At 37.1% G+C, this 72,089-nt stretch overlaps 2 long non-coding RNA genes across 2 annotated transcripts; one reads left to right on the top strand and one right to left on the bottom strand.

The window, feature by feature from the left end:
• Positions 1-39,640: 39,640 nt before the first annotated feature.
• LOC150015219 (uncharacterized) lies at positions 39,641-62,772 on the bottom strand. Its single transcript, XR_016509975.1, has 4 exons — positions 62,709-62,772; positions 43,633-43,740; positions 43,380-43,515; positions 39,641-41,104 (listed from the first exon to the last, which is right to left on the bottom strand). It is a non-coding gene; the product is annotated as an uncharacterized LOC150015219 (long non-coding RNA).
• LOC150015220 (uncharacterized) lies at positions 56,080-60,357 on the top strand. The gene is made up of 3 exons (XR_016509974.1): positions 56,080-56,186; positions 56,298-56,451; positions 60,042-60,357. It is a non-coding gene; the product is annotated as an uncharacterized LOC150015220 (long non-coding RNA).
• Positions 62,773-72,089: the final 9,317 nt, after the last annotated feature.

The raw sequence follows: 72,089 nt of genomic DNA, 5'->3' as shown, positions 1-72,089 counted from the left end.
GAATTCTTGTGGAATGCATTACAATAATTATCTAGTTAATCAAATGAGCTCAAGATCTAACAATAGATTTTTTTCAATACCAAAGGCAATATTAGGATTAAAGAAATACACATACACACACAGAATCTTCTTTCCAGAATCTTCCTCCAAACATCTCTTTGTTCCTTGCTCTAATACTCTCTCCTTTCTGCTCTCCTACCTCTGATTTCTTCATTAATGAAACATGGATTGAAATATTAAGAAAAAAAAACTCTAAAAGACCTAAGGTACAGGGGAGGCTGGACAGCAGGTTCTAGTTTTCCCCTTCATTGTTAATGATCCCTTGGAAAGTTAACAACAAGCTGACGGTGGGGACAAATATGGTTAAAAGTGAAAAAGAGCACTGAATCTTTAGATTCACATCTTGAATGTTATTCTTTGTTTTGGAGATTATGTTTTCTCTATGTTAGAATGAATGGAAGTAACCTAGAATTACTGCAGCACAAAATATTATTAATAAAGTTATTTTAATAATAATAGATAATAATCATTTATTGTAATAAGAACACAACTTTGAAAAGTAATTTATTAGTTTAAATGATTCATAAGATATTAAAATTAACATTGCACCATATTTAAGATAATTGCAGGCTAGAATAATAAGAACAAACCCATTATAAACTAAAAAGCAAAGTATTTTAAGGGCTGTTAAATATTATATTTTTTCACATTTTTTAACAACTTTAGGGAGGCATATACTACATATTATATTTCAAATATACAATAGTACTTTTCATAAATTAACCAAGTTGTGTAATCATCACATAAACCAATTTTAGAACATTTTCTTCCCCCCAATATAATCTGTTACATCTATTTACTGTTAATTTCCATTTCTACCCGCTGCTCCAGGCAACCATAATGTATTTTCTATATTTCCATTTTACTTTTTCTGGACATTTGATATAAATACAGTCATATAATATGTGGCCTCCCTCTAGTGTTGACTTAGTGTTGAATATAATGCTTTTGAGGTTTGTTCCTGTCAAAGCATATGTAAGTAGTTTGTTCCTTTTTACTGCTGAGTAATGGCCCATTGTATTGATATACCACGTTTTGTTTATCCATTCACCAGTTGATGGACATTTAGGTTGTTTCCAATTTTTGACTACTGTACATAATGCCGTTCCTAAGACGGTGAGTAATATGCAAGTTTGGGTAAATGTATATTTTCCTCTCTTAGGTAGATACTTAGGGGTGAAACATCATATGAGAGAGTGAACTTATTGGAGGTCAGGGGGAGAACAGTCTTTGAATTCAGGCAGATATACGTTTAGCTACAGAATTTACACTGCACTGCATCTCTCTCTATAAGCCTTAATTTTTTTCATTGTAAAATGAAGATAGAATTTCTATCATTCTGGGTTATTGTGAGATGCAAATAAAACAAAAGTTAAATTCCCAGTCTAGAGTCAGGCACATAGAAACTATTTGGTGACTATTATTAATGAAACATTATAATCAAGGAGGAAAAATTTAATATTATAATTTTTTTAACATTATCAGAACTCAGAGTAACCATGTTTCAAACCGGGCTTAACCATTCACTTATGGTGAACATGAACAATACTTCATTTGTTTGAGATTTCCATTTCCTAATCTGTATAGACCATGTTTCAGGACTGTTTGAAGGATCATATAGATGAAGAAAATTAGCATAGATATGTTTAACTTTAGATGCTTATCAAATGGTAACCACTGAAATTATTTTGGAAAGCTTTCTTTTATACATTTCTCTTTTAACAACTTGATTCTTCAATTGTTTAAGTCTTCTTTAGAAGCCCAGGCAGAAAGGTGGCCATTTATATAATCTTCCTTTCATAGGTTAGGAAAACTGAGTTTCAGAATAGAGCATAATAATTACAATGACAGCTAATATTTATTGAGCATTCACTAATATGTGACCATCTAAGATGAGCGTTTTATATAGCTATCACATGGAATCTTCTCAGTAATCCTATTAATAAAAGCCATATTGGTGGTGTGCCCTTTTTATAGGTAAAGAAATTTTGGTTCATAAAGATTGAGTAGATAAGAGGTAGGACAAGGATCAGGCTGTTTCCAAGACCATAATCTTAAACATTCAGCTTTGTTGTCCTATGTTCTATGACAAGAAACAAAATCAATCCACTTGACTACCAGCCCACTTGGACTCTAAAGCATATGTGCTCTCTTCAATATGACTTTTTAAATCAAATTAAATTTAACACTTGCTCTCCTTCTTACCATCTTGCCCACTTAACAGAGTTGGTGGGAAATCCAACTTCAGTTCATTGTTTGGGGTTCTTTTGTGTCTTTGAATGTGTAAGAATCCTGGAGCTCATGCAATCCAAGAATTTAAGAAATTGTGGAAGACTCCCTTACCCTTTTGCTTTCAGCCCATCATGATCACTGCAAAAATGCATAATGTCCATATGAGTCAAAGGCTAGCAAATTCTTTGCTAATGGCATCTACCTCTTTTTTTCTCACATCCTGTCTCCAGACTTCCATTACTTCCAAGGCCTCTGTACTTAGTGGTTCTGTTCCATCTTCAAACTTCACCCCTTGAGAATGTTGGAATTTCTATGGTTGGGCTACTACTCTTTCTTTCCTTCTCTTTTCAAACAGAACTTCAAAGGGGTTAAGTTCTGTAAAGATCTCTCAACTCTCCCTGGAGGAAAGGAAAGCTAACACCACCAAACACTAGAACCTGGGCTGCCCTGAACACTGTTGGGCAAAAGATTCCCAGTATTTTATGGTAAAGCTATAAGGCACGTAAATTTTCATTGTGGTTATTTCACCACATTAAACTTTTAAGAAATCACTCTGCTACAGGAATGTCAGATATTTGAAAAAGTAGATCAGATAATGAGCTGACACTCTGCTGATATTTCACAAACTCTGAAAGGGTCCTAGCATTTCAATAACTCTTTGATTCCTACATTCAAAACGATGATATTGTAACAGGAAGTACATGTGTTTGAAGCACCTCTAGTCCCTAGAGTTACTATTAGGAATAGTTGCTGGCACAAGCATTAAGTCTAAGTAATACAATTTGTAAAAACCTTTTTTGTTTTTATTTTCCCACTTTCCTTTTCCTAGGTGTATTTCTTTGTTTTCCCAATTATATTTAGCAACACAATTAAAAAGTGGCGAAATAGGTGCCAAAGTTGCTAATTATGTAATTATAAGAGTACAAAGCAGCCTTGTAAAAGGTAGTGAGAAAATTCACTTGTTCCAGTTAGAAAATAATGAAAAGCCCTGCATCCAGTCTCTGCATGTGTCTCCGGCCTCCATTTCCCTTTAGAGGGCATCACCATTAGTCAGTATATTCAAGACAGGGCAGCAAGGTCATGGGGCTCAGTGTGAAAGGCTGATGTGTCTGCTTCATCCAAGAACTTGAGTTAAGTGTCATGGAGCAGGAGGTAGGCTATCCTGGGGAAGGGATTCCCTGATTTCAAACAAAAACTCTAAACTTTTTGTTGAGACCGTCTCTTTTGATCCTGATATCCTGTATAACTCTATAAATTGTATTTGGAATTTAGACAGCCCTAGAGAGTAATCTGCTCAGCGTCGCTTTCATCACAAATGTGTCTTTTTATCTGAAAGAGGTTTAAATAGGTGTTTTAACAGCATTTTAGGAAGTATATGGCTGAAAAGGTGATATCCTTCCCCAAGAGGTTATCTCCGCTCAGCACAGAAAAGTTGGTTACAATTGGAGGAGGTAGATTTAACAGATTGACTTAGCCCTCATTAAAGGTCAGGAAATACTGCTTGCCTTCCTTGGTCCTTCTTTCTCTCCCTTTTCTCCTCTTCCACACCCCCTACTCCTGACATTCTACTTCATTGAAATACCTTTTTAAAAAGTTAAGGATGTTCTAAATTAAATATTTACACACAGGGAAATATTTGTAACACATAGGTAAGGCTCAAAAACCAAAAATACTACAAACACCATGTAACCTACCACACAGCTGAATGAATAGAATACATTTTTAAAGCTCCTCTCCACTTCTCCTGTTTTCCTGGAGTTAATCACTATGCTAAATTTTATGTTCTATATTTACTATTTTTCTTCATAGGCCTGCCACACTTATTTCTTCCTAAACAATATGTTGTATAAGATAATAATTATATTGTATTCTTTAGATCTATTAATCCATACTATGTGTTTAATTTTTTTCATGTAACATTATGTTTCTGAAGCTCATCCATGAGAGTGCCTGTAGATAATTTTTATACATGTTCTCTATATTTTTATATATACACACATACATAATGAAGTCTATCCAGAAAGTATCCATTCATGAAATATGAAAATTTGAGACATTTATTGAAGAAGATACAAGATACAAGAAACACTCACATAGGACAATGACGTCTCAGTCTCCTTCAAAGTAAGCACCTGGGACCTCACACAATTCTCCCAGCATCTCTTCCACTGTTCAAAACACCCTGCAAAATCTTTTGTTGGAATCGCTGTTAGCCACTTATTTTCAATAGAATCTCATCAATGGTCTGAAATCTCTTCCCTTTCAAAGGTGATTTTAGTCTGGGGAAAAGCCAGATGTTTCAGGGTGGCAAATCTGGGCTGTAGGGGAGCTGAGTCACCTGGGTTATTTGACGTTTTGCCAAAAAACTCTTCATGAGACATGATGCATGAGCAGGGCATGGTGTGATAAAGCTGCCAATTACCAGCTGCCCATAGCTGTGGCTGTTTTCACCATATCGATCTCACCTGACAAAGAACATTGAGGTAGTACTTCTTATTAATTGTTTGGCCTGGAGGGGCATATTTGTGATGGACACCTTCCCAATCAAAGTCTTGATCTTGCTGCAACTTTGCCACTCCTTCAAGTGTGGAGAACCAGGTGACTTCCATTGGAATGACTGGGCCAGATCATAGTTGTAGACCTACGATTCACCTTCAGTTATGACCTTCTTGAGGAAATCTGGTTCATTGGTAGCGGTTAAAATTGAGTCATTAGCAACTGCAACACAATGGTTCTTCTGCTCTGGTACTGCAGAAGCCTCAGAACAAATTTGCCATGACACATTTCATGCCTAGATCCTGCATCAAAATCTGGGACACAGTAGTTTTTGGAATCCCTAGATCAGCTTCTAGTTCTCGCACCGTCAGTCACCAATCTTTGTTGATTGCAGCTCATACACATTCAGCATTATCTGGTTCTCTGCTTGTTTCAGGCCTCCCAGAACATGGATCACTTTCAACAGATTCTCAACCATCTTTGAAACATTGTGCCACATTTTTATTTGTGCTGAACTCATTGCATCATCCCCAAAAGCCTTTGGAATCATCCATATAGTTGCTGCAGAGGAATATTCAAATTTAACACAAAATTTGATGCAGATTCATTGCTCTACTCAATCATTTTGAATGTGATGGCCACATAGCATACATGTTCATTCAATGGTATCTACTGTCCCCACTGACTAGAACACTGAAGTCATTGTTCATGCATGTGCATTCCAGTCCAGTATCCTTGGCTGTCAGGTTACATCAATGTCGTACAAACCATTCTCGTTATATTAACAGTTGCTAGGCTTTTTCCAGAATGTGTTTCATAGTATAATATATATAGTGTTTCATTGGGTAAATATAATGTAATTTTTCATCTATTTGTCAATGGACATTAAGAGTTTTGTCTAGTGTTTTTGTTTGGTTGGTTATTTTGTTGTTTTCTAGTGCAAACAAGCGGCTGTGATTATTCTTGAGCACGTATCCTAATTTAATTTGCAAAAGTGTTTAGTGCAGCAACTTTCAACTTTCTTGTCTCACAACCCTTTTTCACTCTTGAAAATTATTGATGTCTCTTAATAGTGTTTGTTTATGTGGATTATACATATATACACTTTTATAGCATTGGAAATTAAGCTTCCAAAAAATTTAAAATTTTATTAACTTATTTAAAAATAACAATAACCCCATTACATGTTAACATCAATAACATTATTACAAAAATAACTATTTTTGAAACCAAGAATAAATTAATAAAAGAATCGCATTATTTTAAAATTTTAAAAAATTGTTAAAAGTCTGGCTTAAACAGAAAAAGAACCAAATTCTTATTTCTGCACTGCATTCAATCTGTTGAGTTTGTTGTTTTGGTTGAAGTATTTGAAAAACATGTGGTCTTGCACAAATATGTAGTTGGAAATGAGAGGACCTAACAGACACCATGAAAAGTTCTCAGATCACACCTTCAGAACCACTACCTCAGTATTGAATTGGTTTCAATGATAATGTCAATTGTTTTAAAAATGGTTGTATCAATTTATACCCATACCAGGAATGTGTTTTCCTGCTCTTGAAGACATTGAATATTGTCAAACTTTTATATTATGTGAAACCTGTTAGATAGAAAATGGTACCATATGTCTTTAATTACCACTTATTTGATGACTAATAAGGGGGAATATCCTGGAGCTATGTGTGTTTCCTCTCATATATACTAGTCAAATATTTCAACAATTTTAATATTGTTGTGTGTCTTTTTTATTACTTTGTTCTTTTTGTATCCTGGATATCATTCCTTTGTCACTTACACATAGTAAATATCTCCTCCTGTTTTGTGCCTTGCTTTAGTCTCTTTATGCTAACTATTCATGGAAGGTTATGAATTTTAATGAAAAGAAATTTATCAAATTTTAGCTTTAAGATCTTTTGAGAGTCCAGTTTAAGAAAGCCTTTCTTATCTCAAACTCCTAAATTTCTTCCAAAGCTTGTGTGTTTTGCTTTCCACATTTAAGCCGTTAGACCTCCAAGAATTGTATATATTGTGAGGTTGGATTTTGCGTACTAAAAAACATTAGTATGGTACTCATTTGTTAAATTCTTCATGCTTTCCTCATTAGATTGCTTGGGTCTATATCTGGGCTCTCTATTGGATGCATTGGTTTGTTTATCTTTGACCAATACTGGAATACCTAGTTTGGTTCTAATATGCCTTGATATATGATAATGTTAGAAATATCTTGAGCTGCTTTCATTCTCTTATTTTTCCATATCAATTTCAAAATCATCATGCTTATTCTCTACATATGGGAAAAGAACTCTTGGAAATTTGGTTGGCACTGCACTGAATTTATGGATCAAATTGGAGAGATTGACTTATTTATGAAACTGATCTTTCCTATCCTTAAATATAGTACACCTCTAAATTTTTGCCTTTGTTAATATCTTTGAATAAATATAAAATTTTATTCCATAAAATTCACTTATCTTTTGTTAGATTTATTCCCTGATCATTTATTTTGTGCAGCTATTATATATAAACAGTGACCTTCAAAATTTTATGTTTAATTATTACAGCTATAGAGAAATGCAACTAGCTCTTTTCATATCTGGCATTTTCATAAACCTTCTTATTAATTCTAATAATTTGACAGTAGTTTGGGGGAATATTCCTTGTAGATCTTTGTATATAGTTATATTTTCAGTGTAATTTTCTTCTTATCCAATTCTTGATATTATTTTTATTATTATCATTAGTAGTAGTAGTAGTAGTCATTGCATTCATGAGAACCTCTACTATAATGACACAGGGGAACAATTTTTAACATAATTCCTGTTGAGTTCGATTTTTCACCTGTTTTAGACTTAAATAGGCATGCTGATTTCAAAACTGTAGTCAGTTTTCTTCTGTCACTTCAAGTATTTTCTGTACAGCTTATCTTAATGCTACCATTCTAGGCTGGATCAAACTGGGATCAAGCCTGGATTGAGGGAAGCGCTAGTGCTCCCCTATTGGCTGAGAGCAAACCTCCCTCGAGTGGGGAGTGGTGGGGGACAACCTCAGATACCAGTGACAGATTCATACTTGTCTAGGCTATTCAGTTACACATGAGACAGTGTGGTGAGTGGTTGTGTGCCACTCTGTATGGTGAATCATATTCCAAAGTATGGTATGAGTTCTTGTCTGTATACAAGGAGTTAGCAGAATTTATTATTTTATTTACATACATACTTATTTCCTTTCCTTCAGGTCATGTCTGCCTCTGCTACTTCTCATCATAAGCGTCTAAACAACTCTGATTCATTTTGTTATATCTGTAGCAGTTTCACCATTCCCAGTCAAAGGACAAACATCAGTGCATTTGTCAGGCAAGCCTATTTTGCATATTTCAAAGTAAAACTTGGCGATCAAGATAAGTCTTGGGCCCCTCACAAAGTGTGCAAGCAGTGTGTTGAGAGTTTATGGATGTGGATGAAGGGAACACCTGATAAATTGCCATTTGGTATACCTATGGTTTGGTGAGAGCCCAGAGATCATTCAAGTGACTGTTACTTTTATATAGTGAAAATGTCAGGATATAACAAGAAAAACAAATGTAAAATAGAGTATCCTAGTCCACCATCAGCTATACACCCAGTGCCTCATTCAGCTGAAATCCAAGTGCCAGTTTTCATTGAACTACCCTCTTTCGAAAAACAGGAGTGTGGTGAAGAACTAAGTGACCACATCAATGAAGATTTTGAAATTGAAGATGACTTAGTTCATAAGGGATTTGATCAGCATGAGTTGAATGATTTGGCACAAGATTTGGGACTATCCAAAAAGACTTCAAAACTCCTAGCCTCAAGACTGCACAAGAAAAACAAAGGCATCCTACTTTCAGTCAAGAGAGTACATTTGAAGTGATGGTGGCTTTGTGTATTGCCATAACATACATGATTTAATGGAGGAATTGGGAATTCCAATCTAGAATGCAACTGAATGGTAACTGTTCATTGATAGCTCAAAGCGGAGCTTGAAGTGTGTCCTCCTCCACAATGGCAATTTATTTGTTGTAGTCCCAGCTGGCCATTCAGTTTGTTTTCGTGAAGAATATGAAGACATAAAGAGATTCATTAATCTGTTGCAATATCACAAGCACAATTGAATCATCTGTGTTGACCTTAAAACAGTCTGCTTCCTTCTTGGTCAGCAACATGGATACACCAAGTATCCCTGTTTTCTGTGCATGTGGGACAGCAGAGCTCATGAGAAGCATTGGGTGGAGTTGAATTGGCCTCCAAGATCTGATCTCAAACTTGGTGATCTGACCTCAAACCTGGTGATCCAAACATTCTACATGAGCCACTTGTTGACAGAAAGAACATTATATTCCCACCTCTGCACGTAAAACTGGGTTTCATGAAGCAATTTGTTAAAGCTTTGCCAACTGAAGGAGACTGTTTCAAGTTTCTCATTTTGGCATTTCCTAGCCTGTCATTTGAAAAGATAAAATATCTTATTATGTATGTTTGGTAGCAGAACTTTACTACTTGTACACAATTTGACTTACAGTAACGATATATAGCCTTTCTATGAATAAAATAATTCTAAATAACCAGTATAGTCAGGTAATTTTTTCTTTATTTTCCTTTGTATGTACATTTTGTATGATTTTTGGGACAAAGTGCAGATATCCTGTACCTTAAAAAGTTGACATCATAGAGAAAAACTGAGGTCATTTTTGGATTCAGATGCCAAAAGTTAGTCAAAAACAAATGTCAGATCTAACTCAACGAAAATTGTGTTCCCCAGTGTGATGAATAGAAATGTTGAAGGCTCACATCTTGTCAGGTTCCTGATTTTAATGAAATATTTTTAAACTTTATCATTAAGTATTATGATTTTAATAGGATTTTTTTAGAGATACCCTTTATCAGTTTTATAATTGTAATGCTTTCCATGAATAAAATTTTAATATTATCAAATGTGCTGTATCCATTTTAATTTTATAAATGTTTCTCTTTAAACTGCTAAATATGTTAAAGTATGTGATAATGGAATATTAAGGTTGAGTCACACTTTTATTTCTGTGATAAGCCTACCATAAAGTTGATATATTTTCTTTTTTATACATGGTGGGATTCCATCTGTTAGTTTTGTTTTGTTTTTTTTTTTCACATCTACGCTCACATGTGGGATTGTCTTGTGATTCACCTTTCTCATGCAGTCCTTTTTTGGTGATGGTTTTTAGTTAAGTCTAAAAAACCTCATAAAATGACTTGGGGCATATTATTCCCTCTTCTATACAGATGTGTGTGTGTGTGTGTGTGTGTGTGTGTGTGTGAAAATTATGTGTTCCTTGAATGTTTAGTATTAATATTCTGTAAAACAACCTAGGTTTTACATTTTCTTGGTGGGAAATTTTTAACATTTGCTTTAATATTTTTAGCAGTTGAAGAACTATTTGAGTTATCTTTTTTTAAAAAAACAATGGATATTTGGTTGAATTTTTGTAGGACTCTAATTCTTTCATGGATGTTTTCAAATTTGCTCCAAAAGTGTTTCATGTTACTCTTTTATTCTTTTAAATTTCTATAGCTTTAGTTATAATCACCCTTTTTACTTTCAAATGTTGAAAATTTTGACAATCATCTGGTCAACCTTTTATGAGTTTTATAAATTTTATTAATCTTTTTTAACAACAAATGTTAATTTTGTTGATTTTTCTCTACTCTGTTTTTATTTTTCATAAATTTTTGCTTTTATCTCTATTCTTTACTCCATTTTCTGAAGTTTTATTTTATACTTTTTTCTAACTCTAAAACTCAGATGTGTAGCTCATTAATTTTGAAACTTTCTGTTTTTCTAATGTCAGCACTCAAGGCTATAACTTTTCCCCTAAGGACCATTTTCACTGTACTTTTCAAGTTTTGATATCTATTTTGCATTTGTATTTTTGTTCTGTACTATTTTATAATTTTTATTATGATTCATTACATTATCCATTATATATTTAGAATTTTAAATTTTGTTGAAGTTAATTTTAAAATTCAATTGTTAGACACTATGTTTTATACAAATCTTTTTGATAAAGTTTACTACGTGTGATTTTCAAATCTATTATTTTTTGCATACTTGTCTGCTCAGTCTAGCAATAGCTGGAAGAGTTGTGTTAAAATACACCCCAATGAAAGAGTTGAAATACACTCTAATGAAAGAATATTTTTCAGTTTCTTAATATACTTCTTTCAATATCTGCTTTATATATTTTTAGACTGTGTTAATAGTAATAAACACATTTAAAAGTTTGTGTCTTTCAGATGTATTCAACCTTCTTGAATAACATAATGATGATTTTAATGTTTCATTATGCTTTTTACATTAAAGTACATGTACATTTTGAATTATTTCATTATAATATGCTAACCCTTTATGATTCATATGCCTTCTATTTTATCCTCTTATTTTAAGTATTTTAGTCTTATATTTTAGCTATTTTTCTTGTAAATAACATATATAGATTTTTTTTAACTCCAACATCTAATATTTGCCTTTTATTTCCAATATTTCTCTTTTTTTAAGACTTTATTTATTTTTAGAGAGAGTGGAGAGGAGGAAGAAAGAGAGGAAGAGAAACAATGATCAGTTGCCTCCCCAGCCCACAACCTAGGCATGTGCCCTGACTGAAGATTGACCTGGAGACCTTTTGCTTTGTGGGATGATGCCTAACCAACTGAGCCATACCGGTCAGGGCCCAATATTTGTCTTTTAACTAGAGCATTTAGTTTATTTCAATATATTGTGGTTACCAGTATATTCAGATTAGTTTCTTGATTTTATTTTGTACGTTTTGTCCAATGTTATATTTGATAGAAATTTATTTGGGGTAAGGCCTTGAGATGTAGTTTCTTGGGGTTTTACTCTATACAAGATATTTATCACTTACTGTTTGGAATTTATACACCATGATATCTCAAAATATTTTGTGGATTTGCCTTTTTTTTCCCCAAGGACTATATGTGAATATATATGGGCTACAAACTTGCATAAGGGCTGGTTTGTGAATTAACAGGAGAAAATTTTCCTTCTACCCAGATATAAGGTTTTGGGGTTTGTTTGTTTGTTTTTGTTCTCCTATAAAATAAGTTTGGGGTGAAGATCTTCATGGTCTTGGTGTTAATGTGATGCTGTCCTACCAGAATCCTCAAGTTAAGTGGCCTCTAATATCTGCCTCTTATTTTTGCCCTTCAAATTCGTCAAGGCTAAATTTCAGATGCCCAAGGAATATCATTGCCTCCCAGTTATTTTGGTTTTGTTTGTTTTTGTTCAGAACTTCAAAGCCCTTACTACTCTGGATTCTTGCTCTCATTCATGTTTGGTCCCCGAGGAACTCCTCTACCTTTTCTCTAACTCAGTTAAACATTTAAAAATTCACATCAATTTATACAGAATTTTTATAGCAGGATAATTGTTTAAGATATCTAGTTTCTCACATTGTTAAATCTGAAACTTATGTCTTATTCTTTTACTAAGCATTTATAATATGTCTGAATATTGAAGAAATATAAAGTTCATTAAATCATAAAATTTTAGTTCTAATTCATGACAGAACTACCTAAAGAGGTTAGTAGATGTGAGAGTATCCATGGATTATGATATTTATAATAATCTGTTGTAAATTTATTAGTCTGTAGATGTACAGTTTTAGAAGAGAGAAACACAGGGAAATAAAGGTGGAAGGCAGATATTCACCCACGCATTCATCAAGTCAGCAGATAGGTATTCTGTACTTGCTCTAGGTCAGAAATTGGGCTGGGTACTGAGTACAGGTGGGCACAAACCAGGCAGGATGCTTGCCCTTAGAGAGGTTAGTATCTGTTTGAAAGTAGGCTAAGGTACATAAGCTGAGGGAGTCTGAATGGAGAAAAGCCAACGCATGAGCAAGAGCTGGTAAGAACTAGCAGAAAAGCAATAGGCTATAAGAGGGATGGCTAGGGTTAAGGAAATTATTTAGGAAATACCAGTCTTGCACATGGAAGTAACATTTCATGTATAATCCTATATTCTTCAAGGGCAAATAAGGTCTCTTAAAGAGACCATGATGTCTGGATAAGGATGAGCATTTAGGGAAATGTCTTTACCAGTTCTCTAGAGTTTTTAAATATCTGTAATAGAATGTTTATATTTGTTGTGTATCCCAAATTGAGCAGATAAACTATTGTGAAGTAGTAATGAATGAACTAGAATTAAGATTCCAGGTATCACTTGTTTTAGGTATACAAGGAGTCTTGCACAGGACTTGAATCTTATGTGGGTGTTACACATCTCTGATCATTGGTCACTTTTTAGATGCCAAGAATGTCCTTTTTTCACATTTTATGCTACTAGAACTGTAATCCAATAACAATTTTCCTGGTAAGTGCTTCTCACGTGCCACAAGGGAACAATTGCTTTGCTGTACTGCACTTAAAAGAAGTGTAAACTAAAGACACAAATTTCACTTTCTCATCTACTATGGTTGTGAATATGCTAAGAAAATGATTTCTAAATTATTAAATTTTCACTCCTATGAGACATCAACATAATTGCAGAGAGGGCACCTTGAAATTTTTATATACTTATTTATTAGCAAAGAAGAACTTTTTATTCATACTCCAGAAGACTGGTCCAGTGGAACAAAACAATAATGCAATGACCTCTGTCTAGTTCATTAAATTGGAATGCCGCGATTGAATTACTAATTTACATCGTTTTAAATTTCATCTTATAAATTATACTATTTCAAAATATAGGAGGAAATTGTTTGTTCCCTAGGAGTCAGCTTACCTCCAACTCTGAGTAGGACAGTTTTATTTGACCCTGGGGAACTGGAAAGTGGGGGATATCCATGGCAATTTTACAGGAGCATACCATGAAACATTCCTAGACATGTTCCTGCATTAGAGGAGGCTTACTAAACATAGCCAATCACTGAAATGTACAGAGAGCACTCTAAGGCTTTTAAAAGGCATTTTCATAAAGGGAAAGGTAGATTTTGAAAATCTGACTTCAGCAGTGTCAGATATGTTTGCCCAGAGTGTGTACTCCAAGACAGGGATATGTGAATGATTGACGGGGATCAGCATTTTGGAAGGAAGAGAAGGAAAGGAAGCAGTATCGGGTAGATAGGGGGGCCAGGCCGTAATGCAGTCTCAAAGAGGGTCTCAGCCAAGCTGACCTTTGGAGCTGGGAAGAATCACCCTTCGACCTCTGGGTGGACTGACCTGGGGAATGGGCATGAGCTGGGGTGAGGGAAGTCCACAACCAAGGCCGTTTCAGAGGAAGGCTGCTGCTGAGCCTGTCTGCTGGCAGTGCTGATCGCACCCACACAGAAATAAGTCTCAGTCCCAAAGGTAGATCTGGGTGCTGTAGCATAGTATCCATGGTTAGAAAGAATTTAGACAAAATCAAAGGTGTCTAGCATTAATAAAGGACAAATATCTGATATGGGAGACTTTAGACCACTAAACCTTATCTTTCATTCATGTAGCAACCATGCCTTTAGCACTCGTTATGTGCAGAGATTTTACCAGGTGCTGTGGAAGCAACTTTGTAGATGAATCAATCACAGGAGGAAGGGGCCACTGTGAGTGGTGAGCATCCACCATAGGCCACCCGTTTTATGTACATTTTTCATCCAATCCTCGCAACACCCATATGAGGTGGGTAATAATTCTGATGAGGAAACAGAGGTTTAATGAGTATTAAAAATTTGTCCAGGACCACAGAATAAGTAGATGGCAGAGCAGGGATGCAGCCTATTGTGCCTGAGTCCAACGCCTACACCCTTTCTAGGGGAGAGCAACTGTGCTGTCACCAGGGGAGGCAGACAACCATGACACAGGCCTGCAAAGTGCCAAGACATGGAGGAAGAAGTGACCAATTCTCCCTGGAAGACTGTTCGTTGGAGTAGCCTGGAAGACTGAGTAGGGCTCCCATTGATTGAAGTAAAAGGGAAAAAGGGATGGCAAATTGAAAGAGATATGTGATGATTAGAGACATAAACTAATTCATTCTTCACATGGGATTCATTGCACTCTTTCTGAAACTGAACCATATCATTGTTAAAATACCTACTCTGTACCTCAGTCTTTCATGGTTTAGCTCAGTGGATTGAGCGTCGGCCTGCGAGCTAAGTGTCGCTGGTTCGATCTTCCAGTCAGGGCACATCAGAGAAGGAAAACTCTGACTCCAAAAAACCTCCGCTGCCTTGCGGCATACCTCTTCAGGGGAAAGGCTAAGGGAGTAAACCCCGACAGAAAATCCGGAGCCGGAGTCCCTAAGGCGGTTTGACGTTGTAGTCAACACCGGCAACTCCTGCGGCGCACCTGAAACCAAGCTGTATCGACTCCGTCTTTCCCTTGGACCCTTCAGCTGCGAAGAGAGGGGGGATCTGCTGCATGGGCAACAGCAGACCCTCCATATTACCCTGCCCAGGCTCTGTAGCTTCAGCGTCATCACAAGATGTCGACTCAACATGGGAGGAGACAGATACCATGTCACTCCCGAGTCGGACTGCACAGCCATTCTCGGCGGTGCAGATAGACTCTTAAGAAGCTACACCATCGTCTCTCGAGACGGACGGCTGCCGACGACCTCAGTCTTTCATGATTCAGCTCAAAATCCTTATTGTGGCATACAAGATCTATGGCCATTAACATAATCTGGTCCTTGCTTCCTTTGCAGGCCCCAGCTCTTAACTTTCTTCAGCTTAAACTCTACACTTAAGTCAGGGTGAACTACTACCATTTCCTTCAGGCCTTGCTTTGTGTGTCTTCTTTGCTATGTCTCTGTCACTACCCAGTTTTCCTTTTGTTTGTTTCTCAGACTCTCTCATCTCCTCTCTCTCTCTCTCTCTCTCTCTCTCTCTCTCTCTCTCTCTCTGTCTACCGTCTCACTGCTTATTTTGGGGATACTCTCCGCCTCTCTGCTTCTCACCTGGCTAATCCAGATCTCTGCTCAAACGTCTCTCTGGGAAGACTTCTCAATGTTTGGTGCTTCCTGTGTGTTCCCCACAGCACTTTGTGCCCATTTACCCCATCACAGTGTTTCTCACACTTTATTGAAAGTCTTTCTTTCTAATGGCGTTTGCTCCTCATTAGACTGTTAGCTGTTGGAGGAAAGAAACCATGTCACATTTATGCTATAAAATAATGCATAGTAGGTATTTAATCATATTATAAAGAAGGAAGAAAGGCAGAAAGGGAGGAAGGAAAGAAGGAAGAAAAGAAGGAAGGGAGGAAGGGAGAGAGGGAGGGAAGGAAGGAAGGAAGGAAGGAAGGAAGGAAGAGAAAGTCAGCTGAGCAAACAGAGAATTGAGAACTATATATGGCAATTCAGATATCTCTTGTAACTCACTATTGTAAGGTTTATTATAGCTTTTATATATTTTTTAATTTAACTTACTTATTTTTAGAGAGGGGAAGGGAGGGAGAGAAACATCTATGTGTGAAAGTGGATCTGGCCTGCAACTCAGGAATGTGCCCTCATGGGGGATCGAACAGGCAACCTTTCCGTTCACGGGCCAGAGCTCAATCCACTGAGTCACACCGTCCAGGACTATTGATAGCTTTTAGATTAAAAAAAAAAAAAAAAAAAAAAGCAGAGAATTAGGGCATTCCAATTTTAGAATATTTAAATGGAAATGCTAAAATCTGCCTCTTAGACTAGAGAATGTTTGGTAGTAATTCTGAGAAAGAAAACTAAAAAGCTTTAATATTTTCAATCCTTCCTAACATCTGTGCTGCTATGGTCTTGGCATTTGCTATCTTAGCTCCTCTGCAGTGTCCTTAAGTGAAAAGTAGATATTTTTAGATTGTTTTTGTTTTTTTACTTCCTTTGCCATTCAAGTTCATCCTCTCCTCACCCTAGTTTTGAAACTCTTAGATTATAAAACTATTATATGCTTTTTATAGAAATTTTAGAAACTACAGAAATATATAAAAAGTAAAAACTTACCCCAAATGCTTCTACAAATATTTTTATCATACATTTTCTCCCCCTTCTTCTTCTTCTATTCCTTCTTCACTTTATAACGAAAGGCAGTTTTACATTCTGCTTTTTCCTCAGCAAAGAATAATATAAACTACTCCCAAAATCATTAAAAATTTCTCAAAAGAGGATTTTTAGTTGGTGCGAGTTTTTTAATTTTATAAGCACACCTTAATCTATTTAACAATTCCATTGTGTTACGACATTTAGATAGGTTCTATTTTTTGACAGAATATAACTAAAAAATAAATTGGCGATGAGTCTCAATATAGCCTGGAAGTGTCTCATATCTGGAGTAATGATTTTATTTGTACCAGCCATCTCCATAGCTGCAGTTATTTTGGCTACTATTAATTTTTTTAAAAAACTGCATACTGTCCTGAAACTAGATGCCACTTAAAGAAATTCTGAAACTGATATGGTATTTCTTAGAAGAAGAAAAACCTACATTTATTTATTAATTCATCAGACATTATTAATTGCTGTTCTGTGATTTAGGGCCAAAAACTATAGAGGCCCTCAGAAAGAGGGCTCTGAGAACTTAAAGTTTAATGTGGTAACCATTCAGGCACACAAATATATCAATGGAAGACTGTGAGCTCAAAGTCATGAGAGTTCAGACTATTAATAAATATTATGGGATGCCTGAAGGGAGAGATCTTTTCTACTGCTATGCTAGAGAAGGCCGTAAAGTAATTACAACATTCTAGAATAACTTGCTTGTCATTCGTTTATATATGTATAGATGTTAAAAGGCAAAATAGTTATTTTGTTCAAAATTCTTAATTAACCAATTTAAAAACCATAATTAATTATAGCTATTCATATTCATTCAAAAATGCCACTCAGAAAATAAATTTTAGTTCTCAAAGATTATCGAAGAGTAAATTGTAAATTGTGACTTGAAGATGTCTATAAGAAAAATAAGTACTTTATAAAATATACATAATTTATAATATTAAAATTTCTCTCTACCACATTTAATTTTTGAAAAAAAATGAGTTTCATATGCAGTTTTTTAAATAATGTGAAATGATTCAAACTTCTCCACTGAGATATAAATAAACATATTTCTCCAGGAAAAAATAATCATTCTCCTACTATTGCAAATGCTTGTATATTTCGCTTACTTTGATGTTGGCCCTTATCTGTCCTCATCTCAGGTGGGAGCTCCCTTTTTTATGTCTTAAGGACAAATTCATTGTAAGATTGTGGAGTGAATAGAAAGCGTCAATTCCTGTACTTTCCCCAATCATGTCTTGGTTTTACTTTTGGAGGTCGTGCTCCTGGAACATACTAATTTGCCTCTCATGTTATGGCTACTTCTTTAAAAAGCCACCCATGTTGCATAATACGTAGGTACTCTTCAGGATGATGGTTCTATACTATGAATCTTGACTATTTCTGAAGGTTTAAAGAAGGTCCCAAGTCTGAGTGCTCTGAACTCATTGTCCAAAGTATTTTCAAGATTTACCTTTTTATGCCTTGTCTGGAAGACTGAAAGATTGTTTTCATGAAATGATAAATATAAATGCAAAGAAGGTGCCAATTATTAAACATGAACCAGATTTTTAAATAATACGTCATATACTTTTCATTACCCTTTTAGCTCTGTTATTTTCATCTTCTACTTGCATGAGGGAAAGCAGGGTAGATGCTAATGTGTTTTATATTTATCTTTCTGGAACATGTAATTTTTGAAGTAGTCTTTTTACTAAAAACAAATTTCTTCTAATAGGGTTCTGTCCAGGAAGAGAGACCAAAATGAAGAGTCCTATCTCTGAGGCAAGAAGCACAGCTGTTCTTGCTATGATTTGCTCAAAGACAAGCTCTATTAATGGTAAACAAATGATTTATAACCCGTGAGTTCACATGTGAAATGCATTGTGCTCAGAGTGAGTAATTGGCTGGTGGGTACAGGATAGTTAATGTGCTATATCAGTGAGCATTGTTCATACAGTGTTAATACCTGGGGTCATCATCAGGCTGATGGGCAGTCCCGTTATACACAGTTACTCTGTCTCTCTGTCTCGTGACTGTTTGACCAAAGAATACTTTAATGTTTTTATATCATTGACCCTATTTCTTTTCTATTGCCATAATTCTCACCAAAATATCTTGTTTCTTGGGTGTACTATTTTCTTATACTTTTCTAAGTTTTCTACAGCTGAGAATAAGCAGTTTATTGCTCTCTTCAGCTCCCCCTGGAACTCTGAATAGATTCATCCTCACCCACTTGTGGCATCCAAGCCACTGTGATGCGTCTGTGAGACCTGGCTGACAGTGCGCAACCAACACAGCACAGTCTGATTGGGTGGTGCACTGGGAAGAGGGAGGACCCATTTTCCACAGCGAAATCCTGCTTTTCAAGGAAATAACCCTGAGTTGGACTTTCAGAAGTAAAATAATTATTCTTACGTGAAATAACTGTCCTAAGTAATCCTAAACATAAGAACTTCTTTCATCAGTAAATTAATCCTATTTAACATTTATTAAAACCATGAGAAATCACATGAGATTTACAGAATACACAGTGGCCATTTAAGTCATTTACATATATGTGGCACAGCACAGCCAAAATATTTGTAAGAAAGATGTTTAAAGTTGACTAGCAAAGATGTTTGGGGGCCTTACCAGAGGAAAGGATATTAGTTTCATGTTTCCTGGGGTGAAAAGGTTTTTTTCTTCAACTTTGCCTCTGTTCATCCACTGTTCTACTCAGAAAAGTGAAAATAGATACATTTGAAGAGGGTTTGAAGAGTGGGTTAAATAAAACAACAAGTTATTGCAGTTTTCTAGAAAAGAATGCTATGCCCACAGGCCTGCTACAGTTGATTTAAACCTGGATTCTGTTTCCTCTTGATTAATTGACCGTATCTGCACCCGAATAAAACAATGTTGTGGATGTTGGTATGAGCACTGCTCCTCCTTCATATGGAAAACTAGTTGGGAGAGTGGGGGGGTCACTGTCCCAAACACTAGAGATGTTAGCAAACATCTATCTTTAGGGAAAATTGAACATAAAATATTCTGGAAAACACCACAATGTTTCTTTTAGGATGTACTGGTGGGATCTATGAAACTTATAAATTGAAAATCTAAGGAGTTACTCAATTGTAATGGTATAAAGCACACGATTTTTGATAGAAGAACTCTGAAATCTGCAATTCTTTTCCCTGGCATTTTTTCCTACGCGGTGCTGTACAGAACATGTGCAGTACTATTCTGAGTTTTTCGGAAGTGAAACAACTTTATGGAAATTATATGCAAATGTTTCTCAAGTTTTTTTGCAGTTTACTTTTTTATGAGTTTTTTAAAAATTTAAGAGAAGCCTTGTTGACATTTTATATGCTTATTTTTCTTTCAAAGGAGTGTTAGAGGATTTTTAAATTTTCATATCTAAGATGATAAAAGGTGAAATAACATCATAATTTTTATCTTGTTCAATTTGATATTTCATTGTTTTATTTTCTTTTATGAGTTTTATTCCTCTTATAACCAGTCTTGTATGTCTCACTTAAAAAAAGTAAGTTTATTTTACTTTTTCCTTTTGGGGAGTTTGCCTAAAGCTAAAGTATCCAGATAGAAAACCTGATTAAAGATCTAAATTCTCAAAATACTACCTCTAAAAATAATGTAAATGTTTTAAGTGTTATTAGCACAATATTTTATGTACCCCAGTAAGTGATTTTGGTGAATATTGTGTCATCTGAGAAAACTAAAGAAATGAATATATTGTTGTCTGGAATATACTTGAATATCACAATAATATTATTTCCCTTCAATGTGATTATGAAATGGAATATTTTTCATGGAAGAATATGGCTACAGCCATTTATTACTTTGTATAATGTTTTATTTATCCAACTGACACTAAGATTTTTATAGTTCACCAAATACTTTATTAATCTGAGTACTTCTTTAGAAGAATCAAAGTTCTTCTGTGATCTCTTAAGAGAGAAACGTTATGACATTTGTAGATACAACAATTCATTGGGTTTAATACAACTCTTAGTTCTTTAATTAAATATTGACTTGAACTGTCAGCTTGTACTTCAGGCAAAAGAGTGATCTTTTATGAGCAAATGGTTGTGTTGATTCATTGCACTGGCTTCACAAACATTAATTGAGTGCCTCCTATATGCGAAGCAACACTTAGGTACTGTGTGTATGTATGCACGGTGGTGTGGCAGGATATAAAAATTATGATGAAAAGAAGTCATATTTTATTTAATTTTGTTATAGTTACAAAGATAAAAATCATAAAACTATCAAAAATACTAATGAAGGCTTCTGGTCAAGATGGTGAAGTAAGTGAGGTGCTCATATCCTCCCACAATCACATCAAAATTACAGCTAAACTACAGAATAGCCATTATTCAGAACTGCCTTCCATAGAACAGTTGTCCTACAAGTAGAGGTATAAGGAAGAAGCCACATGAAACTGATAGAAAGGGCAGAGAAGTAGAATAGGCTTGTCCCATCCCTACGCATGGTCGATAAAAATCAGGAGGGATATCTTGGCTTCAGAGTGAGAGATCCCAGACCCACATAAGGCCCCCCCAGCACAGTGTTCTAGTGCCAAAAAGAGAAGCTTTTATAACGTCTGGCTGTGATAACCAACGGGGATCAGGGCTGAGTGAGACAGAAGGCTTCTAGAGTCCCATGTATTCCTCTTAAAGGGCCCACACATGGACTTACTTGGACTCACTTGTTCCGAGCTCCCAGCACTTTGGTAGAAGCTCAAAAGTCATCAGGGATATATGGGGGAGGAGCTAAATTGTCTGGGGTCAGGGTGAGAGCAAGGGTAGCAGATTTCTCCAAGACAGAAGTGTTGACAGAGGCCATAGTTCCTTTTCTGAGCCCTCTTCCCCACAGAGCTGGCAGAAGTGTGCCATGTCTGCGTCTCTATCAACATAGCTCACACTATTCACCCTGCCCTGGTGATTCCTTGAGACCCCACCCCACTCAACTTGCAGGCCCATCCAAGCTATTTTTAGTGGCTTTTCCATACAAATGGCTTGTCTTGGATCATGTTTTAGACTTTCCTAAAATCTCTCAAACATGTAGCATCTGGCCTCAATGTGCTCCCTACTTCTTGCTAAGTGGCCCAGGCTCCACACTAGTGGCAGCCAGCTTTGGCTCACAACTAGGCCTCTCCTGGGCATCTTCAAGCCTAACACAAATAGCAACCACCTGTATGTTGATTTGTAGCTCATACTGGGTGGCATTGGGAAGAAGAGATGTGGTAGCTGACCTTGGCTTGTACCTTCCCGGAGACCTCAAAGACAGTGTACCTGGTGGCCAGCTTCAAAGCATGTCGAGGCACCACCCAACCACCTCCACAAGCAACGCCATCAAGGGGCAGTCTCAGCAAGCACCAGAACCCCACTGAAGGAATCCCTGCTCTGTGGAGTGGGACCCTACACAGTTGAACTTTCAAAGAAGTTGTAGCCAGCGCTTGAGGCTGATCAGATTGGGGGTAAATCCTTCCCATTGATGTGCCAACAGCAATCAAGACAATGGAAGAGTATACAGATCTCACAGCTGGGGTGCACCTGGAATGCTTAGCTTAAGTGAGCAAGAATGCTGTGCCACTGGACTCTACAAGACATCTACTACATAGAAGGCTTGATTCTACCAAGCCTGGGAGATGGGGCAGATCTACCTGACACATAGAAACAAACACAGGGAGGCTGACAAAGTGAGGAGATAAAGAAACATGTCCCAAATGAAAGAACAGAACAAAACTCCAGAAAGAAAAAACTAAACAAAATGGAGGCAACCTATCTACTGGGTGAAGAGTTCAAAACACTGGTTATAATGATGCTAAATGAACTTAGGAGAAGAGAGAACAGATAAACTTAGTGATAACTTCAACAGCATAAAAAAAAAAAGACATGGAATCCATAAAAAATACAGTCAAAAATGAAGGATACACTAGTTGAAATGAAGAAGACATTGTGGGGAATAAACAGTGGAGTAGATGAAGCTGAAATCAAAACAGCAATTTGGAAAATAAGGAAGCAAAAAACAAACAAACAAATAAATCAGAACAAGAAAAAGGAAAAAGAATTTTAAAAATGAGGATAGTGTAAGGAGCCTCTGGGACAACTTCAAGTGTGCAACATTTGTATCATGGAGATGCTGGAAGGAGATGAGAGAGAGCAAGAAAATGAAAAACAGAAAACATCCCTTACCTGGTGAAGGAAACAGACATCAAATCCAGGAAAGCGAGGGAGTCTCAAACAAAGGACACATCATAATTAAAATGCCAAAGGTTAAAGAAAAAGACAGAATATTAAAAGCAGACTGGTACAGCTACTGTGGAAAGCAGTATGGAGATACCTCAAAAAATTAAAAACAAATCTGTCTTTTGACCCAGTGATCCCACTTCTGGGAATATATTTGAAAAAACCCAAAACACTAATTCGAAAGAACAGAAGCACCTCTATGTTCATTGCAGCATTATTTACAATTGCCAAGATATGGAAGCAGCCCAAGTAGCCATTAGTAGATGAGTGGATAAAACAACTATGGGATATTTACATGATGGAAAACTACTCAGCTGTAAAAAAGAAGAAAATTTTACCCTTTGCAACATCATAGATGAACCTGGAGAACATTATGCTGAGTGGAATAAGCCAGCCAGAGAAAGACAAATTCCATATGATGTCACTCATAGGTGGAATCTAATGAACAAACTGAACTGAAAAGCAAAATAGAAGTAGACTCATAGATGGAGAGCAGGATCACAACTAAGGAGGGGTAGGTTAGGGGATGAAGGGACCGAGCAAAAATGAAAAAGGACTCGTGGACATGGACAACAGTGTGGTATTGCAGAAAGGTAGGGATGTATAAAAGAGTTAACTGGTAATAAAAATTACAATAAAAAATTTTTTTAAGCATCAAGAGAAAAGCAGTTAGTTACCTACAAGGGAGCTCCCATAGGACTTTCAACTGATTTCTTAACAGAAATATTGCAGGCCAGAAGGGATCAATAAGAGATATTCAAAGTGATGAAAAGCAAGGAGAAAAAAACTTATTCTACTGAGCAAGACTCTAGTTTAAAATTGAAGGACAAATAAAGAGCTTTGCAGATAAGAAAAAGCTAAAGGAGTTAATCACTACCAAACCAGTGGTATTAAATCGTCTTCTTTAAGAAGAAGAAGGAGAAAAAACTATTTAAAATATGGACTAAAATGGAAATAAATACATATTTTCAAGAATTGTGTCTCAAAAATAAATAAATAAAAATAAATGAACAAGCAGAACAGAAATAGATTCAGGTACAGAGAACATTTTGGCGATTGCCAGATGGGAGGGTCATTGGGGGGGATTTGTGAAAAAGGTGAAGGGATTAAGAAGTACAAAGCAGTAGTTACAGAACAGTCACGGGGATGTAAAGCACAGCATAGGGAATGTAGTCAATAATATTCTAATAACTATGTACAATGTCAGAAGGGTGTGAGATTTATTCGAATGATCACTTAGTAAGTTATATAATGTCTAATTACTGGGTTGTACACCTGAAACTAATATGATATTGTATGTCAACTGTAATTGAAAAATGAAAAATGATAAAAATAAAAAGGCTGATGAGCTCTTTCTAAATAGGCAAGCATGTAGCAGCTGTGGGAGGAGGAGATGCAATGGTGGCATTTTAAAAAATGGGCATTTGGTATTACAGATTGATGCATGAAAAATAAAAACAAAGATGAACTATTGAGTCAACAAATTATTATTATAGTTATTTTTATGGAATGATCTTGCTTGGCTTTGGATTAAGCTGCAAATTTCAGTCACTCATTAACATTCCTTCTTTGAAATGACTTTAATATGGTTATATATTAACTTGATTGCTACTACTTTCCTGAAATAGAAGATTGACTTGACCTGTGACTGTGCTAGAGACTGTATCCTGTGTCACATCAGCAAATTAGCACAGAGTTTAACCCTTAAATAGGAAAGCCTAGTGCAGGTTATACAACATCATTGCTATTTTTCTAACTTTCATCACATCATTAAATATGGCATCACACAGGGGTTATATAACTGTGAGTATAACTTTGTAAAGTTTATAAACATAACAGAGAGCATTCTCACGGGTGTCCTAGTTCAAGCCACATGCGTTGCTCCTTGAGGTCACCTAAAGTTCCTTCTCCAGACACAGCTCACCCGTCAGTTGCCAGGGGAGGCGGGCTGCCCACATTGGCTGTCCCAGTGCTAACCTCTCAGTGATCATACTCAGCAGCCCTGTACCCCTGCCAGCATGTTGCTAGAGGAAGACTGATTGCATCTTTAATAATGTTTCTGGTAAGTTTCACCAATCTGGGTCTTTTTCCAGTCCCTAGCTCCTTAGCACTTGATCCCCACAATGTGGCATTCCTTGAGGACCTGGCCTGACAAGACTATGGGAAGAAAACCAAAATTTTAGTCACTGGTGCAGTAAGAATCTCAGACCGAGTGGTCTATAAACACTCATTGACTGAAGGCAATTACAACCATAGGATGAAGCACACTGCAGCCACATCTCCAACCTTGGGTGAGGCTTAGAAAATTTTCCCTAAACTCAACACGCCCAGCCATTAGGTAGAGTGGTGATAAGGTAAGGCTGTTCCTTAATCAGCATGACTTTCCTAGTCCATAACCTCCCTTCTTATGCAAACATAAATGTACAGAATTTTACAGCTATAATAAGTCATGGCCACCAAGGAATTCTTCTCAGGAATTATCTCTCCCAGAGCCTTGATGTTAAGATTTTATATTCTAGACTATAGTCTTGGCCCCAACAATTCTTTCTGGCACCGTTATCATATGATCCTAAAATATAAAATATTAAAGTGCAGTGGATATTTATGCATGTATGTATGCACTGATGGATAGAAAAAGCCCAACCTTTTACAAGTGTAGGGCCAATGGACCACCCACCTTACAGGATAATCATGCCACATTAGGCTGTTACTCTTGGGCATTATATTTTAGGGTTATTATTTGAGCCACAGTAGACTCAAATGGCCACAATGACTGTGCTTTTCAGAACTTCACCGGGTTCTCTCCTTACTTCGTTCTTTTAATTTTGAGCTCATTAGGAGTGGTCCCTCTTCCTAAATTTCTGTGCTATTTAATGAAACATGGACTATGATGTTTCTCTTTCAAATCCTTTTTTTCCATATCAGCATGATTTTATAGACCATTTTTAAACAAACACACATACAAATCACTCTACCTCCCTTTGTCTAATACTGGGTGGCAGATAGCCATGTTTGATTGAAAGAAAAATGGCTTAATTAAGATCACACCTTGCCTGAGATCCTCTGGGAAAATGTCTTCCAAAAAGAATGTGGGATCCTATGAGGCCAAGACTGGTTGTAGTCAGACAGGAGTTTGAATCCTAGATCTGGCATTTAATTGCTCAGTGGCCCTGGGCAATTTACTTAAGCCTTTAAGCTTCAGTTTCATCGATAAATGAAGGTCATAAGAATTACTTGACTTAAAGATTTAGCAAGTTAAGATGTCTAATAATACTTAGTAAAGGACTGTATGCAGTAAGTGCTTAATAAGTGGTAGTAAGCATTTGGAGGGCCTTTCCTGAGATAGAATGCCCCAAACTTTTATTCCTATATAATATTTCATTTATTGTCTATTTTTTCTTTTTTCCAACAACAGAAATATGTTTTCTAACCAACCCCTTTATTCTACTTACCGTCTTCTTTCCTGTGCCCACTCCACAGGCCAGAAACTATTAGTTCAGATGTCATTTAAGGAAAGACTCTCAGTCAGAGGCATCTCTTCAGTGACTTCCTCCTTCTACCTGCTGATACTGCCCCAAGTAGAAGGAGCAACAAAAGCATTGCAGAAACTCTCTTTTGGTTTTGTCTTTACACCTGGGACCCACATGCAAGCTGAGTTATTTTCTCTTGATGTAGTGTAGAGACATGAACTCTAAAAAGAAAAATGGGCACGTTAATTTTTACACGAAAGAATGTTTCACTGTCATAGAAATTAAGGAAAAGTGGTGGTTGCTGTTTTGAGGCTCGACTCTGTTGCCCAAACAGCATTGTGCTATTTACTTAGAGCACAATGTATGTTCCAATTAAAATAAAACTTTTGAAGGTCTGAATAGGCAGAAAAGGCCACTTTGAAACAAAAATATCAGCAAAATTACCTGGTTGTAAAATTGTATCTTCAGAGTCTTGCCTCTGATCATGCTTTTGATAACAGAACTTGAACCAGACCATGAAGCTAAAGTAAAACCCGCTCAATATTGAAACAGTTTTGTTTTTCTACACCTATACCGAGACCTAAAATACCACAAGCAGTCACATAGTGAACCAGTTAAGAGTCATAGTTATAGCCCAGAAGTTAGGTATATTTACTTATTCTTTCATCCAACAAGCACTTTTGAGCACCTACTCTCTGCAAAGCATTAAGAGAGGCTCTGGTTAGGCATTGATAAAGAAAATGGTCACAGTTTTTGACTTCATGGAGCTTAGAGTTGACTAGTTAGACAAACCATCAACAAACAAGTTATATAATGATACACATACATGCAGTGATAAATGCCACCAGAGACCAGTTGGTATGGGCAACATACTTAGATCAGATATTCCAAGAAGACCTCTCTGAGAAAAGGCTGGAGCAGCTCATGACTATAAAATAAGGGGTGAGCCATGGGGAAAGTCAGAGTAACAGACTTTAGGTAGAGGAGAAACCAAGAACAAACACTTTGAGGCAAACAGACTTGGTGTATAAACAAGCAGAAAGGAGGAAAATACAGAAATTTGACAGATTTGCCTTCAAATCTTGGCTTTTGCTGTATATTATTTGAGCAAGTTATTTTGGAGTAGAGAATATTATGGTTAGAAGTATGAACTATAGAGTCAAGTAAACAGGGTTCACTGGGCTTTTAACCACTTCTCAGATTGTTTGTTTTTTAAGTAATTACTTAACATCTCTGTAAAATTGGAGTAATAATACCAAACTTATTGGATTGTTGTGAAGATTACCTAAGATTAAATGCAATCATGTAGAGAAAGACTTATTATATAGGAAGCAATTATAATAAATGCTAACTACTCCTATTTTTATTATAATAATAACTAGTTTTATTATTACTCTCTGGGCCTCAAAGGGTTAAAATAAAGATATTACTAAAAATGAAAGCCTAACTTGTACTATTCTTTTGAGCATGATATGAGTTATTATATGTGAAGTTATTAGTATATGTTGCCTAACCTATATCACTCAATGCTCTGGTAGTTATTACTACTGTTCCTTTTTTTTTTTTTTCCAATTAATAGTAGTATTGGCCCTAAGTTAAAATCTATACATTTTCTAAATGTACTGAACCCAAAATATTCTTCGAGTATTGAAATATTCTTAGAACTGAGCTTTAGCCAACATTTCATTTGATTCAAGTCCATAGACTATACATAAAAAAAGCTCATTTGTTTCACTCAAGTTTTCATATTTGTTGCTAGGCCATCTCACTTGTCTCCTAAAGACCTAAATGCATATCTGAATGTGCTCATTGGTGTTTGTCATGTTACCTTATTAATAATTTTTCTTTGGGCTTCAGAGAGAGCAGAGAGAAAGGTTAGATGTGACCCATCCACAAACTTTGGCAATCTTAATCTCACCAACCTGTATCATATATATAAGGGTGTAAAAGAGTCGTTGGTGCTGGGTAATGAGCTGAAGTTTGTATCATCATCAGTCACCAGTCTGGCCAGTTTTTTGACATATACAGTGAGGTATAGAAGGTTCTGGAAATAATTTCAAAGGAAGGAAAGAAAGAAGGGGGGGAGGAAGGGAGAAAGGGATAGAAGAGAAGAGGGGGAAAAAAAGAAATAAGAAAAGAAAGAATCAAGGGTGAAGGGAGTAGGGATAGATGTACTATACTAGATAAGAGCCATGCTCAAAGGGACTTGTGGAAATTATAAAACCACAAGTCCTCTTGTGTGCAAATTAATTACAAACCAGTGCACAGATGAAAATTATGTAGTAGCTCTAACAAAAATGTACTATTCTTACCAGTTTAGTCTTTGTTCTATTTCTGTTTGATTTAATTTTCACAAGAATCTGTTGGTGAGCAATAATAAAGCTTGGTCTTTGCAATGCAAAAAATACATAAATGAATATATATATATGAGATTTATCAATTTATTGAAATTCATATTTTGTTTTGTGTTAGATATAGTTAACAAATGGCCCAATAGTACTTTCCCTTTTCCCAACTCTTTTCCTCTCACATCAACTCTCTGCATATGTTTGATGAAAGAAGGTATTTAAAGCCCCCCTGGAATAATGTGAGGAGACATAGAAGTCACAGTAGAGGTGTGAATTTTTAAGGAGTGGATTTCTTATGGCTGAAATGCTTGCATACATTTCAGGATTTATGGCTTTTGGGGCTTAACATTATTTAAAAACCTATTTCTGGGATGCTTTAATGAAACTGCAAAAGTCCCTGATTCTAAGACACACTTATTGGTTATTTTTCCCATTAAATAAAACAAGGAGACACCTACAATTTATTTCCTTAGAACTCGTGCATTCACTTTCTCATCAATGTAATGAAATGAGCTCTGGAACTGAAATTGGAAAAACCCAGCTGACTAAACCTACTATGAAACCTTGGACAAGTTGCTTAAATGCTCAAAATGTTTATTTCTCAAAGTAGAGTGGTAGAGTTGAATTATATGACCTCCAAGTTTACTTCCATCCATGAAGATTTAAGCCTTCAATTGTAATCAATTCTATGAGTTCTCTCAGATATTATGCCCTGAATTTTGATAAAATACATATTTCTAGTCACTGAATAGAGTCCAACTCTTGTGAACTGAAGGGTACTATTAATGCAATTATCTTTGTAATAAATATCATTGATTCATCAAGCATAAGTCAAACCCAAGCCTCAATTTGCCAATAACTTCTGGCTGCTCTCAATGAACGCATGTGTACCTAGCACATTTGTGTTAAGCACCTTCTCATTGAGTGCATGATTATTTCTGTACATGATTTCCCTGATGTGGGTCAAGGGCAGGGGTGAGGAAAACTCCACCACCACCATCACTGCACTTGTATGCTTGGGAGATGTGTTTAGGCTACAATTTGTCAAAAAAAATACATAAGATAGTTTAGAGTCTTCTTTTTTTTTTCCTTTGTCTCTGACTACCTCACTCATCTTAAAATCTCTTTGTCATTTGAAGTGAAAAGCATATGGAGAATAAAAGCAAAATCACTTTTTATACAGAAGCATTAAGCTTATCCAAGGATAATTTTCACACTTTCCCCCTTTTAGGATAACTTGTAGGCATTGAAACTGTTTACTTTTTTTTTAACCCTCTTGCTGCAGGGCTGGGGGATGGAATTTAATTAGTATGCTATTGAGTTCATTCAGTAAGAAATGTAGAGAAGTGGCAACAGATGAATATTCTTTATCAATGTGGTGGGAAAGAAGAGGCTGTCTGCGGAGCATTCTTTTCATACTTTGTAGCTCTAAAAGTAGCCAGTTAATTAGATTCCATGGTTACTGCTATTGTAATATCTGCTTATTTGAAGTGCAAAGATAATCATCAATTGTACACTCTTGACTACACTATTAATGGCTCTAATACCCACATTGTGTTTACATTTTGCATTGCAATGAACACTTAGCTATTGTGGTTTTTAACATGTAGTGATTCAGTGAATACTGTCTACATGTAATGCCCTTGCCATCTCATTCTGCAGCATTAAGTGTTGTTTTTCTAGCGAGGTCTTGAAATGTGGGGCATTATGTATGAGTTATGCTAATTTGTTAGGGCAATGAATACATTAATTTCATTAGTAAATGGCCTCAAAGCAATAATTACCAGTGTAGGTGTGTCAGAAGCGATCATGTTCACTTTTGCTAGTTAATTATTAAGATTTTGTTCTGAGAGGCCCAGATTTGACATCCAGCTTCAATTTGGCCATAAATAAAGTCCTGAAGTATGTAGTGATGAAGAAATGAAGCCAAGAACTTGTTTTGCACTTACGTACTTCCACTTTTTGTCCAGTGTAACTGCCAATAAGATGCCAAAATAATTAATGTCAGTGATATAAAGTTTTAGTATACCCTAAAAAAAGCACATTTTATTAAAAATAGCAATTATGTTTTCTTGATACCCTTCTCTACTTCCATAACTGAATTTTAAATGATCCACAAAATAGTTTATAACTTGCTAAGATGTATTCCATTTAGAATTGTTGTGTGCAGTTCCTCTTTAAAGTTAAAATCTCTTTATTTTTTTAAATAAACGGAATTTTCCTCTAATGGATTAATTGGCTCCCTGAGCCTGCTATATTATTATACTACTTGAACCATTTGTTGCTAAACGGTAATAGTAGACCCCATATTCCAGTATTAATTTCCACAAAAAATTGACATTCTTTTTATAATCATACACCTGTTGGAACCATTTAATGCATCTCCATTTGCTAAAATGATGAGTGGAGGTCGTTTAAAACTGAGCAATTGCTCAAGCTGTTCATGGAATTTTGGAATACTAAAAGGCTCTCAGTGTCCTGGTGTTTTGCTCTAAAGGGAAAATAATACTCTCCAAAATTTTTGGAGGAAAGGAATATGGTGGAGTTTGAGAAGCAGATGACAAATATGTGTAGAGAAAGAACATGTGAGCCGTGAGAGGGAAAGGGACAATGCAACAAAGACGCTTGAAAGGAAAATGCAGCAAAGACGCTTGAAGGAAAGCTTCTAATCTCACGCTTTAAAAGTCAAAAAAATTTTGTCATTTCCATAAGCGATTGTTGTCAAACCAAATACCAATAACAATCCTAAACATAACAATGCACATGATGAGGATGGAGCTGGATGGCTAAGAAATTGATTCTCTTTTGGATTCTTTTTGTCTCATAGGAAATGGCTGGTGCTTCTGTTCCCCTGTCCAATTTTCATTCAGTGACTCTGCCACCATAGCCTCTCATTTCTACCCTAGCCTTTAGCTTTGGCTGTATAGCAATTTTTAAAAATAGATTCTTGAAATCTGAACCTAGGCTGCTATGTGCAACAAACCATCCTACCCTCGGGATTCAGAAAAGACAAATATTGTTTTACTCCTGAGCAAGTTTTCATTTACCTGGAAAAACAACCAACATTAAATACTATTAATTTTAACAGATCACAGCAGTTTGGACAAAGATCAAACAGTCTGTCAATTTGGTGATGGTGATCCTTAATGTTAAGGATTAGTTGGAAAAGATTTTTTCCTTCTTTCTTAAGTTAATACAGGAGTCCAAACTTTAGAAGTGAATCTGATTTAGAATAGTGGAGTCTAGACATTATTTAAGGATATTTGATTAACATAAATTTATCTTGAGTAGGATCATTGGTGGTGATCTTGACTTGTTTAGCTAATGCTTGCATTCAAAACACATTCACAGTCATGAACTGCTGTTTTTGTGAAACGTACACAGGAAAAATTAGAGGCCAAGGAGCTCTCTTCTGATTGTAGACATTAAATTAAGATGCAAGACTTGACTTAGTCATTAAAAGGGAGAAGTTAGGGGCATTAAATTTGAGTTACAGAGATTGAGAACTGGGGCTTCTGCACCACACAGCTCCAGAACTGCTTCATTCATATCATATTCCAAATGAGAGCCAACATGAGGAACTGTGCAGAGCACAGCCCGTGCAGCCTACGCAGGAACACCGGTAAGGTCTCGGGCTCAGAACTGAGAAAGATCTGTCTTTCTCCGAGCTCTGACATGGATGTTACCATGGACAAGTCATGTACTCTACCTGAGCCACAGTCTTCTCATTTGTAAAATGGCCATAATAAAATATTTCCTGCTTCATAAAGGTGTCGTGAAGGTTAAATGAACTAAGACATGTCTACAGGCCTATTGCACGGCAAGCAACCAATTATTTAGTTATCACAACTATTACTATTAGTAGCAGTATCCTTTTTAGGTAAGTGGTAGTGCCAGAGCACCATAAAAACTGGAAACCTAAATGTGAAGGCATGCTACCTCTGCCCCAGTTCTCAACATCAGTTCAGATAATAAAAGACGTTGCTGACATTAATTCAGTTGCAGATTTCCAGGATTATGAGCCCTTTCAACTAACTGCACTACTACAAGGATTTGAAATATTCACCCAGGTCCATAAATGTCCTTCTTTTTTTTTTTTTTTTTTTTTGCCAGTATTTTTTGAATTTTATTTTCTCTTTTTTTCTTTTCCCTCAGTGCTTTCACCACCCTCCCTACTCTTTCTGTCACATTTACCAGGTCAATCCCAGGGCTCCTGTTTGTCCCTGTATCCTGAACAGCACATGTGAGCACTGACAACTGACCTGCACAGAAACTCTGCACAGTGAAGATGGAGCCAATTGATTTTAAGGAGAAATACCCAAAAGGAATTACACTCTGATATTATTCCCTGGAACCTCTTTCTTCTAGCCTATCACAAGGTACTTACAACCATTACTACAAATTTTGAGTGCTGCTATGCACCATCAATTGTGCTAAGCCTTTACATAATTTTATTATTTATTAATCACTAACTTACAGGTATAAATATTATTGCTCCTTTAGGGATGATAAAACCGAGACTTGGAGAGAGTTTGAGTTACTTGCCCAGGTTCATACAGCTGGTAAGTATTGAAATACTTATTTAAGCCCAGATATGACTCCAAAGCCTTCTCTTAATCAGTACCTTCTACTCCTTTTTCACTGCATTTTATAGATTCTTACTGTTTGAGTCAAATGCATCATTCAAGCATAAGCCTTGAAGCATTGCTAGGAGGGAAAATATGGATAGTTGTACCACCATGCATAACCTATTTGTCTCCATACTTCTCAGAATGTTGACCCTAGTCCTTTTTGTTTGCTCGTTTGTTTGAGTGGAGGCATATAATTCATGTGAAAAATACCACAAATCTGCAAACTAATGCTACAGTGATGGCAGAGTTATCCACGTGGTTGGGAGGCTTACTTATCCATTCCATGTTTGTTGTCTTCTGGGGTTTATCTGCTAATCCAAGCAGGCTCTGTTTTTAAGCACTAAGGGAATAGGATGATGCTGGCAGGTAGAGTCCAGGTGATACCAGAAGATCCATTCAGTTAATATTGTTGCACTTAAGACCATAGCAAATGCCTTCCAGCAGCTACCTCCATTCAGGGAGTTTGGTGGATGCCAATATGTGGGCTCTAGGCTTCTGGGAAACTGTGGAGCTAATACCAGAGGTGAGTGAACCTAAAACCAAGGATTATGTCAATAGTATTAGATTTCGTACAGATGCATTTATTACTTTTCAATGTATTGTCAAAGGGCTAGAGTGGTGGATGTGACTAATAGTACACATTTTAAAACACACGTATGGAGGATCATGAGACTTTGTAACAGAATGAAATGGATTTTCCCAAAAGAAAAGATGAAGAACATTTGAACACCATATTTTGGCCTCAAGAATTTTTAAACCTAAGCAGGACAGAAATACGGCTACCAAAGGGTATCCTGTCTTTATTTAATGAAAGAATGTGTACATTGATTCCTCAAAGCTCTGAAACAAATGGTAGACTTTTACAGCTTTATGTGGAAAGACAGGCTCGGGTCTGTAGGAAATGAAAAAAAAAAAAAAAAAGCAAGTAGATGGTTTCTACTTTCCATCCTGCAATTTCTGCTGATGTCATTGCCCTTCTCTTTGAACCACCTTGAATTTAGTAAGAGAAAAGATAAAATACCTTCAGAGTTAAACTGAGTTACAGGGGAAAAAAAGCAACATAAGTCTTTGCTTTCATGTCTCATCTACACATGCACTGTTAGCAGCAGCCTGCTGTCTGTGGCTCTTGTGCAATACTCTTTAAAGAGTGTAGTTGGAAAGAACTGGATGGAGGAATTGAGGGTCCAGTCAGGGCCTCTTGCCCAATCGGCCCTGGAAATAGAGACACAGCTTGGTCTCATAAGAAATACCTCTAATGCCTAGCGCAGAGAAACCATATTATCTCAGATTCATTCACATCCTAGCATCCTCTTTTCCCGCCACCAGGTCATGTTGCCTTATTCCATCATATCTGAAAACTGTCCCAACTCCTGAAGCATTAGACCTGCCTGAGCACATACCATCTCCTGGACTCTCAGAGAACCGTCCATCCCACCAGGATTCCCACACTCAGTTTGCAGAGATCTCCAAGCTGTTGTGTTCTAGCTGCCCCACAGACCCCTGCCAGCTGGAAAGGCTGCCTGCTAGGAAGACAACACAGTCCTTTTTGGCCTCCTACACACCTAAGAGAAGCAATGCTTTGTGAGTGGACCTAGAATATGAATCTAGAACTTGTTAAACAGTTGGCCTCTCAGCTTATTCACTTGGATTTAGGTGAAATTTGAACTTCTGAATTAGAAATTAATATTTACGGCACAATTTAATACACATTTAGTAATATAAAGAATCTGATTGAAAGATGTGGTTTAAACATAAGCCCCACCAGAAACTCATTTACTAACAGAATCCAACCCTAAGTAAAATAAACAGCTTTGCTTTCTACTGACATTTTATAACCACCTTAAGGGAAAGGTGGAGAGGGGAATTGGGTTTCCATGCGGGTTTAATTCAAGAACTTCCCAAGAAAGTGCTTGAAGGCAATACAGTAGTGAGCCAACTTTTTACTGTTAAGTCACACACACACACAAATAGATTGTACCAAATAGAAAGGATCAACCACAGCTGCAAAGAGGAAATTTAGAATTATCATCATACCAGTATCAGAAGGTCCGTTATGGTTATAGCTTCATAAAAGTTCACAGTTAGAGTATTTGCTGCCAACTAATAAAAAAGTAATGAAAAATTCTGCAGATTTTTTGTGTAGACAGCAGTTACCTAATCCCCAAATCCTGATGAATTCGTACATTCAAAATATTTAAAAGACAAAATACACCTAAGAACTTATTTGTGATCCTTTTAAAGGCATTGGTCTTAACCTCATGAAGAGATAAGAAACAACTATATTGCTTGGTCGTATATTGATATATGTTTGAAAATAAATTCTGATTCCTTTATTGCCCAAACATTAAAAAAAATAATAATAAAGCACACAAAAAAACATAATTCAACAATGACACTCCAGGATGAATGTTATTAGGTAAAAATGAAGGCCTTGTCCCTTTAATGCTCTTTGATATGTGTTATTACCCTTGAACCCCAGGCTTCCATGTCTTTTTGTGATTAGAAGGAGGTTTCTTTATATATATATATATATATATATTAAATGAATTCTAACAAGGGGGCTTTTGTATTTATCGTACTAAACACATTCATCCATCTGGGACAAAATAGTTCCTATTAGAAAGGTAAAAGGAAGAAAGAAAAAGCACTTGAAAATATTTTTTTTGCTCTTTTTGGTTTTTACCCCTAGTGTATTTTTTAATACAAAAGTGCAGACACCTTCTGTGTGTCTCATAAGTTTCTCTATGTTTCGCTTCCTGTTCACATCACTCTCTGAGCCCTGCGCTATCCGTTGGCCTGGTCTGTCTAGTAAGCTTTAGTCTCAAACAGATTGCCTCTAACCTTTACTTTTCATTAGAGCACAAAGCAGCAGGCAGTGGGGGAGGGAGGGGAATTAAAATTGAAGGTGTTTCAAGCGTCTGTAGTACATTATGCCACTATGTGAAAAAGTCGTATAGTTTAAAATGAAAGGTGAGGTATGGTGCTTGTGACCTGGTGTTAAAATTCATTGCTGTGCAGAGCTCATAAAAATCTGTATATAAATGTTGCTGTTATTATTTAAGAATAATAATTGTATAGTAATGCTTCCTCTTTAGTCAATTATCTATGTAGAGGTCCAGGTACATTTAGCTATTGTCCTTATTTATAAAATCTGTACCTCTATTTTGTGCCATGTGCCAGTCACTGTCTTAAAACACTTTACAAAACTAATATATATTATATAATTGTATATATTATGTATTCTTTGAGTTATAATTAGTTATAACTTATCCTAAGTCATTGAGCTAGTGAGTAATGAGTTGAGATTCCTACTCAGGTCAGTCAGATCAAAAGTGCAATATCTTAACTAGTTCACCCCATAAATCATTGCCATCCCCAGACCCATGTTAAGTAAGTAAAGAGTAGCCTTTTAGAGCTGAAGAAATCAGGACTGAAAGAGAACAATTAACTAATAACTGTCCCACGGTCATCCAGGGAAAGAAAAACAGACATTTCTGAATATGGCTCACTGCCTTCACCACAAAACCACATAGTCTGAACTCTTTTGATGATCCTTTCTTTGGGAGTGGTTATTAACATTGGAAAGCTTGAATGGCCCCAATAGAAGTCTAGATTAGCACCAATTGCATTTTTTTATTAACCAAAATATGAGCTTACCCATGAGAGCTACTGCCTGGGAGGTATGAAAGAAATATCCAGACAGAGGATCAAAATAAGACAAATTCAATTTGAAAGCCCTCCTTTCACCATAAATTTGGTGTGCTAGAGGTCAATTCAGACCCCCGTGTACAAATGAAGTAGAGTGCATCTCTTGCTTAACACAGATGTTTTACTCTCCTCTGACAACCACTTTTCTTTGGTAACAAGATTCTATTATATATAAAATGGAAATGGTACTGAAATGAGGTACAGAGCAAAAGGACCCCAAAACAGAAATGTTGCCTGCAGCCATAGTTGGAGGATTGCAGAAGGTCAGAGCAGAAGATAACTACTGGTTAATGTATTTGGCATAACAAAAGGGCAAGATGGTAGCTAGATAATAGCTGTGCTACCACCCTGGGCAAAAGGTGTGAACTTGACTTTCAGAATGTATCCTGACTCCTGACATAGCCAGGGGAGGCAGAGGCCCTGGGATCACTGAGTCACTCTTGCCCTGACTAAAAATGGCAGCCAAAAGAGTGTAAACAATACAGGGAAACCAGCAAACATAGCTCATTGTGGGATAAGTCAGAGATGAGGAAACATAGAAAATTCTGGGTTATAATTTAAAAGAAGGGCGGGCAGCCATGTGGGAAGCAGTTATGCAGTTCATAGGGATGATTCAGCCATGTGGCCTGGGCTAATAAGAAAGCAGGCATGCTGCTCCTTTAATTACACCCACTCTAGCTGACTCTGAAGCCACCAAGGACTCTGCCTTGCAGTCCTGGACTCTTATCTGGACTATTGGAATTCAGGATATACAGAGAGGACACTCTTAGGACTTGTGCCTTTCCTGGACTTCAGGATCCAACGTAACACAACACATGCTTTTCTGGACTTATTCAGAGGCTGAGGACGATGTACTTCAGATCTTGAAGGGGAGAGCTGCTGCAAGAGGATGGAGACTTTAAAACCCATGAGTGTACCTTCCAGAGGGACTGGAGAACTGTTTGTGTAGCCTGTTTAAGATAAGGATATGGGGAACTATTGGGCTTGTTTCTGGCTCACAGCCTGGTGGACCAAGGGAAGTGCTGGGTCTTGTGGGAGAACAGGGCTCTGAGCTGAAGGGCTCCCAATCCCCCCTTCTCCCCACAAGGTTGGAATCTTGTAAATAAAAACCTGTTTCTCTCAGCACTAATTGTTGGGTCATACACCAAGGTGCCACATGCACAGGCCCCTGTTTGCTCGGCTACACAACCAGCTTGGAGTTTTTGCAAATTTTCAGGGCTTTTGAACATTTTTTTCCAGTGAGTGTGTGAATCAAATAGAAACAGGACAAACCACACACACACACACACACACACGCGCACGCGCGCACACACACACACACACACACACACACACACACACACACACACACACCCCAAAACAGAGGAAATGAAAAGCTCTCTGGAGCACCCCTCTGGGTCCCCACCCTGCTGTTTGCAGCCTGTCCTGTTGAGATATATTTGAGGAGGGCAAACCACCTAAGTACCTTGGACTGGCCCATTGTTCTGATTTTGCAGGCGTATCATTTTTCACCTGAGCACCATTGCTAAACACCAGCAAGATGCCCTGGTAAAAAACCCACACCTCTCAGTCTGCAGCTGCCCTGCATGTCCCCTCAGTCCCAGCCATTCGATCATCTCATGTGGAATTGCCTGGAGCTGTTTGTTGAACTGCCTCATGTTACTCTTTGACTGAGAGAGAGACAAATGTTCCATATTATCTTTAATTTCCATAAAATTGTTTTAATCTTTGCTTTATAATAGATGTATAACAGTGCCCTCGGGGGATCTCTGGTTTGTATTATAGGTGTCTCCATTGGAGTTATGTGCCAGATAGAACTGCTCATTGTTTGCCTTTCACCCAAAGGACTCCAAAGATACTTTGAAACAAAAGATTCCTCTGGGAATCATCCATAAGTAGAAAATGGAGAATTTCCTTTCCCCCAATATGCCTCTATCCAACCTCCCTATCCTGGAGACATGAATATTAGCCAAATCAGATCAGGAACATAAGCAGCAGGAGGTAAAAGATACATGCCCTCTTTCTGACTGTCTCAGCTCTTGGCATATATATATATATATATATATATATATATATATATATATATATACACACACACACACACACATATACATATATATATAATTATATATAACATTATTATATATATATAACATTACCATAAAATGTAACTAATTAGCTAAACTAAAAGCCCTCACCAATGTGTCAGTTTTAAATGTTTTAGCTCCCATGGTTCTTTAATATACCAACTTCATGAAAAAGGAAACAAGGAGGTGGTGGGAATGGGGACAGCCCCATGAATACATTTTTTGACATTTTGTTTATTATCATTTTATCTAGGCTAGAGGTAAATGGATGAACTTGTCAGCAGAAATCTCTTGGTGAAGTAAATAAAGAACCTTAATAGGCAAGGAGAATAAAACCAACTGCAAATTGCTCACAAACAGATCTAATTTATTGGTTTCTTTTTCACTGAGATTCTGGTCTGGATTCTGGCTTTCCCAGAAGAAACAGCTGAACGATGATATGAATCCAGAGGCAGAGGAAGTGCTCTACCAGGTAGAAAAGGGGGAAATGCAAAGATTCTCCTTGTGGCCTAACTTTTTTTCTGAAAGTTAGTTGCCTTATTGCTGCTGTGATATCGCCATGTAAAGCTAAAGCCTGGAAGGTCACTTCTATTTTTATTTTCTGGTCTCAGATAATAAGCCCATGCTACATTCATGAAAGAAAAATATTGAATGTGGCCACATCAGTTATAATATTATGGCTATTTGGATTTAAGCATAATAAAGATACCAACAAGGGCTCCTCAGTTATTAATATTTTTTTCAGGTTAAAAGGCAGCAATAAATCATAAAGAGCATTTCCAAGCAGTAGCACTTTTATAGAAAATTGCTTGCTATTTAAACAAAATATTTGCTCTTCATCTCAGGAAAATATGTGGAAGTTTCTGAACAAGGAGCTGTTTTACCTTCTCTCTGCCTCCTGTAATTAGCCCCACCTGACTTGAAAAAAAAATTTTTTTATTTCCTTGCCCAGACCACAGGAAAATGTGGGGCTTAAATTTGCTTTGGCCAACGGGGCAGTTCTGTCATCAGTAGCCTATGTTTTTCCACAGAATTTGGAGTTCTGAATTTGAATATTTGTTCTGCATCCATTCTTCTGAGAGGGCTGGAGACCTCCATGTTGCTCTCTTCTGGGCATGGATAGAAATCCTAGACAGAGAGTATTGATCCAATAGATGTGTGTAGACATTTCTGCCCACTCCTTGTTAATATTGAATCTCCTTCACTTATGCCCTTACAAAAATATGTCTCAAGAACCCAGAGCCCAAAGGTCTGCACGAGAAGGGGCCATTTATCTTCAAAAGTTGGTTTATTTACATCTTGGGGTGGGAGTTGGGAGGAGAAGGTCACACAGATATTAACCTATCTTTCTTCACTTCTGGATTAGACTTGCAGGTTAGCAGGAAGTAATGGATATTTTAGACTCTTGCATAGTGCTCATTTGATCTTCTCCACTTCGTTTGGGTCTCTTAAAAATCTAACAAATTTGACTACATCTCAATGATCTCATGGCTAATACTGGTTTATTGTTTATTCATTTACACTAGAAAGAAAACATAATCGTGAAGATTTGTTTAAATATTCCCTTTGGCCAAAAATAACTGTGTAGATGGCAGATGGGATTAGAACCACAGGTGAAAAATAAACTAACCCACCTTTTTTTAGGCAGCTTGAGGTGTCAATTTCATACTCTGCGTTAAACGTGTTTTTTTTCTCTCTTGAAAATAAGTCCCTAAAAAAAGTTCCTGGCATTCCAAGTAATGATTGTAAATCTACCAAGTTAATTTATGAACCAATAAAGTTCTGTCAAGTCTCCTTCTCATCTTCTGGAAAACAGGTCTGCAGAGAGGAAAAAAAAAAAAAAAGACCAGCTAGTTACTAAGGAAATATATTTTGCTTCTCATATATTCCTCTTAAGCCTTGCTTTAGAGTTGGCTTCTGTGCACTGTGGGATATGGAAATCCCTACAGACGCAAAAGGTATTTGGGGTGATAATGGTCTACATTGTTAGATGGTAAGGCTTTAAGGAAATTAACAATAAATGCATCAGTATAATATCCAAACTACCATCAGATTAAATTCAAAATGCTAAATAAAAAGCTGAGGCATTTGGTTCCTTAGACATATAACATAAAATCAAGGCTGTTGCAAAGAGACAGTATTTAAGATGCTCCTCCTCCTTTTTTTCTTCAGTAAATACCTTACAAATTTGTCTGAAATTTTCAGAATTTGCATTAATTGAGGTTTCTTGCCCGTTCATTTGAGTTTTGGTGTGAAAATACATCAAATTGTAACATACAAAAAGCTGCTCTCCCAAGCCACATTTCATGACATGATTTCATCAGATGGTCTTAATTTTCTGCATGACATTATCTTTCAAGCTGACATAAAACTGGGCTGTGATATTTGCATCCTCAAGACAGAACACTGAAGCTTAACTATGTTTCTGCTTGTGTGGGAATTTGAGACACTTTTACTTTGAGGAATCAACAAATAAACCTTCCTAAAATGAAAATAAAAATATTTCCTTTACTCTTTGAATGACATTTTCTTGCCTTTTAACTTAAGAAACACTTTTGAGCTATTTTAAACAATGCTATAATATTCAAATCAGTTGTCTCAATACATGTGAGGTGTATTATCTCTTGAAGGTCCCTGAAGTCCAGATCAATTAGTCAAGGAGACTTGACTATTTTACCTGGCTAGTATCCATATAATTATAAATGTGAAAAAAGAGATGTTCTTATGAACAGAGATATTGAATATTTTAAACCTTGAAATCCAGACAAACTTATCACTAACCTTTGAATTGGAAAACCTCACCCTTGACTCCTTTACAGGCTAGCTCTCACTAGGCAAGTCTCCTAGCTTTGTGTCATTAAGCATATATTTCCTGAGTACCCATGACATTCTAGGTGCTGTTTGGGATATATAAATTTGAAAATATTTATTTATTACTCTAGAAATACGGAAGATCAAAACTGGAAGGGAATCTTAAAGTGAAGTCTAAGCAGTTGTAGATATGAGGGAAATGAGACCAAACTGGGTCAATGACCCATTCAAGATGGGATGCAGAAGTGGTGGGGAAAAACTGGAGCTCAGTTCTCTCAATTCCATCCTCTTTCTAACACTCCACTATCTCCCATTCCTCTCTCACACATTTCTTAACTAGATAAAAAGACTGTGAGAATGTTATTACTTGGAGAAAAGAATAGTCATTTCCCTTACTTACTAAAGTTTCATCCCTAAATTTTTGTTTGTTTGTGTATTTGGTTGGTTGGTTCTTCATTTTAATAAAAAGGAGGTAGTGTACTGGATTGTTCCTGATAAGCACAGGTCCCATTAGAGTCTTGGCATAGTAAGTACACAATAATCATTCTAGCTCCTGCACATTGCATTGAAAATGCTCTTGTCAGGCCCTGGCTGCTGTGGCTCGGTGGATTGAGCATCAGCCTGCGAGCCAAGTGTCGCTGGTTCGATTCCGAGTCAGGGCACATTACTAGGTTGCATGTCAGGTCCCCAGTTGGGGGCGTGAGTGAGAGGCAACCACACAGTGAAAAATAAATAAATAAATAAAATAAATGGGCTTTATTTAAAAAAAAAGAAAGAAAGAAAGAAAATGCTCTTGTCAAGGTCACCAATGAGATCTGTATTTCCAAGTCCACTGATGCATTTCACTTCATCTCTGATTAACATCTGAGATAGCTAATACTCCCCATTTGGAAGATGTTCTTCAACTGTCTGCAAGGACACCATGTGTAGGGCTTCTCTCTTAGTGGCCATGCCTTCTCCGTCTTCTTTTCTGATTCTTCTCTCTTCCTGACCTCTGATCCAAAGTGCTACAGGTTCACCACTCAGAGCTCTTCCCTTTGTTCTCTACACACACTCTCACTGTGAGTTTATCCAGTCATCCCCACAGCTTTGAATACCGTCTACATTCTGACAATGTCCTTGTCCTGGCATGTAACTTCAGACCTAATCTCCTCTCTTATCTTCAGATTTTAGGTCAAACTGCCTTCTCATCATCACCACTTTGATATTTAACATATACTTATTAGTTAAGAAAACATTCTGCTCAAAATAACAGTAAATTTGATTGACATGACAGACTTACTTATATCACTTGGTCCAGAGGAGATATTCTTGCTCTGTGATGACACCAAGAACCCACTCTCCTTCTATTTTCTTTCGTTATGATGCATATTTGCTTCTCAACATCGTGGATGGCTACTGCAATATAAGTCTTCTTTCTGCATTCCAGGGAAAAGGTGGAAAAACTAAATAATATACAGGAAAAGCCCTGACTGGTGTGGCTCAGTGGGTTGGGTGTCGTCCTGCACAAGATGATTCCCAGTCAGGGCACATACCTGGGTTGTGGGCCAGGTCCTTGTTTGGGGGTGTGTGGGAAGCAACTGATCAATGTTTGTCTTGCACATCCTATGTTTCTCTCCTTTTCTTTCTCCTTCCCTTCCCCTCTGTAAAAATAAATAATATCTTTAAAAATATATGCAGGAAAAAAAGCCTTCTCATGAAGTTAGGCCTTGTTTACTTTTGTCTTCTTTTATTTCCAAGGAGTTCAGCCAGGAACATCTACCTACATCTTACTAGCCAGAACTCTACCTGAGGAAGGTTAGGAGTTGGAGTATTTCATTTTTCAGTTTCTACTCCAAAGGATGGAAGGGAGAGGGGAGTGAAAGGGTGTTGACCGAGGTCAAGTACATTACCTGCAACAGCATTTCATACTCAAGATGTGTTCCACATCTAAGTAAGTCACCCCTGCGTTTTTCACACTCATACAAAAACTTTTGTCATCACCAGACTTCTTTCTTCCTCTCATAATATACATCAAATTCAACAGCAAATCCTTTTAGATCTACCTCCCAAATACACCCAGACTCTGACCATTTCACTCCACTTCTTCCATCCTCCCCTTAGTCTAAGCCTCCATCATCTCCTGCTTGAATTATTAAAACCCCTCCTAGCTGGGCTCCCTGTATGCTTGCTTTCCCACTGTAGGTTATTCTCCACTGAGAGACCATGTAGCCTTTTAAAACCTAAGTCATGTCACTTCTTGCTCAGAACCATCCCATGACTTCTGCCTCACTGAGTGTCAAATTCCAGCTCCTCATAAACAACCTGCAGTGACCTCCTTGTCCATTCTTGCCCCTGCTCCTTCTGGGCCGCCCTCTGCTACAGCCACACTGGTTTCCTCGCGGTTCTTCTAGCATACCACTGCGTCCTCCTGCCTTGGGGTCTTTGTGGTGTTTCCTCTATCCAAAGCCCTCAACTCCTACACATCTGCAGGTCTTACTCCCCACTTCCTTTCATCCCTGGTTAAATCTGATGCAATTATTGAGCTTCACACTGAATTATTTATATAAAGTAGCAATCTTACCCAAATCCATCTCTTTTTGTCTCTTTACATTGCTTTAATTTTCTTTTGGACCACGATATTTTGTATGGGTTTGTGAAATTTTTTGTTCCCTCAACTAGAACATAATTTATAAGACACTGAGGAGTTAATTTCATTAATTGTCTGCACATGGTAGTCTCTCAGTATTCACATAGCAAAATAATGCTTATGGGTGTCAAAACAATGGGAGATACATCATATGCATTATCTGATTTAATCCTCACAACCCCATGAGGTAGGTTTTATTACAATCAATAAAACGAAGGTTTAGAGAAGCTTGCACCTTACCGAAGACTTCACAGTTTATAAGTGGCAGAACCAGATTTGACTACATATGTATCTGACTCCAAAGCCCAAACCCTTAACCCCACTTTTTATTGCCTTTCAATAAATATTGAAAGAATGATTGATATATTTACAGAAAAACAAAAGCCTAACTGGATTTCCCTTGTTCCCTGGAGCTTCTTACAATTTAATTCCATTTGCGCTGGATGCTCAATTGTAGCCTTTTTTTTCTTCTGTGTTCTAATTTTTAGAAGGAGTATTTCACAAACCTCAAGAATTCTCTAAAAGGAGTTTTCAGAATAACTTCGCACTCCCTACCCCCATGGAGGACTGGTATTATAGTAGTTTGGACATTCTTTGTATGTCTTTTAAAAGATAATAAAATGTATTAGCACTGCCTAATCTAATGGGTACAAAGTAAATATACAGAAATCTAAGGCATTTCTGTACACCAACAATAAAATATCAGAGATAGAACCTGAAAGAAAAATTTCATTTACCATAGCAACAAGAAAAATAAAGTACCTAGGAATAAACTTAAGCAAGGAGGTAATAGACCTGTACTCAGAAAACTACATAAGACTAAAGAAAGAAATTAAAGGAGATACAAATAAAAAAAAAAAAAAAAAAAAGAAAATAAAATGTATTAGCACTGCCTAATCTAATGGACTAAGGTGGAGGGAATGGAGACATATTTGTAGTATTGAATGTTTTCTTTGGATTCTCATTTTTTAATTTAGCTGGTTGCCTGGCATTTCTTCTAGTGAGACACTTGAAGGAAATTTTAAGCAAGATTAAAGAATCTACTCCTTAGGAAAGTTTAAAAATAGAATTGATACATTATGTAAATTAGAACAGAATCAGAACCTCAAATAAATTAGGCTAGATTTATTTAACAACTGTTTTTATTAAAATAGAAAGTCAATTCTAGTGGACTGTGATACATATTTTCTGTGAGTGGTACTTTATTGAGAAAGTTTGTAAAGAAATTTGGCATGCGCAAACTGAATTCTGTGTGTAGCATGGGACAGAAAACTTGATAATCCAAACTGTTGTATTCATCTGTGTGCATATATACATGTGCATGTAGTCTGTGTTTGAAGTGGTGCTGTATCTGGGTCAGCCAGACAGAGGAGATTCTGGTCAGAACTTTAATTCCTTAAGACTTTGTTTATCTGGTCTATCAAAGATAAGCTTCTCCCTATCAGAAAGGTAGGCTAATGAACATGATTGGGTTCACCCTGTTCTGGCATCTTAACAATATCTGAATTAATTTTTAACTCATTTTATTTAAAAAGAAAATGAAAAATTAAGAGTTAGACCATGGAGAAACTATAGATGAACTGAATCTTCAGCTTAAGTAGATAAATATATATAGCAAAACCCATAGAAGAGTCGTCGTCGTCGTCGGCAGCCGTCCGTCTCGAGAGACGATGGTGTAGCTTCTTAAGAGTCTATCTGCACCGCCGAGAATGGCTGTGCAGTCCGACTCGGGAGTGACACAGTATCTGTCTCCTCCCGTGTTGAATCGACATCTTGCGATGACGCTAGAGTGTCCTCTCCAGTGAAGCTGAAGCTACAGAGCCTGGGCAGGGTGATATGGAGGGTCTGCTGTTGCCCATGCAGCAGACCCCCCCCTCTCTTCGCAGCTGAAGGGTCCAAGGGAAAGACGGAGTCAATACAGCTTGGCTTCAGGTGCGCCGCAGGAGTTGCCGGTGTTGACTACAACGTCAAACCGCCTTAGGGACTCCGGCTCCGGATTTTCTGTCGGGGTTTACTCCCTTAGCCTTTCCCCTGAAGAGGTATGCCGCAAGGCAGCGGAGGTTTTTTGGAGTCAGAGTTTTCCTTCTCTGATGTACCCTGACTGGAAGATCGAACCAGCGACACTTAGCTCGCAGGCCGACGCTCAATCCACTGAGCCAAACCAGCCAGGGCTAATAGAAGAGTAATCATACAGTTTTTAAGTGCCACTGATTTTATCTAACCAGCCCCCAAGCTATCCATTGGTCAATTGGTCAGCAAATGCAGGTTTTCTTACACAATTCTCAACCTCTGATCCCTGAAATTGACTTGCTGACCTCTTCATCTATCATACTGAATAGCTAAGAGGCTATATTTTAAGTAGTTTACATAAATATTAGCTAAATTCAACCCTCTGAAGTAGGAATTATTATTATCTTCTGGCACATAGTAGGCATTCATAAAAAAATGAGAAAATTAAAGCAGAGAGATTAGGTAGCTGCACAAGGTCACTTAGCTAGGATGTGACAGAGCCTCATTCAAACCCAGAGCCTGGGTTTGTTGTCACCACTGCACAATACCATGCCTGCAAATTACAGAGAACTCTGCTGATTAGCCAACAGCTAGTGCCTGCTAGGTCATTAAAGTACACAATTTCTGCTGCAGCTCTGCAGAGTTCAACATTTGCTGTGATTGCTGAAACACCATTTAGAAGGAAGTTCTAGATGGGAGTTCAGAGATCCAGTTCCAAGTAACAGCTCTGCCACAAGCTAGCAGCATGACACTGGACAACTTAGAGCCTCTTGACTCTTCAGTATCTACAACTGTAAGATGAGGAGGATGGACACCAAATGACTTTAAGGTTACTTTTAGCTATAACATTTTATGGCTCTGCTTCCTCTATTATCTGTTCCTATTTCTATCATTCTTTAAAAGTTATAGCAATTGGTTTTTGAACAAATATGTGCACTACAAAGCTATAGAAGGTACTTCGCAGCGATACTGAAGTGACTACCTGTGTAATGTCCATGACTACTTCTAGGGGTTCAATGTCTAGAGTGGGAGACGAACAAAAACTAATGATGCACAGCCTCCCTGTTAGAAGATTATTTGTACAAGAGGAAGTTGCTTAAAGGGAAACCACTTTAAATGGGGTCCAAATTTTTGTATTGTGATTTCGTGTTGGAAAATAACCTAAAATATGTGAAAATAAGTATACATCTTATCTCATACTGACACAGTTTCTATTATATTATCAATTAGCTTTAATTTCTAAAATGAGAAAATAGTGGATTCTATTTTAACCTTTGGGGTAGTATTTTTCCAACAAATTTTATGGTAGCCTGATTGAACAAATGATTTCAAATTCGACTGACTATGTTATCATAAAAATATAGATATTTTTGCAATATTCAAGAATCTTTGATTTTTCTGGAGGCCTCTATCCTTAAATGCTAAAATCATTCTTCATTTGCTCTTCTTGCCCATTTTAAAAAATAAAATGGTTGATTTTTACATGATTCTTGTTTGTCCTTCATTTTGCTGGTCACTCAGAGAGTTAGGTTAATTTTCATCAACTTAATTTTTTCAAGATATTCTGCTTTGCTCCATTATCTAATTGTTGTTCTTGCATTCTGTGGTACAATATTTGACAATGAAATGCTTACCAATAGAAGTTTTGTTTTGTTGGGAAGAGAGAAATCCTGGACCAAGCTTAATAAATAAGGATGTTTGTGTAAGAATTGCAAGTGCTCAGTACATTAGAGAATATTTTCAAATTATGTCAGCTTTTACATCCCTATGAAACCTAATAACTGCAAGAACTCAGACATAAACACTTAAATATCAATGATCTCCAGTACAATACAGGTAATTATGGCAACCATATTTAATTAGATTTACAGATACATACACAGATCTCATTGATCTGCTTTCACTTGAACACTTAACTGTACTCTACACATATTCACAAGGCTGAGGACTTTTTCATCAAGAAAATAATAATTCAGTTCAATGGCTAAATGCCTTGTATATTCATTTTTGGAGGAACTACAAGGAAACTTTAAGTCTTAAATGTTCAATGTGGCAGAATAAACTTAGAGAACATCTTTGTCATTTACCACCAACCTAAAAATGCCCCAGCTGTTTTTATTATGTATTTGAATAGAGTATTAATTTAAAATATAATTAAAGTTAATGAAATCTTTCTTTCTTTTAAGGGAAAGGTATTTCTTCATCCTCCTAACAATGATGTGAGTGCCAGACCTTTGCTCACTGTTCATACTACTTCAGTAGCATTTATAGTCCTTAGAAAAGTGCTTAGCATGTTGTAAGAGCTCAATAAATATCAACAGATATTAACAGATTAAATATAGCAAAGAGAATATCCTCATATTCCTTGGTTGCCTTCTCCTGGGCTCCAAACCCAGAATAGTGGAAGGGGTAGAAAATGGAAAAGGCCAATGAGAATGCTGAAATGGAGAAATAGACATCAGGATACATAATAATATGATGAAAAAAAAGCTCCAAAATCTTCTTCACTGACTCACCAAGGGACATATACTTTCTCTCACTCTTATTTGTTTCTGTCCCTAACATGCTGCTATTGTTGGAATTGTCACCTTGCATTGTAATTTTCATTTAGATGTATCTTTCCCTACTAGACTGTGAGGCCTTTAATTCAGTGAGCATGTCATAGTCATCCCTCTATCCTTAGCACCTAGCAAAGTACCTGACATGCCACTAGTACTTAATAAATATTTGTTAAGTGAAAGAATGAACATCTGGTGGATGAGTGTGGATAGCTTTTAGAAATGCATCTTATAGGTAAAGCAAACTGTGCACAGTAGGACTGGGCATGGACCAGTGTGTGTAACTGTCAGAGTTCTGTAGCAATGACTAAGAAGACCACTCAACAACCAGGCCTTTTCCTTTTAGAAACACCCATGCGCTATCTACTGCTTTAGAGCTTCAGCAAAGCTAGAGCCTGGGCCATGACTTCTTGAACTCCAACTCTTTCAAAAACCATTATTTTTTATTTTAGTACTTCTGTTATACACTAGTTTTCTTTCACTCCTCTTGATGCTTCCTAGTATTTCACAGCCATACTCTGATGTCTGGCCTCTGTGTGGCCTAAAAGGTTTTGTAATGGCATCAGCTAAGTGCATCCAGGCCCAGAGGCAGAAAGGTGGATCCAGATGCCCCCAGTGAGTTCTTTTAGCAGTTAAAGTCCCTGATGTGGAGCCTAACAGCAGTATGTCTGCATTTGCTACACTTTTGTTGACCATCATCTAGTAGCTACGATCTTTTCTAAACAAGGACTGGAGAGAGAGAGAGAAAGGGGGAGAGAGAGAGAGAGAGAGAGAGAGAGAGAGAGAGAGAGAGAGAGAGAGAGAGAGAGAGAGAGAGAGAGAGAGAGAGAGAGAGAGAGAGAGAGAGAGAGAGAGAGAGAGAGAGAGAGAGAGAGAGAGAGAGAGAATCGAGTAACATATTGGTGGATTGGTGGATGCTCTATGAAGTGACAGGGAAAAGGAGAAAAAAAAATGTCTATGTTTGTGTCCTGACTGGATGAGCAAGAAGGAGGGAAGGGAAGCAATGAGTTCCCAGTAAAGATATTTCAGTCAATTTTCTTCACAAATAAACTATTCCACAATTAATAAAAAGAGGTTTCTTTTGATGATGACCAGCTTAAGTGCACATTCTCTGCAGTAAAGTAGCTTTTAAAGCAAGTTTAAAGGGTTAGATGGGTCTAGAAAAATTTATAACCAGCTGCCTCTGCTTTTATGCCCTGCTAGCATCATCATCCTCCAAATCCTTCCCTCTCCCCAACCCAAGGGAAGAGCAAATTTTCATTGGTCCAGATTAGTGCTGAGTGATGACTTTTTGGCATCTAAACCAAAGTCAGCTCAGTCTACCAGTTCAATTTCAGGTCACAGATTGGGGGTGATGTTTTGGCTACTGACTTAAATGTGTTAATTTTTTAACACTCACCAGGTTGCCTTTTGAAGTTAACACCCTTTTAGGGAAAGTAAGGGAAATTCACACCTCTTCAAAGGCAACTGTTTTCAGAAGTCTTACAACAGCTTAGTGTATGTGGATCCATATTGAAGCTCATCACTTTTCCAAGCATAAAACATTTGTTCTGGAATTTTTTTTGAAGATCACATAGATAAAGAATGAGTTTATTTGTCTGTTAAAAATATTTGTTAAAGATACAGCATAAGATGTTCTCATGCTGGAAACTGTAGGGAGGGATACCAAAGTTATTTCTTTCCTCAAGGAAGCTGAGGTCTCAGGGGAGTCACTGCATCTTTAAATGCGTGTCCTGTCTTCTCCATTAGATTTCTGCAGGCAGATTCCTCTTAAGCTCCTCTATTTTATTTATATATTTTTTTAATTTTCTATTTCTAGCCCAGAGCCTTTTCTAGAGGACATATTTAATAAATGTTTTTTGATTGCCACTCCAAAGTCCTGGAAACTCATGAAATTTTCTTTCCATCTTTGTCTTCATACTCATTCTGATCCAGAAGTCAAAAGGTACCACGAAACCAACAAGCACATGAAAAGATGCCTAACTATCACCAATCATTAGGAAAATGCAAACCAAAACCACAGTGAGCTACCACCTCATGCCTATTAGGTTGACCACTATCAAAAAAAAAAAGGAAAAGAAAAGAAAAGAAGTGTTGGCAAGAATGTGAAGAAATTGGAACCCTTGTGCATGGCTGGTGGGAATTTAAAATGGTGCAGCTTCTATGGAAAATAGTATGACAGTGTCTCAATATTTAAAAAATAGAATCACCATATGATCTAGCAATCCCACTTCTTAGTATACACCCAGAAGAAGTGGAAGCAGAGGCTCGAACAGGTATGTATACCCATGTTCATAACAGCATTGTTCACAATAGCCAAAGACGGAAGCAATTCAGTTGTTTATCAATAGATGAACAGATGAACGAGACATGGTATATGCATGTAATAGAATGTTATTCAACTTTAAAAAGAAGGGAAATTCTGACACATGCTACAACATGGATGAGCCTTGAGGGCATTAAGCTAAGTGAAATAAGCCAGTTACAAAAAGACAATAATGTATGATTCCATTTACACGAGGTACCTAGACTAGGCAAATTCATAGAGACAAAAAGTAGAATAGTGTTTGCCAGGGGCTAGTGGGAAAGGGAACTAGAGAGTTGTTTTAATGGGTATAGAGTTTCAGTTTTGCAAGACAAAAAGAGTCCTGGGGATTGGTTACACAATGTGAATGTACTTAATGCTACTGAACTGTACATTTAAAAATGGTTAAGATGAAAAATTTTATGTGTATTTTACCACAATTTAAATCAGATATCATTCAAAATAATAAATGAAGCAGTTATGTAGCTGAAATGCAGAAGGATGCCCTAATTCCCTCAGTATTCTTAAATGTGAATGATGCAGGTCACAAATAAAATTTCACTCTGATTTTTATGAGCTGCAATATTGGAATTGTATCAATTTCAGAGTCCATTAACTTTTGATAACCAGAGTGGTTGGTGATGTACAGTAGATGCTTTGTGTGTAGATGAGCGCAGGTGTATGAGCACACCCTGACCCACACTACTGTGTGTACATTAAATACAGAAGAAGGCAAGGCACATGTTAAATACTAAAGGGGTAATAATGACTGTTCTTTAGAGGGAAGGTCTGGTAATTGATGCAATTTAAATGCACCATGACAAATATTTAGTGGTAAAATGTTCATTTTATCAGAAACACATCTCTAAAATGAGGCTTTGAGAAAATGCTGCTCTGTGTTTCCAGTATTGCTCCCACCGTTGTAAACTTTTTCAGTTTATTCTCAATTAGTCACATCAATGCTGTTTTGTACCCCTGACATAAAAAGATATTCTTGTAAGTAATATAGCTTGGGAATTTAAAGACTATATGCTATTAGGGAAGAACTTTTTTTCTTTCCTTTTTTAAAGGAAAAAAATGCCCTAAACACTGTAATGAAATGTTTTGTGTCTACTGTCTGCAGTAGGAAATGTGGAATTAAGGAGAGCTGTAACATATAAAGACTCTAGACCCGCATATGATTATCCATATTAAATTGAAGTAAATTTACTTTATATTGCTCACTGTGAGTTTCTCACTCGCAAAACAAGATTTTCCCCCTTTGGCCTTTTCAGTTTTCACAAATCCAAATGCCTGGAATATTTGGAAACTCAAGAGTAGTTTAGGTTGCTTTTATTCTTTTAAAATATTAAATTAAACTTTATTAAAAGTAATTAACCCAAACTAATCCCATTGGATTGGCTTTTCTAGTCATTATCTCTCAGCAGGAAAAAAAAAAAGGCAGAAATTGATAATATATGTATATTTTGTAAAAATTCTTTTGTTTAAAAAGTTGCAAAGAACAGGTTTTCCTGAAGGACTGTAGTTTGGCTCTTCAACAGAGAAAATATATTTAAATATACATATTACATGTAAGCGTGTGTATTTGTACAAATATATATAATCTTTTCCATCTTTAGAAGCTAAAATTAGACATTGATACCACATACCCCACGAGTTTCAGGTGTTTATTTGGGAACCCCTCAGTGTCTTTTTTTCCAAACCCATACCTAACCAATTGCCAAGTAGTCACCAGCCCATGTGGCCTTTCCTTGTCTATTATTGTGATCTTAGTTTTGGATTTAGTTTTTTCTCTACTTAGATTAGTGCAGTCATGTCTCTGACTCTAGAATTTCTCCAAAAAAGTATATACATCTACTGGTGCAAAATTAATCTTCATTCAATCATCTGGTTTTTATCATGCCCTTTTCTATCTCATGAAATTCCAGGGGTCTCCATACCCCAGTACATCTAGTCCACCCCCTTGATTCGTCTTTGAATTTTTTCACAATCAGGACCTAGCTAGTCTCTCCAGATTTATCTTCCACTATCCCATGGGAACCCCACATCCAGCCACATGGCTTTTCGCAGTTTGCATAATACTTTCTCCTGTGCTTCTGCTATTTCTTCTATGTTGAACCCAAATAACAATTTATTGATTATTGGAATTTTATCTTTTCTTCAGAACCCAAAGCCAACTGCCATTCTTTCCATGAAGCATTTCTGTATATTAAATGAAGGTGAGTCAGACTTCTTCTCCTGCATGGAACTGATACTATGATGTTTTATATCTTAACTTTCTGTAAAGATCCCTTAGCACCTACACTTTTGCCAGGAGCTGTGCTCTATCTATTTTGATGTTTCCAGAGGAACTAATGCTCTGTTTTCTGCATAGTGAATATTTATTGATGGAATATATTTAGTTTACACAATTTCCATAGTTTATCGAGTAAATTTGTTGTTAGTTTAATTAACTAAATTAATTAATTTACAGAAGAAAGTTCATGGATTATTATACCAGTACAGTAAATTCAGGAAGCATTTATTGGGATACTTGCTTCGTTCCAGGCAAGTCCCAGGTATTGGGAGATGAAGAGCCTCAGACCAACACACCCCAGGCCATCATAGGAACTGAATCAGGAAACCAAGGAATAGGGAATGGCTGCCACTATGCAACCTTCACTCGAGCTGAAGACAAGCCTCGGCACTCATAGAGCCAGAGTGAAGAGGAGAGTAAAAAGCAGCTCTCATGATTCTTCTGAACCTGACAATACTCTGTTAGATACAGAACACAAATCTTTATAGTCCCTATTTTCCTCACCATTTTTTCTCTCCCCAGTGAAGTCTGACATCAAACTCCCTTTTCATTTACTGATCTGCTCTTTCTCTATGACAGTTTTTAGGATTTACTTTTTGTTTTTGATGCTACTATCATATGTCCAAGTTGTCCAAATATGAGGCTTTTTTCTTCAGCATTATTTTTTTGGCAAGACCTGAGTCTTTTAAATCAGATGTGTTTTGTCTTTATTTCTGATTAATTTTCAGACACTTCATCAAATATATTCTCTTTTACTTACTTTTACTTCTCCTTCTGGGTCTTCTATTGCCCATATCTTAATATTTTTTCTTCTAGCCTCCATATCTTATAACATTTCTCTTAGGTCTTGGGTTTGCTTCCATTTTGTCTTCTGGGAGAAACGCTTGACCAGATTTATTTTTGAGATAAATCTATTAACATAATTTATAAATTAAATTTATTTTTAAATTGATTAAATTTATTTATTTAAAATATTTATTAATCCCATGCAGCAATAATTTTGTCAATATATCTTCTAGGGAAAGGGAAATCAAGGAAAGCATAAACAAGTGGGACTACGTCAATCTAAAGAGTTTCTGCTCAGCAAAAGAAAACATCAACAAGATGAAAAGGGAACCAACCATATGAGAAAATATAAGATACCTCAGACAAGGGTTTGATTTTCAAAATATATTAAGAACTTATGCAACTCAATACCAGGAAGACAGACAAGCCAATTAAAAAATAGGCAAAGAACCTGAACAGACTCTTCTCCAAAGAGGACATACAGAGGACCCATAGGCCTATGTAAGGATACTCAACATCACTAGCTATCAGAGAGATGCAAATTAACACCACAGTGAGATATCACCTCATACCAATCACAATGGCCATCATCAACAAATCAACAAACAACAAGTGCTGGCGAGGATGTGGAGATAAGGGAACCCTAGTGCATTGCTGGAGGGAATGAAGACTGCTGCAGCCACTGTGGAAAACAGTATGGAATTTCCTCAAAAACCTAAAAATGAAACTGCCTTTCCATCCAGGACTCCACTGCTGGGATTATGCCCAAAGAATCCTGAAACACCAATTCAATAGGGGTACCGTATTATCTCACCTAACACAGAAACCTAATGAAGGAAGAAAACAAACAAATGAGCAAAATAGAACCAGAGGCATGGAAACAAGGGGCAGACTAACACTGACCAGAGGGAAGGGGAAAGGAGGAGGAAGGTGGAAAGAAAGGGAAGGGTTTAGTCAAGGAACTAGTTATAATGACCCATAAACACGAACAACACAGTGGGGAACAACTGTGTGCGGGGTAGGGGTGGGGACAGGGGAGAGCAATGAGGGAAAATGGTACAAGGGTAATGAAAAAATTTTTTTAAGTTCTAAATTAAAAAATAAAATATTTATTAAAATTTAATAAAATAACTTTTGAGGTAATTTATTTTTGAGACACCTGACACTTTATTTATGGATTTCCTTTTTGGGGGCTGCCATATATTCATAAACTTTAAATTAATTTCTCTTCATAACTTATAATTGTTATCAATATCTCAATTTACCAATCTGGGTATGTTTATTATGTTTATTTTAAATTTGTGTTCTATTTGATCCATTAATTTTACTTCATATGAAAAAATCAGTTTCAGTTTTGGTCTGTCATAGTGCTTCTGCACCTCATATAGTTGACTGCTTTTCAGGAGAATACTGGCTACACCTCTGCACTTACAGTCTCCAAGCCAGCAGACCTCTATACCATCCAGATATTACCCTATCAGTCCGGCTGGCATCAGGCTGGAATGGTACCAATGTTTTTCTGCTTAAAGGAGATTTTGGGGTGAGTAATAAATGTATCTAAGAATCTTACCTCCAACCTCTCACTCAAATACTACATTTTTTTTTTTCCACTCCAGGCTATTCATCTATACCTTCTCCATGCACAGACACAAGGATTCAAATATTTTCTGCCTCTCCAGGGATTTTGCACAGTTTTTTCACAGATACATTATCCTTTACCTTTCTTCTGCGGCATTTCCAGAGTTGGGTTCTGAGACATCAAGCCAACAGGTATGTTTACTAGCCTGTCTCAGATATTATTTACATAATTTCCCAGTTTAAAAAATGGTACCTATTTTTTTTAAGGTGGAGAAGCTTTATTCATTCTGACTGGATATTTATCTTCTTGTTGGTTAATTTTTTAAGTATATTTTATTGATCATGTTATTACAGTAGTTTCAAATTTTTATACCTTTGCTCCCCTCTGCCCAGTACCCCTCTTTCCTCCAGCAATCCCACCCTCCTTAGTTCATTTCCATGGGTCATGCATATAGTTCTTTGGCTTTACCCTTTCCTATATTATTCTTAACTTCCCTCTATTTTGTACCAACCGATTATGCTTCTTAATCCCTGTACCATTTCCCCATTTCTCGCCCTTCCCCCTCCCAGCTGATAACCCTCCAAATGATCCCTATGCCTATGATTCTGTTCATATTCTAGTTGGTTTAGTTGGATTTTGTTTTTATTTTTTAGATTCAGTGGTTGATAGTTGTAAGTTTGTTGTCATTTTAATGTTCATAATTTTGATCTTCTTTTTCTTAAGTAAGTCCCTTTGACATTTCATATAATAGCTTGGTGATGATGAGCTCCTTTAGCTTTTCCTTGTCTGGGAAGCATTTTATCTGCCATTCCATTCTAAATGAGAGCTTTGCTTGATAGAGTAATCTTGGTTGTAAGTCCTTGCTTTTCATTACCTTGAATACTTCTTGCCAGTCCCTTCTTGCCGGCAAAGTTTCTTCTGACAAATCAGCTGATAGTTTTATAGGCACCCCTTTGTAGGGAGCCCTCTGGTTTTCTCTTGCTACTTGTAAGATTCTCTCTTTATCTTTCACCTTTGGCATTGTGATTATGATGTGTCTTTGTGTGGTCCTATTTGGGTCTAGCTTGCTTGGGATTCTCTGTGCTTCCTGGACTTGTATGTCTATTTCCTTTGCCAAATATGGGTTTTTTTCTTCATTATTTTCTCACATAAGCTTTCAATTTCTTGCTCTTTCTCTTCTCCTCTGGCACCCATATTGTTCAGATGTTGGCATGTTTAAAGTTGTCCCAGAGGTTCCTAAGTCTCTCCTCATTATTTTCCATTTTTGTTTCCTCATTCTGTACTGGTTGACTACTTTTTTCTTCCTTATGTTCCAAATCATTGATTTGAACCTTGGTTCCCTTCACTTCACCATTGGTTTTGTGTGGATTTTCCTTAGTTTTATTTAGCATAGCCTTCACTTCTTCCCTTATGTGTTTGCCATACTTAAGCATATCTGTCAAGCCTGTGAGCACCTTTCTCACCAGTGTTTTGAACTCCGTGTCTGTTAGGTTGGCTATCTCCACATCACTTAGTTCTCCCACTGGAACCTTGATCCATTCCCCCTTTTGGACCATACTTCTCTGTTTCCTCATCTTGATAGGCTCCTGTGTTTTTTTGCCTCTGTGTCTTAGGTAGAGTTGTAAGGGGTGGAGCCTATATTTTCTCATCAGTAGAGGGCGACCTGTTTCACGTTCTGGCGCTGTATGTTAGGGAGAGGTTTGAGAGGGAACAATATCTCTTGCTCAGCACTCACCCCTTTTCCAGGCACTTTTCCCACTTCCGTATGGGACTGGCACCTCTCTAGTTGTTGCCCTGGCTGTCATTTCCAGAGTGGGTGGGTCTGCAGATGTTCTAGGATTGTGGGGCCCCTTTAAACAAGCAGACTCTGCTGAGAGACTGGCAGTTTCTTCCTCCACCCAACCCCCACTGGTTTGCACAGTCAGAAGCAATGAGGCTTGATTTTCCCTGGCGCTGGGACTGTGAGCTGCATGATCTGCTCTTGTTTGGGAGTACTCCCCAGGAGTTCCTCCTGGTTTTTTAAAATGTGTGACTGTATTTTCTGGCAGCATGCCACTGCCACCATTGCTGCCGCCACCACACCACATCCCCTCTGTCCCGGTTCCACCCCTCCTACCTATCTGGATGAGTATTTCTTCTTTATATCTTTGTCTGTTGGACTTCCATGCAGCTTGATTTTCTGAAAGTTCTGGTTGTCCTTAGCTTTGAGGTAGTTGTATTCCTTCTTAGTTGTGGAGGGAGATGCAGAATGTCTGTCTAGGCCTCCATCTTGGCTGGAAGTGCTTAATTCTTTTAAAAATATTTTATTTATTTATTTATTTATTTATTTATTTATTTATTTATCTTTAGTGAGAGGGGTAGGGAGAGGGGAAGAGAGGGAGAGAAACATCAATGTATGATTGCCTTTTGTGTGCCCCCAACTTGAGGCCTGGCCTGAAACCCAGGCATGTGCCCTGAATGGGAATCTAACAGGCGACCCTTTGGTTCACAGGCCAGTGCTCAATCTCCTGAGTCACACTAGCCAGGGCAAAATTGTATCCATTTTTATGTTCATTTACCAAATGAGCTATTTTAGGAAGAAGCATTTATATTTGACATGAAAATCAGGATTTGATCTTGGCTGATGTGTTCTGGGCTAGCAATATGAGAAGCATATACAATTCAAAGAAGACATGCCTTAAGTTTAGGCTACTAAAAAGTCTTAGTATATAAGTCAGGGTTTCATCTGAGAAGCAAACCATTAGGATAGATAGAGATATAGACATCGATATACTGAGGTCTGTCTGGAAAAAGTCCAACCATTGTTAATTTAATGAGAATGGTTTGCGCGCGACATCAATGTAACACGGCAGCCAAGGAGAGTGGACTGGAATACGCATGTGTGAACATTGAAGACTTCACTGTACCAGTCAGTGGGGGTGGTATACACCATTGAGTGAGCATTTGTGTTGTGTGGCCATGGTATTCAAAATGACTGAGCGAGTAGAACAATGAATGCATCAAATTTTGCATTAAGCTTGAACATTCCTCCATGAAAACTGATTCAGAAGGCTGCAGCTATGGGCAGCTGGTGATTGGCAGCTTCACCATGACAGCATGCCTGCTCATGCATCATATCTTGTGCAGAGGTTTTGGGTGAAACATTAAATCACCGAAGTGACTCAGCCCCCCCTACAGCCCAGATTTGGTGCCCTGCAACTTCTGGCTTTTTCCCAAAACTAAAATCACCTTTGAAAGGGAAGATATTTTAGAGCATTGATATGATTCAGGAAAATACAATGGGGCAGCTGATGGTGATTGGGAGAACTGTGTGAGGTCCCAAGGCGTCTACTTTGTAGGGGACTGAGGCATCATTGTCGTGTGTACAATGTTTCTTGTATCTTGTATCCTCTTCAATAAATGTCTCTATTTTTTCATAGTGCGTGGCAGGATACTTTCGGGACAGGCCAATATATATACATATATCTATCTATATACTATATTCATATCTATATAGCTCAATGAAATAGAGGGAGAAAAATTTATTACAGTGACTTTTTCTTACCCAATTATGGGAGCAAACTAAACAGTTTTGTAACGTTGTTTTCTTAACATTTTATACTGGGCTTGAAATCCTAGGAGCAGGGAGTTGAGGAGGGAAAGTTGAACACGAGGAGAGCAAGAATAAGCAAGAGCCCACCAATATAAGCTATAATCCACTTGTCAGTTCTCAATGTTTACAACATAGATAGTAATTGTGTCTTACAGAATAAGTGAGTTTTTCTCTTTACACCTGTTCCAGGAGTTGAAAAAATTGAAGGAGAATCCAGGGAAATATAGAACAGCTGCAGAGAAAGCTGCTTCCCACACCAGTGAAGTCAGCCAACATGACCGAAAAGGTGCATGAGCTGCAGAATTTCCTGGTGACCGTGCCCTGCCATTTTGAGACTATAAAATAATATGACCACTGCTTCACTCCCACCCTCCAACTGTCAAGCAAAAAAAGTCTCTTGTGGCCTTCCTTAACCCATACCATACAGGGAAAGGAGTTCTGGGAAATGTAATTCAACCTTGCCAAATATCTATAGCTCTTCATTCTCTTATCATATTCTACCTATTAGCCCCATTAAATTAAATGTTAGAAAGTCTTTCCTATGGCAAGGAAAATGAATAAACTCTTATAGAAAAGAATATATTCTAAAACCCCTCCTTAAACTTTCTACTTTGATTGATTACTCAAGATTTCACAGATCAATTTCAACCAACTGACAAAAAATACTTAGTGTACCAACCATGGTCCTGGCAGGAAACAGATGGCACCCTCAAATTAAGTAGATTTGAAGACAATTTACAAGGGACTAGTTAAAAAGCAGTGGTCAGGTTATAAGAAATTCACCGTCCTAGTGAGTGCTCTGGGGCTCGCTAATAACAGTGGTGCTCTTGCCGTACTCTTGCCCAAAGTGATGGGAGTGCTTGTTTACTGAGGGAAAGTCACACATAGAGAGCTGCCTTAAGAAAACTGGGGACCTTCCAGAAAATGACACAGCCAGTCCAAGTCATTCTGCAAATTGATGAACCGGAAGAATACATATTTTGATCTCTCTCTCCTCATTTAATCTGATCTTAGGACAGAGATATCCCATTGCCCAGACACAACAAATGCCAGAGGGCAAACAAATTCATTCTCACTCTCCCAAGGCTGAGAGTATTGTGAAGAAGAGTGGAAAATATGTGAGAGTAAATTAAGACAAGATTCACCAAAACCATCATCATCATCCGCACAGAAACTAGAAAGACCTAGAAATCACTTGGGCCATCTCTGTTATTTTAAGGATGAAAAAAACAAACAAAAAAACAAAGTGTTAAGTTGTAATTTATTAGAATTTAAGGTTCCTTGAGATCAGCACTATCTTGCTCATATCACGTAATACCTAGCACAACGTCTGGCTCATAGTAGGTGCTCAGTAAATGTTAAGTGATTTGATTGAATCACAGAAGACAGACACAATTTAAACATTAGAATGCCACCTCCAAATAGTATCTTAATTGTCAAATATCAGAAATACTAGAAGTGGAATTATTTCACTTTCATTGTTTACTCACACCCCTGCTGTAAGTGATAAAAGTCAGAGAGCAGGAAAGGAGAAAATGAAAGGGCCTGCATGATCTACCAGATGTGTAATTAACCTCCAATTAATCTGAATAGGCTGCAGCACTCTTCTGTTAAATCTTTTAATATTGAGCCTAAGTCCTTTTTTATGCCTTCGCAATTTCACAACAGCCAGGCAAGTGCTGAAGCCTTCTTACATTTGGAAAATGACTCCATATTTCTAATACTAGTTTCTTTTTTAAACTATTTGTAAGTGATTTATTGTAGTAGCAATTCAGATCATGATAAGATAAAGGTTTTTAGAGGTTATTAAAGAATTTTGGGGAAGTTTCTACAAAGATGCTAGTCTTCCATTGTCTGAGTGATAAGGCAATTTAACAATTTATGTCAAAGTTTGCAAAATGTGTTTGATAAACAGTTTGCTCTGCAGGCATCAATCATACTTGCTCTCCATGGTGTGTTGTATTTTTCATGAAGTGAACTTTAGTGACTTTGCCCATCTACAGGTTTTCGAGATTGTGGCATGCTAAAGAGAGCTTCTCATCTCGCCCTGCACAGTTGCATTTCAAATCTCATAATGGAACCGCCATAATGCAGGTTGCTGACATAAACGCCTTCAGTAGGTTTGGTAAGAAAGGAAAGTCTGAGGAAGCTGGTGTCATTGGAAAGGGAAGATTCAAATGCATCTGAGAAAAATAGATGTACTGAGGAGAAAGAGATCAAGCATGCATGTGAAGGCACACTTACACGTGCACAGCATTTCTAGGTGGTGATGATAAGGATCAAATGGAGATGACAGCATTCCATATAACTGTAAGTCCTGTACTCACAAAATGAGGCATTTTATAGGGAGGCATTCCTGAGATAAGGTGGAGAGCAGATTTCCAGTTTCATCTCTGGTGTTTGCTATGTGTCCTCATCTGGAAAATGAGCATAATAATACCTGCACCACCCACCTCATAAGGTCTTTCAGAGATGAGACAGGAAAGCATAGGAACCCCCTTTGCAAACTAAATCATTATGCAAAGGGGCCACCATGATAAATGTTGGCTTAGGAGACAGTATATATTTATCATTCTTTCATAATTTAAAAAACAAAATACCCAAGACCACAGGATAACTTGGTTAACATACGTTCATTTGACTTTTTCAAACCTTACCATTTTAGAAGCATTTGCAACTGCTTATAAATCACTTCTCAAAATTGCCCTGAGCTGAAATGATATTTCTGAGTGCATGCTAAAAGCCTATAAATGCTTCTGTTCTTGAACAAAGTGAAATCAGGTTACGTTAATAGAAGTATTAATTAATTTGCTCTAATTTTATTCAGCAGAATTAGCATTATTGAAAAGTCTTTACCTTTCTTGAGTACCCTAAAGTGCGTGAGGCTTTAGAGATGGGGGCTCCAGCTGTAGCACCTACCAGTGAGGATGAACACGCAGATTATTCTCCAATTTGGAAACCTGAGACGTTACTGGGAAGTGCTATGGGGTGTGTTATAATGAAAATACCAATCCACATTAGCCATGGTTGCCATGAGCAAAAATCTTAATATCTTGGCCAAACCTACTTAAGGTTCATGTAATAAACCCGCATTCCTAATTTTATTAGTGATGTGCCAAGTTAAGCACTTTGCTGGCCTTTAGACAGATTTATAGCTTGACTGCGCTGAATTAGTGGTGACTGACAAGAGGACATTGTTTTATAGGATGCTATTTAGATAAAAACCTGCAGGGTGTTTCTGTAATGTTGTCACTTCAAGTCCAAACAGGAAAAAAGAAATGTGTATTAAGGAGGACTCTTCATTAGCTTTTATGAGTTTAATCTAGTGCAGTCAAATGCTTCCTTATAAGGTAAGACATTTTAATGTACAGAGACAACCTTATCTCTGTTCCAGGTTTCAGAATAAAACAACCTCTTAGGCTTAGTACTGCATCAAAAAAGAAAGTTTCATGAGTTGAACTTTATTAAGCACTTAGCACAGTGACTGGCACATAGCAAGCACTTTCTGTGTTTGTTAAATAAGTTAAGTAAATAAAATTGAAACCCGTTTTTCTCATTCTACAGTTCATATCTGTATGTTTATTTTTTTTAAATCACATTTAGCTACTCTCCCCATTCTTACCAGTATTTTCTTGCTTGTGGGGTGTTCCAAATTGTGAGTCATTGTTTCTCTCCATGGTTTTTAAAATGTAGATACCTCCTGGTACAAGGAGGAAGACCAGACCCCTCTGCTTATTCAAGGTCGTCAGAGCTAACATTCCCGCTGGGTTTTCATACTGAAAGTAATCTGTCTGTGAGTTATGGGAGGTTGTTTTGACTTCAGATGGCTTTGGTGAGGATGTGAAGTTTTGGACCTCTTTGGACCTCACTATTAACAGCTGTATGATTTTGTTAGCACAGACCCTGGTGGCCCTCTTGGTTTGGGTACTGGGAAGCAGGTCTTTTTTACAAATGAGTGCCAAGGCCTATAAACGTGGTTTCCTAATGACCTAAACAGGTCATTGGCCTGAATTTCAAATCCATTTATCCAAATCCTAACTCTGCTCTTTTTTCTCATTAAAAAACAATTCCCTAAACTCACTCCTCCCTTCTAGGACCAAAGATAGAGATAACTATATCTAAAGCTGATTTTATATTGTCTCACTACAAAACTTAATTTGAAACTCAAACCTCCAAAACAGAGCTCTTAAAGACTATCTAACAATGTATTAAACTCTTTTAAAATAAGCCGAAGAAAATAAACCAGCCAATAATTGTGATATTATTCTCACATTAAGAAAAGTACCCTCTCATTACTTATATATCATTAGCAGGAGTATTTAACATGCAAACTCCTATAAATGTAGAGGTAAATTCTACAAAATTCTTTGGTTTCTCTTGAACATTCCTGGACACTTTGGGTCCAGATGGGACTTTACTGGAGTGCTGTAATATGTTTCACGAGCATCTTAATATTTTTTCTGAGGGGTTCAAAATATCTGAAAAGTATGCATTATTTCTCCCAGCTCTTCACTCACTGTGCTTATTACCTTCATTTACTTAAGCACAAACCCAGGTGTTAAAGAACATTTGCAAGGTCACAAGAAAAGGAGCAGCCCCAGTGATCCCAACCTCTGCATGTTATGGGGTTCATTTCCACAAAACACGGCCCCTCCCCTGTGAGCTCTCAGCCACTTCGGTAATCCAGGTACAAGGAATACTAGGTAGGCATCATCTGTCCTAACTCTCATTCTGAATGTTCCTAATGTTTTCGGCCAAATGTCTGGTTATAACATATAGACTGTCTGGATCTGGATCCTGTCTCCTCCACAAATAAGTGGTATGATCATTCTGATCACCTCTCTCTTCTATAAAATAAGGTTAATAATAGTTTTTCCCTCATTGGGTTATTTTGAGGGTTGCAGAGGAAATTAAACAAGTTCTTAAAACAGTGCCTAGCACACAGTGTCTAACAAGTGCTAGCTTAAGCACTATTATTATTATTATTAATCTCTTTCTTTCAAATGAAAAAAAAAAACTTAATTTAGACCAGGCCTTACTTCTGTTCTATTTTATCTGCTTGGTTACCTTCTAGACATGTACAAGCTGAGCTTAGCATATACAAACACAGGTTCAGGGGACAAAGTCCTGAAAACTGTCACTGTAACTGTATCCCTGCCTCTGTACTGACCGTCTGCTCCAGCACTCAGATTTAAATATTTATGTTTGTTTGTGTATGTATGTGCATGTTTTTATATGTATCCATGTATGCATAACTATATGTATGTGTATATTTCCTGTGGTGGAACTAAGTGATAAAAATGAATGCGAACAAGTGAATGTCCACCTGGCACTAAAATATTGCTTCATCAGTACTGTATTAAAATTCCTACAAGACTGCTTTTATTTCCCAAATTTTGTTTTGTGTATGTTCATAGTTGGCTACTAGGTAGAGAGTCATCTATTTGAATCTTAGTTTGAAAAGCAGTTCTCGTCACTACATACTGACGTTGTGACTTCTCTTCTGCCTTCTCTTCTTTTCCTTCTCTCCCTCTTCTCTAGGCCTTAAATGGCAGATGAGCCTTCTTCTCCCCTATTCTGCCCCATTAACTGTGCTACTTGCTTTCTGGGGCCTGGATAAAGTCACATGGCTGAGATGCCACCTCTAATTCCATTTTCCATTTGTATACTGGATTTTGCTAACCACTTTTTAAATAAAAATACAGCATGATTCTAATGTACTAAGGAGTTCCACGGATAACCATATAATTTCAAAACGATACTGATTTTGTTTATATGCAGCATAATCTTTTATAGTCCTTAGTCTTTATTTGAAGCATTGCAAAGTGGATTTTTATGAAAGGTATTATAAAAGACTCCTTGTTTCTTCATAACAGATCTGAACATTAACTGATCAGAGTTCAGATAAATAGTCTTTACTCTCCATTAAAATATTAAAAAGCCTTTGGTAAGAAACTGGCATAAAGATCCTTCATTCTTGTTTAATGAACACTTGTTGGCAAGTATAACACTTTAATAGCTTTGCAGAATGAATTTTGCGTGTGCATCCTCCATTTCCCTGTCAGACACTTGTCCAGGTGCTGGAAATTTATTGGGGGAAGCATATTTTTACTCATTAGTTTTGTATTTGATTACAGAACAGTAAAATATGAACCACCGTGTCCCCGAGGCATAGCTGTGTACATTGAGATTAGTAATTGCATGTCATCGTGTTTTCCATTGGAATTTATATGAACAGAGAGGATAGGTGTTTCTTAAGTAGGTTTAAAAGCAGAGCAAATTTGTATTTAATCTATTTTTGCAGCTATAGTTTCCCTAATGGAGAAAAGATTAGGCTGTATCATATATTTTAAACATAGTTTTAATTTATTTTATTCTCTTTTCTATTTTTTTCCTTCACAGTTGAAGCATATCAGATTTTCATGCTAACCACTCCAAAAAAAAATCAGTGCCTGCAAGAACGACATGATATAAAACCTGTCGACAGAGACCGGTTTTGCCCACATTCCAGCAAGTGCAATGAGGAAGGATGATTATAGGTGTGGACAAGCTTCCCATTCAAAGGAGGAGCTTAAATACAAAGCAGAAATTACAAGTTGATCTTCAAGATACATTTTTTTTATCTGCAAAGTTTTGAATGTTTTTATATGAAGATTGTAGTTTTGCCCTTAAAAGTTATGTGTTGGGAGTTTGAGGTTATATATGTATATATATATATATATATATATATATTTTTTAGCTATGGTTACAAAGAGAAATTATCATGTTGTCTGCAAGTATAATAGTGAATAAAATAGGCACATTAAATAAGTGATCTTGATATAAATTGTGCTATGGTTAAGGAGTGCCAATCATGTTGTGCTCTTTTCTATAAATATGCTCATAAATGCAATTTCCAAAACAGAATCTAATGAGGTAGTTAACGGTCACAAAACTGGCACATTTGATAATTAATGTTCCTTACTGATTTTTTTGCTGATATAGCATAATGATAAACAGGGCCACAAGTTAACTAAACAAATTCTTGAGCCACTAGTTAAAATAAGAGTGTAAAAAGAACATAGGTATGTTAGTAATGCTATTTACTATAGAGTGAATGAATACCTGATGGTATTCCCTATACATATTCTATGATACAAATAATTGTCCTCATTTTAAGGATTAGGTTCCTGAAGCTTAGCAAAGTTAAGGCTTTCACATAGTGTATTAGTAAGAGAGGCCATTTGGAAGAAAGGTTGTGCCATATAAAGTCTGCAGTCTTACTGAGTACATGATGCTTGAGTTTGAATCCAAGATCTACTATTTATTTGGTAGCTATGTGAGACATTTAGCCTCTTTTGTCCTCAGTTTTCTTGTCTATAATGTGAGGAATTGGAATTGGAAGACAGGTACTCCAGTCTGCAAAACTCAGGACCTTTCCAATATACCACTCTTTTAAAAACATGAGTTAAAGGCAATTTGTTGTCTCACGACACACAGAGCAAGTTTAAATTGTAACTGAGAGATCTACCTGAGTCTTTAAATGTGACATGATTTTGTAAGCATCTTTAATAAAAAAAAAAAAAAGCTGTTAAAAGACTAGTCAACCTGAATTTGTATGACCTTTTCCAACCATTTGTAATAATATTGGATGAAATTTTGTTGCTCAAAACACATGCAGAAATGGACTTGTCTTTACCCTCAGTTATTAGTAATGGAATTTGATTTGGGGTATATGGGCATATGCACTGTTCTTGACATTACATTGAGTAGTTGACTCAAGACCCCTTTTCCCTTTTTAATGGAGAACAATGTAGATCAAAATTAAAATGTATAAATGGTTGGAAAAAATAACCTAAAATCTTTACTAGATATTACTATTTCAGAAGAAGGAAAGATTATTAAATAGTTTAATTTTAAAAGTACCATTTTTAGTTTTTTTCAATTACATCAATATTTTATGGCAGATGGATAGTGTTTATTTTTTACTGTTGTTGTTTGTAAATTCCCAATGACTTCAAAAGGGCCATGCCTGCAAGGAATAATGTGCATTTCACAGCTGAGATTTAAGGGATTTGAGGGAGTCAGAAAAGCTGAGAGATAATTGAAGACTCACAGGGGAGGCCTAGAAGGGATCAGCACAGCAAAGGGAAGCTCAAGGAGGATTGCAGGGGCTCCAAAGAAGCTGCAAGTGGATCTGTGTAACAAGCAGAAGTCAAAGGAGCTCCTAACAGCAGAGGAATGATGAAAGAGAGCTAGAATGTCATGGGGACAGCAAGAAAGAGGATGTAAGTATGGGCTAACTAGCCCCAGAATGCTATATTAATCCTAGGCAACCTCACCTATCCTCGTTAAACTAGATCTTGCCTATATGCTCATAACTCGCTCCCCAAGGCCTGACCGTAAATCTAACTGTCTGCTGAACACCTCTGGGTTGGCCAAAAGACACGCCACACTCAGCATGCCCTAGAGTGAATTCATTATCTCTCCTCCCCAGCTCCTAACTTAGATGAAAGAGTAGCTCAGAGACTCTCTCCAACTTGTACCCTCCATTTAGAATCTCTTGGTTCTGAGATGGTATCCGGAACCTGACTTCTTACTCTGCTTAGCTACTTTAGATTGACGCTTTGGTTGCAATGCCTGCCTGGCCTTCAGTTTCACCTTTATTCTATGCTCTGCAGTCCCAAAGGTTATCCCTGGGTTTTACCACGCCCACATCCCTAGAGTAATCCAGTAACTGGCTTTCTACTTGTCTAAGGAATTCAACCTTTTATCTAATTTAGAAATTAGAACTTGTTTTAGATTTTTTCCTCCTCCTCACTCTTTCTGCCTAATAAGCTACCAGGTCTTATCAAGTCTACCTCAGCAATCTTTCTCCCATTCTTTTATGTCACTCTTATCTTTTTTTCTCCACTCTTATTTACTTGAATTCATTATTTCATCAACCTTTGACTGAGACATTGAAATAGTCTCCCACCTGGTTTCCCTTTCTGCACTATCAATTCCCATCTCCAACTCTTTTTACTTAATCAAGGTTCTCAAATATAAATACAAGTATATCAAATTAATTATTCCAATTAAATCTGTTAATGTCTCCCCATTGCCTTCAAGACAAAGTACAACCTCTTTAAAATGGCATATAAATCCTTTCCAAGTTTATGCCCTTACTGCTTCAACATCACTTCCTGCCATTCCTCATGTTATATGGCAACCTCCAGCCTCATTAAACTACATACTTGCAACTTAATGCCGTGTTATTCTTCCATACCTTTGGTATTCCCTGTATTTGAAATGCTTTGCTTTCAGTCCCCTCCCTTCCCTCTGTCAACCTGATGAACAACTCATTTCTTAAGACTCAGCTCAAGTGTCACACAATCAAAAAAGCTTTACAAGGGACTATTCGGTTCGATCTCTGTAATCATGACTAGACATACCCAAATTTTATTACCATGGAAGGCAAGGGGCCAGGAATGCCTAAGGCTTGCCAGTAGGTCCAGAGTATAGAATGGGAACAGTTTGGGGGTGGGTTCATACCCAGCTGAAGATGCTGGAAGGAAGTCTGGCGTACAATCTTAAGCATGAAAACTTTGGAACAGGTCAATATGCTACAGATAATAGTTCAGATCTGAAGGAAGTTAAATGGAAGTCATGGGTTTCCTAAAAGAAAGATGAAGCTTTACACAGGAAATCCAACAGCAGTCAATTAACTTCAGTAGGCAGATGGTCGCTTGGCATGTGGGAATTTTGTTAGAGCAGAACTACAGTCCCTATGCTTACAGATAGCTGGTAGCTTAATAAAAGGAGGTCTCAGGCACAGGAAACAAGACAGATAACCAACAACAAGGACAAGGCTAAAAAGAGGAAAGCAAGTTTAGAAATAAGTTAAAAGCCAGTGGTAAGAAATGGAGGCACACGTTAAAGAGTGGCTTGACGTTGTGCAGGAACACCCCCATGCTGCAGCCTAAGACCAGATCCCGATAGGGAAATTGGGACTGTAGCTTTGCTGTAAGGGGGATGTAAGGCAGAACCTGACACCTTGCACATTCCAACTAATATTAATTCTGTCAGAGTAGTGGCTTTTCTTGACATTTGGCCTAATTTTTTTCCTTAATTTTATTCAATGCAATTTGAAGAGCAATTATTACACCATTATGCCTTACTTTTGTTATACCTTTTCTTACTCTTCTCTAGAAAATCTCTCTCCCTGATATTTGCAGACTGCCAGTGTTTGTAAGTTGTCAACACATTCCTGTTAATTGTCGCTTAGTCAGCCCTCTTTCCAGTTTACCTCCTTAACCTTTCTCTGTATGCCAGGCCATTTGTTACATAAGCATTTCCCTAGCTCAGGTGTACCCTCATCTTTCTGACATGAAAATACCCTCATCAAATGGGGAATGGAGGAGGCAGTTCTCTGAGTGTTGTATATATCACTGTTGACCAACGTGGGGCAAACCGCTGTGGAAACATAGTTCCTCATTCTCTCTGCAGAGGCCCTGTTCCATCTGTTTCTCTGGAAAAAAAGTCAACCTTTTCTCAAGTTATAATGACCCCCTTGTCTGGGATGGTAGTGAGCAATCAAATCATATCTGAAGCCTGAAGAATTTTGTTTGATTTTATGGCTTAGTGGCTACAGGCGACAGCTTTAAAGACAGAGAGTCCAGATTTGGGGTCTGTTTTTGCTGTGCAAACTTGGGCAAGTTCTTTAACTTGTATAAGCCTCCATTTTCCCATCTGTAAAATGGACATGGTATAGAACTCAAAAAGCTGCTGTAAGAAGAAAATATATGTGAACACAGTACAATGTCACTTGCATAGCAATTATTCAACAATGGGGTGAGTCATTGTTATATATGTAGAAAAACTGTCAGGCCCTAATTCTTCATTAGGGATTTTTCTTTCTTTTTTTGGAGTTATCAAGCTGACATTTCCTGAGATGTAGTAGTTGACAGAACAAGTTTGTCAGGCTTTGAGGGTTTTACTCTCCCAAATTCATTGCGTTCTCTTCTTCCTATACCAGTAAGAGTAGATTTCTCTGCCATTTTTACCCTCTTTTTAGAAAAACCCCTGGTGTGAAATTCTAGGAAGTTCCTGTCACCTTTCAGTTAAAATCCTTATTGGTCTGCTTCATCTTTGGATAGAGGTTCATGATTAAATATATTTGGTGAGTGCTCCCTCTCCTCCTCAACTCAAACCAAAAAATAAAATAAAAAATGAAGGGTCATTACAGATGAAAATATAAAGGCAAATTCTTAGTGCCCAGAAGTGCTTTGAGCATTATGGGCTAGCATGGTCCATACACATCCACCATCTCTTCTCTTTTCATCTTCACACAAAACCTGTAAGGTAAGTACAGTATTCCCTCACTTATTGTGGGTATTATGTTCTAGACCCCCACGAAGTAGGAACCTTACATTTACAGTAGTCCCTCACTATATTGCGGTTCACTTATCATGGCCTCACTGTATTGCAGGATTTTTAAAAATATTATATTTAATTATTTATCACTGATTTTTCACTGTATCACGGGATTTTGTGGTACTGTATACGTATGCTGTTAAAGTTACATAGGTTTAAGAGTGTAGAATACAGTATTCCCTCACTTATCGTGGGTATTACATTCCAGACCACCCCCCGCGAAGTAGGAATCTTACATTTATTCTATAGTCTTAAACCTATGTAACTTTAACAACATACGTATACAGTACCGCAAATCCTATGGTATAGCAAAAAATCCTCGATAAATAATTAAATATAATATTTTTTAAAATCCCATGATACAGTGAGGCCACAATAAGTGAACCGCGATATAGAGAGGGGCTACTGTATCATTATCTTCACATCACTTAAGAGGAAACTGAGGCTCATTAGTTTTAAGTACATTAGAGCCAATTAATGGCAAAATCTGGATCTCTTCATATCATGTCTCATGCTTAGTCGAGTCTCCCAGGCAATAGGCTCTGAAAAAAATATGGGTTTTTGAGACCTCTTTAGTCACTATCTTGTCTCTCAGCAGCTTTAAATTTAAAACCAACATTTCTGGGTTTGAATCCTGGCTCTACCTTTCATAACTGTGCTATCCTGGGCACATTTTTAGAACTATTTTAAGCCTTATTTTCATCTATAAAGTGAATATGATAACCCCTTTATGGGATAGTTGGACAGACTTCCTAAAATGTCACATGAGTTAGGAAATGTTGCTGTCCTCCTCCTCTTTACTTTCTTTCAGGTTATTGGCAAACATTCTCAGCTCTTTTTTTT

Source organism: Furipterus horrens, unplaced genomic scaffold (assembly GCF_987537825.1).
Source record: "Furipterus horrens unplaced genomic scaffold, mFurHor1.1.pri manual_scaffold_3, whole genome shotgun sequence".
Classification (NCBI taxonomy): domain Eukaryota; kingdom Metazoa; phylum Chordata; class Mammalia; order Chiroptera; family Furipteridae; genus Furipterus; species Furipterus horrens.
Note: the sequence above shows the minus strand (reverse complement) of the source record. Positions and strands in the feature narration are given on the sequence as shown.